The sequence below is a fragment of the Chrysochloris asiatica genome, unplaced genomic scaffold (assembly GCF_000296735.1).
Source record: "Chrysochloris asiatica unplaced genomic scaffold, ChrAsi1.0 scaffold00008, whole genome shotgun sequence".
NCBI classification, from domain to species: domain Eukaryota; kingdom Metazoa; phylum Chordata; class Mammalia; order Afrosoricida; family Chrysochloridae; genus Chrysochloris; species Chrysochloris asiatica.
Window position 1 is genome coordinate 31,862,030 of NW_006408526.1, and position 68,879 is coordinate 31,930,908.

Sequence of the window (68,879 nt, forward strand, 5' to 3'; positions counted from 1 at the left end):
TGAAGCAGCTCATGCCCTAGACCTGGTTATCTGCCCTCTTGGGAGGTGCAGCAGATGCCAATGCTCTGGGGAATCACCTGTTTTGTTCTCTGACCAGAGAGGAAAAGAGTCCATTTCACAAGAATAAGTTGTAGAACAGTGGGAACATTTTCACATAAAACACCTGACTTAAACTGACCTAGATACTAATCAATATCCAGAATAATTCATTAACAACATTAAGGACTATATCCCCTCCTCAAAGTGCAGAAACCCAAGAGAAGAAAGCTGCTGTTTTGTAGGACACTGTGCCAAACTGACAGAAGAGTAAAATGAACACATTAGCAAGGGCATGTATATACTTTACAAAACATGCAAAGTGTGGCATGGGCTGAGGGCAATGGTAATTAGGGAGAAAAACCTGATAAATTAAAAATTAATTTGTCACAGGTAATCCCATCGCTTCAGTTTATACCTAACAAATGCTTACATGTTTACCAAGAGACTATAACAGCTTTATATAATTGCCCCAAATTGAAACTACCCAAATGCCCAATGAAGTTCAGTGGACAAATAAATGGTGATAGACTGACACAATGGAATTCTACACTGCACTGAGAAGGAACTGTCTACTTTTACATGCAGCAATCTAAACCTGAATCCCACATATATTGCTGAGTGAAAGAAGCCAGAAGCCAAAGAGTATATACTGTATGATTTCACTTATATGTTTAAAAACAGGAAAAACTAAGCTGTAGTGATAGTGTGGTGCTGTAGAAAAGGCAGTTCAAACCCACCAGCCACTCCTCTAAACCCTGTACAGGGTTACTATGAGTCAGAACCAACTCAATGGCACTTATCAACAGTGATAGAAGTCAGATGTGCTTACCCTTGGGAGGGCATAATGTGTAGAAGGGGGCACCAGGCTGACCTCTGGGGTTCTAGCAGTGTTCTGTCTAAAACACTGTTACAGTGGCTGTGTCCAGTCAGTAAACATTCAATGAGCTGAATGATGTGCCCTTTTTTGCCTGGATGTTATACTTCAACAAAATATTTTAAATTATTGTGTCTTTATTGTTCATTATTATATGTCCCACACAAAAGACTTATGGGTTTTATTTTGTTGTATCCTTGTAGCTAAATGCCACAGAGTCAATTCTGACTCATAGTGACTTTAATGAAGATAATATTTTATCATTATTTTTCATTTAATTTGGAAACATTTTCCTATGTCATTTTTTTCCTTCTTCAGGATTTTCAACAGCTAGAGAATCAGAACATAGAAATATAATAAATTACTATTGCTTGAAATTAGTTTTTTTTTTCAGTTATTTTTACCTTTTGCTATTATAAAAGATGCAGTAGACACTTCCATTGATAAATCTTATGCAGATCTATAATCCATTTATAATAAATTGCTAAAAGTGGAAATGCTGGCTTAAAGTGTGTTGTTAGTTGCTGTGGAGTGGATTGTAACTCATTGCCACCCCATGCATACCTTCCTGTCTTTTAGGTTTTTGATAAAATTGTCAAATTGCCTTCTTGATCAAAGTACACTTCCCAACAGCAGTCTGACAGCCCCAGAATCCTGGAATAGTAGTGCATGTTCCATGTCTTGGTACTTGTGAATTTGAATAGAGTATGTGGAGATTAGGAGACAAACTCCTGCAGAAAGGATGGGGAGCATTTCCCAGCTTGCATTGTGAGGTAGAGATCATTAAGTGTCAAGAAGAAAAGCAAGATTTTTAGGGTTCTTGAATTCTACAACTTCATGATCACATATGGAACTTAGATTTATGAACAGGTTTATAGATTCAAGTGTCCTCCCTCACCCCCCAAAAAAACTGAGCATTTACAATACAGGGCTCAGGAGTTGACCTGAGGTAGGTTTGCCTGTGAATTCACCTTTCTCCCCGCGTTGACTCTAAGCAAATTGTTTAGCGTTCCTGATTCTGCTGCTTCCTCGTGATGTGAAAACAAATCCAAACCCACTGCCATCCAGTTGATTCCAACTTGTAGCAACCATATAGGGCAGAGTAGAACGACTCCTTAAGGTTTCTGAGACTGTAAATCTTAAAGGGAGCTGACCACCTCATCTTTCTCCCTTGGAGTGGCAGGTGGGTTTGAACTACAAACCCTATGATTTAGCAGCCCAATGCTTAACCCACATCACCACCAGAGTAGAGTTCCTTTCTTCATGAAATTGTTAAGTGCCGTCGAGCCGGTTGTGACTCACAATGACCCTGTATAGGGTTTCCAAGGAGCACCTGGTGAATTTGAACCATCGACCTTGCAGTTCAAACCCACCTCGCTGTCTGATGCTTATCCTATAGCGCCACACCAGAACTCTTTGGGTTAGTAGCTGAGCACTTAACCACAGCACCAGCAGGTGTCCTCATTTCTATTATCAACCTAGAGAAGTCACAAAAGCATGGGGGTTGTTGCCACGTGTGGCTCTGTGGGTTAATGCGTTGGACTGCAAAGTCCATTTGATCCACATGATGGGCAGTTCAAGCTTACCAGCTGCTCCTCAGAAACCTTATACAGTCTCTGTGGGTCAGAACTAACTTGGCGGCAATTAACAGCAACAGCGTTGCCGCGATAAAAACTTGGTTAAGTGCTCTGCCATGTTCATGAGGAATTTATTTTCCGTTTTGTAGGTCAGACTTTCATGTGTGACACCATAGGATAAGCTCTTCACCTCAAGGTCAGTTTGAACCACAAGATCGGCAGTTCAAATTCACAGTTGCTCCTTGGAAACCGTATACAGGCTCACAATGAGTTGGCACCGACTCCATGGCACTTAACAGCAACAACAATCAGTAAATGGAGCTCTGGTGTGGCTGCAGGATAATGCACTGGACTGCAAGGTGGGCACTTTAAACCCACCAGCCATTCCTCGGAAACCCTACACAGGCATTTAACAACAACAACAATCAGCAAATGGAGTCCTGCTGTGGCACTGTAGGAAAAGCACTGGACTGCTAACCACAAGGTTGGTAGTTCAAATCCACCAGCTGCTCCTCAAAAACCCTTGGAAAGCTTAAACAGGGTCTCTATGAGTTAGAACCAACTCAACAGCATGTAACAACAACAATACCAAGCAGCAAATTAGAAACATGGTGGCACTGTAGGATAAGCACTGGCCTGTAACTCACAAATCATTCTGGCTCACACTTTCACTGTAGCCGTGGAGTCCTGGATTCTCTGATAATAAAGCACTGAGTTTTTAGACTGACCTTGCTCATCAGGCAGAAGCTGCTGCTAGTGCTTTTGGGGGCTAAGAGAAGAAGCAAAAAAATACAGACTTTTCAATATCCTGGACAAGTATAGTTTCTACCCAGAGAACCAGATGAGAAAAGAAAAAATTGAAATCAAATGAACGTTTTCATGTGGAACAAGAAGTGTTTCTGCTCTACTCCAAAGGATATCATGGTTTTTCATCGTAAGTAGCAGTTTGCTGAAGGGGAACAGTGCATTCTGAGACCATTCTTGCGTTTAACCTGTGACGTCTTTAATTTCAAACAAAAGACTTGAACTGCTCGTTTTTCTTTAGCACTTTCAGAACTCACGTTCTCAATATGTAGACTTGCACCTAAATGTGTACATATTGTTTTCTGTGGAATATGCCTACATATCTTTCTCCCTACTCTGAAGTTCAGGATTTAGACAAGTCTAACCGACTCGACGGCACTTAACAACAACAACAACAACAACAACTAAAAGACAAATCTGGTATATGTTCTGACAAGTGTAGCTTAGCTTCACACTCCAGCAAACCACCTAATTAGAAGTTAGGAGGCTGAAGGACTCTTGTTTCATTTCCATAAAACTTTTATGTTTTTGCCCAGAGACAGTCACTTGAACCTTCTTGAGACTTCTGTTTTCTCATTAGAGATAATCATAGCTCTTCTGCAGATGGTTGCCATGAAAATTCCACGAAAAATGAAAGCACTTTGTTAGGAAGAATTCACCACATGAAATTAAGGGCTTGTCTGTTGTACATCTGTCCCTTATAGTTGCAGGTTTTGTTGTTAGTGCCGTTGAGTTGGCTCCAACTCAGAACGACCCTATATAGCAGGGGTGGGGGATGTCCTGCCTGTGTATAAGGTCCACAAAATCATTTGGTCTGACCTTGCCAGGGCAACTGCAGTTCCAGCCAGGGGTGAATTAAATGTTTGACCAAACATAGCAAGCTAATTTTTAAGTTGATAATTTTGTATGGACTGAGAATGATGTTAGAAATTTTGGCAGAAAAATGGTTCCCCACCCCTGCTGTACAGGTGGACAAGCTTGCTGAATGATAAGGACCATATCTTGTTCATGTTTTTACTCTGGGTATCTAGTATAATTCCAGACGTAGCCAGTGCTCAAGACATCTGTCATAAAGAGGAGTAGAATGAAGATAGTAAGTCCAATGAGGCACTGTGTGAATAGCATGACTTTGACACTCCAGTCATCAATGAGAAGACACAGTGGGCACAGGTTGACCCCATCGAGACATGAAAGGAAGAAAGACTCTAGGTTTCTGCCATTGGACAACAGGAAGAACATTGAGGTCAACAACCATGATGCCATGCTATCTGCTGGTCACACCTCTCTTTGCTTTCTCACAACTTCTCTTAACAGTTATTCTTCATACTTGTAACAACTGACATGCTACCATATTATCTAAAAATTCTGGTAAGAAAGTGGGTTCAATCTACTTCCCATACATGCTTCTGCCTATGCATGGGATCCTGAAATAGTTTCAACACTTGTATGACAAAGAGGAAAGAAAACTGAGCTGGAAGCCAGGAGATCTGTGTTTCTGGTGTGGCTAGGTGGTTTCTTCCCCACATTTACCTCATCAGACAAATGGACTCTACCTTCCTGTCAACCAGATGGAGGAGAGGACGGGAAGAGAAGCATTTTTGCAGTTATTTTTTCAACCAAATATGGAGCCGCTACCATGTTGTTGTAATCCTGGTGTGGCGCTGTGGGTTAATGCTCCAGACTGCAAAGCCATTTGAACTGCAAGGTCGGTGGTTCAAGCTCACCAGTCATGCCTCGGAAACCATATACAGGGTTGCTATGGGTCGGAACAGACTTGATGGCACTCAACAACAACAACAACCATGTTGTTAGGCGTTTGTCGTTGTTATGAGCCATCGAGTCAGTTTCAACTCATGGACTCACAGCGAACCAGTATAGGGTTTCCAAGGAGCAACTGGTGGGTTCGAACTGCCCATCTTGTGATTAGCACCACACGAGGAAGGCCTTGTTGTTAAGTGCTGTTGAGTCAGTTCCAACCTATAGCAACCCCATATAGGGTTTCCAAAAGGCCGAGTTCATGTTAAACAAGACAGTCTCTCGGTGCTAAAGATACTTAGCTGGGAATAAAGAATATAATATTCTGAATATAAAAGCTTTAGTGATGCTGGCAAATGTTTTAGTGTGTATATTTTCACCATAATCTAGAAAAATGTGGGGGGATGTGAAAAAATAAATTTCAGAAATACTTGTACTAACCACATGACCACTTTTTCATATGTCTGTCAATTCAGAATGACTCTCGTTCACTCCACATTATTCTTTGTGGCATGGAGACAGCAAATCTATAGTTGTCCAAGACACCAACTCTTGTTTGTACATAAAACTGGTTTAGCTAGAGTTAGGAGTGGAGGGTGGTCATGCAATACACTGGGCACTTGACACACATTATATAATTCAGTTCTCAGTTCTCAAAGCCGCCACTTCGAGGCTTCTTGCTCTGTTCTGCTTATGTCCCAGAAAGATCCATTGTGAAAAAAGGAGGGAAGGCCCAGAGTTTTGGGAGTCTGCATTTGATCAGTATCTTAGCTTCTTTAAGGAACATGCTTTGCCTGTTTATTACATGCTACATGCGCTGATAAAACAGCCTAATAAGAATACAGTAATTAAGACATTGCTTATATAGCAATCTAGTGTCCACACAAACTTTAATTGTAGTTTTTCTCGCCTACAACTGAAAACGAGGTTCTATATACATTGTTTTATTTATGCCTAAAAACAGACCTACGGCGTCAGAACACACTTAGGTCCAAAGAGTTCCAAGTGACCTAAGTGCATGACATTCTTAATCTTGATCCCTCATATCTAGTGTGTTTTATAAAGGAGGAAATGGATGTTCAAAATTTTAGCCAGTACAGTTAAACTAATTAAACAAAACTCATTGCTTTCCAGCCGGTGTCGACTTAATAATAGTACTCTTATAAGACTGAGTAGAACTGTCCCATAAGGTTTCCAGAGCTCTAATAGCGTAGTGGTTACAAATCGGACGGCTAACCACTAGGTCAGCAGTTCGAAACTACCAGCCGTTTTGCGGGAGAAAGATGAGACTTTCTGCTCCCGTAAGGAGCTCTGGTAGCGTAGTGGTTACGAATCGGGCTGCGAACCTTAAGGTCAGCGGTTCGAAACTACCAGCCGCTCCGCGGGAGAAAGATGAGGCTTTCTACTCCCGTAAAGATTTACACCCTCGGAAACCCTGTACAGGGTCGCTATGGGTCGGACCCGACTCGATGGCACTTAACAACAACAACAACAACAAAGATGTACAGCCTCAGAAAACCCTATGCAGGGTAGCTATGAGTCGGAAGTGACTCCACAGCACATAACCACCCAACCACCAAATTTTTACGGGAGCGGCTGGGTTTTAACTGCCGACATTTTGGTTAGCAGCCGAGCGCTTAACCAGTGTACCACTAGGACGCAGTCAATCCCCTAACGCAAACAACAAAGCTAGTGTTAAGACGCGAGGCGAACCGAACGCGTCTCCTCCCACTCTCCCAGCAGCAGCCGCTGTCGTCCCCGATTACTACCTCCACCCGTCGGCAGCGTCTGTGCGCCCAGGAGCTAGAAAGCGGCCTATGACATGAATCGTTTAGCGGGTCACGTGACCGACAGGCTCCTCTCACGTGATATCTTTACAGGAGGCGTGGCCCTCGACCAAGATGGCGGCCTACCTGCAGTGGCGGCGCTTCGTTTTCTTCGACAAGGAGCTGGTGAAGGAGCCGCTGGGTAATGATGGAGCCACTCCTGGGGCCGCTCCTGTCTCTGGACCCGCTGCTTCCAAGTTCCTTTGCCTCCCTCCCGGCATCACTGTCTGCGATTCAGGCCGAGGGAGCCTGGTCCTTGGAGATATCCTTCCTCTGGAGCCGTCTTCTCTCTCCCCCGATCCTTAAAGAGATCTACGAACTCAGAGGGGTTCGTACCTGTTTCCTTTAGCTGAGTGCCCAGTGCTTTTTCTTTAGTCTGAGGGGAGAAGGAAGTCCATTCTTGCTGCCAACTGAGCAATCCTGGGCAAGTCATTTATCCGCACTGTTCTTCAGTTACCTGTAAAAAGGGTAAAATGCTAATTTGGTAAGGTTATTTTAGGAATCCGTCAAAAAAAAAAAAAAAAAAAAAAGGATGCAAGTTCGTTTTAAAAGATTCATGTAAGGTGTCATTGTCTCCACTAACAATATTGTAAGTGAGATGAGACCAGAGTTTACTGCTTGGTTCTTCCAATTGCTATTAGAAGCTGGTCATCTTTCTCACTTTTTTTTAATGGGAGGCCCGCGTGATGATAATGTAGGAAAAAATCTTGGAAATTTAAAAGGGTGATATAAATATTAGTTGTTATTTGGGCTCTGGCTTAAATATATGTGTTTCTCCTTGGAAAGGAGGTTCCTTGACTATACTGCACATATGGAAGGCCAGATTTGGTTCTTGCCCCGCTCTCTACAGTTTACATGCTTCCAGGCCTACAAGTTAAGGGTGACACACCTTTACCAGCTGAAACAGCATAATATTCTAGCATCTGTTGGTGAGGATGAAGAGGGCATCAACCCCCTGGTGAGTCTCTTGAAAGGAAATAGGAAAGATCTGGTGATGATTTGGGAATGGTTGTTTGTTATAGGATGACTAGCATTTACACTCCTGAGATTGATCCACAGGTAAAGATATGGAACCTGGAGAAGAGAGATGGTGGCAATCCTCTCTGTACGCGGATCTTCCCGGCTATCCCAGGAACAGAGCCAACTGTTGTGTCTTGTCTGACTGTTCATGAAAATCTCAACTTTATGGCCATTGGTAAGCAGAAAGAAGGCAAAGCTAACACTCCTAAATATAGATTTTCCTCAGAGTTGCTTCTGCGGCTCATCTTCAGTGATTTCATGAGACCATTTAGTACTTTGAGGTTTTAAGGTTTGGAATGAGAAGGCACTTATTTTTGTTCTTTGAAGTTGTGTTAGTGAGTATCAATCTTCTTGTCATTCATTGGGATCTTCATTGGAGAAGTTTGCTATGAGAAAGCTTGTCATTTCTAATGAGTACCTCATATTATCTTTTTCCCTTTTGCTGTTCCTGATCTTTTCAGCCTCATTGAAGTGTTATTTCTTGCTCTCTTACAGGTTTCACAGATGGCAGTGTTACATTGAACAAAGGAGACATCACTCGGGACAGGCATAGCAAGACCCAGATTTTGCACAAGGGCAACTATCCTGTCACTGGACTGTCCTTTCGCCAAGCAGGAAAGACCACTCACTTGTTTGTTGTGACAACAGAGAATGTTCAGGTATAACCAAAGCCTCCATTCTCAGTAGCAGACAGGAAAAGTTTCGCCCATTGCTTAGGGTTTGACATAAGAAACTGACAGAAGAAGGATTCTTAGATGTTTAGCATATAATCTTGAATCATTTCTTTGCCTTGGAGATTCGAAAGAATTAGGAAAAGAACTCTGGAATTTTAGTAGAAAAAACTGCATTTTTTACCTCACTTGTTAAGTTATATTGAACAAGTTGTTTTATGCCTCTGGTTCTTGATGTTCCTAAACTATAATAGTGTATAGTATTGCTTTGGGCAGCTCTGCTGCAAAAGATCTCTTTAAAACTGTTAAAAAACAAAGGTGTCACTTTGAGGGATAAGGTGCACCTGACCCAAACCATGGTATTTTCAGTTGCCTAATAGTCATGGGAGGAGCTCTGGTAGCGTAGTGGTTACGAATCGGGCTCCGAACCTCAGGGTCAGCAGTTCAAAACTACCAGCTGTTCCATGGGAGAAAGATGAGGCTTTCTGCTCCTATAAAGATTTACAGCCTTGGAAACCCTGTACAGGGTCGCTATGGGTCGGAACTGACTCCACGGCACACAGCAACAACAACAACAAATATTCATGGGAGGAGTTCTGGTGTGGCGCTGTGGGTTAATGTGCCAGACCGCAAAGCCGTTTGAACTGCAAGGTCAGTGGTTCAAGCTTACCACGTGCTCCTCGGAAACTCTATACAGGGTTGCTATGGGTCGGAACTGACTCGATGGCATTTCACAACAACAACAATATTCATGGGAGGAGTCCTGGTGTGGTGCTGTGGGTTAATGCGCCAGACTGCAAAGCCTTTTGAACTGCAAGGTGGCGGTTCAAGCTTACCAGATCCTTGGAAACCCTATATAGGGTCACTATGGGTCAGAATCGACTCGACAGCACTTAACAACAACAACAATATTCATGGGAAAGCTGGAATTAATAGGAAGACCAAAGAAAAACTGATGCATTTAAATTATGGTGAAGAATATTGAATGTACCATGGACTACCAAAAGAACAAACAAATCTGTCTGGAAGAAGTACATCCAGATTGTTCATAGAAGCCAGGATGAGACTTCGTATAACGCACCTTGAACATGTTATCATGAGGGAGCAGCCCCTGAAGAAGGACATCATACTTGGTAAAGCAAAGGGTCAGTAAAAAAAGAGGAAGACCCTCAATGAGCTGGATTGATACAATGGCTACAGCAATGGACTCAAACATAGGAGTGATTGTGAGGATGGCACAGGACTGGGCAGTATTGTGTTCTGTTGTACATCAGGTTGCTGTGAGTCAAAACTGACTCGATGACACTTAATAGATGGCTTTGTGTTAAGAATATTCTTTGGATAAAACAGTAAAAGGTTATTTTATTTCTCTTCTGTGTAGAGTTCCTGTACTAGGTAGTGATAGGCTCTACGGAGGAAGAAAGTGTGGTCCCTGAGTGTATTTAATGGCTCTAAAACCAGTGCTGTTTTTAGTCAATTCTCATTCCCGGTGGTCTCATGTGTGTCCGAGTAAAAAAATTGGTCATAAGATATTTTGGAACTAGATCAGTAGGACTTCCAAGGTACCTTTGGATGGACTTGAACCTTTTGGTTAGCAGCCAAGTGAGTAACTGTGTACCACCCAGGGATTCCTGTATTTAAAGATTAAGTATAGGGAATGGAGAAGGTCCCCCTACCAGAGGAAGTCTTAGAGTGCTAAGAGAAAAAGAGAGCCAATATGAAGACAAGAATTCCCTTGTGAAGACTTAAGATGTTTCCTCCTCAGAGGAAGCCAGTTAATAACTCCTTTCTTATTTTTTGCAGTCCTATATAGTATCTGGGAAGGACTACCCTCGTATGGAGTTGGACACCCATGGTTGTGGCCTGCGCTGCTCAGCCCTAAGCGACCCCTCTCAGGACCTGCAGTTCATTGTGGCCGGGGATGAGTGTGTCTACTTATACCAGCCTGATGAGCGTGGGCCGTGCTTCGCCTTTGAAGGCCATAAGCTCATTGCTCACTGGTTTAGAGGCTACCTTGTCATTGTCTCTTGTGACCGGAAGGTTTCCCCCAAGTAAGGATGCCAGAGAAAAGGGGAAGGGATGGGACTGGACTTGTTCCCCAGAATTCACTGAATTTTAAAATCCTAATGCCTGTTTCCTGTCAATCTGCTACTTTGGTTTTATGTAGATTTCCCTACAGTTAGACTCAATTTTTACTGAAAAATGTGTGGTTTAGCAGCAGATGACTGCTGGGTATCTCTGGTGCACTAGGATATTCCAAGAAATTTGGACTTTGTTCTTTGTTTGTTTGGTTTTGAACTCTGTTGTTGTGTGCCATCAAATCGGTTCCGACTCATGGCAACCCTGTATAGGGTTTCTGAGGAGTGACTGGTAGGTTTGAATGCCACACCAGTCTAAATAAATTGGGCAGAGTTGAAGAAGGGATTGAGTAGTGGAGAAATCAAAAAGTGCTGGGAAATGTAGGTGAGAGTACTTTTTTCCCCAGTGCAACCTGGTAGGAAAAATGGGGCGAGTCTGCTGCACAATGGAAGTTCTCCCTGTCAGATACTGATTTGTCTCTTTCTGTATCAGGCACAGTATCTTATGCCTGCCAGGTGCTGAATGAATATCTGTTAAACAAATGGTTATCAAAATGTACTTAATGTTTTCATGTACTGCTTGTGCTAATTATAGGACCCTAAAGAGTAAGACTGGGTCTATGTGTTCTCTTCTTACCAGTGCTTCCAACCCAGGGTGAACTGTTGGGAGGGCTCATAGAGGTGATTTGTTCTAGGTAAAAAGGGCAGCATCCAAGTTGTCCTGGGGAAGGAATAAGAGGAGCGGAGACAGATGTGGTACACATATCTCATGCTTTTATCATTCCCACACAGGTCAGAATTTACCAGTAGGGACTCACAGAGCTCCGACAAGCAGATTCTCAACATCTATGACCTGTGCAACAAGTTCATAGCCTACAGTGCCGTCTTTGAAGATGTAGTGGATGTGCTTGCTGAGTGGGGCTCCCTGTATGTGCTGACGCGGGATGGACGGGTCCACGCACTGCAGGAGAAGGACACACAGACCAAACTGGAGGCAAGGCCACCAGGTTCCTAGTGCTGGCCACAGACACCCAGAGGAACAGGTTCCCCAAGTCACTTTGGTCAGGATTCCTTCTTCCTTTCAGGTCACAGTCTTACTGAACCTCGCAGGGTAGAATTACAAGGTACAGGACCTGGGATGAGGCCTGGAGGGAAGTAATGCCTGGCGTCAGGACCCACTGTTGGGGTCCTCTTTGTCTGCAGAGAACCTTTGTAAGATGAGATGATACTGGTCTTGGGGGAATCTTAGGAGGTTTTGAAGTGTCTGTGATCTTGCTAGATTAGAACTCCAGGGCAGTCTGGCTTGTGGGTTGTGGGCACATTCTGGAAGGTGTCTTTTCAGGACTGCATCTATCAATTTTCTAATTTCCTTTCTAGATGCTGTTTAAGAAGAACCTCTTTGAGATGGCAATTAACCTGGCCAAGAGCCAGCACCTGGACAGTGATGGGCTGGCCCAGATCTTCATGCAATATGGTGACCATCTCTACAGCAAGGGCAACCATGATGGGGCTGTCCAACAGTATATCCGGTCAGTCTGGAGGTGTATGGGGGTAGAGCTCTGAATACAGGGACAGGCAGACAGACAGGCTAAAACCTGTGCTTAGGGGAGGTGGTTGAATTCCACCAGGAATTACTCTTTTTATTCTGCAGATACTTTGATGCCTCAAAATGAGAGGATAAGATAGCTTACTGGAAAAGGAATGCTTACATGACTCATGCAAATGAGCTATGAGTACCTCTTACATTAATCTTTAGTCTGGCCTTTGTTGATATTGATGATAATACGATTCTTTAAAGAGAAATGGGTATGTTCATATCTTGATCTCACATTTTCTCCCTTTAGTACTATGTTTTTGAATTTTTGACCCTGGTAAGGCTTTTAGGAACCCATCTAATCTCTGTCCCAAGCAATCTAGAATTCCTATTTGCGGCCAAGTTTAAAAGCCAGCATTCTGGAACCTTGTTAATTGGTATGATCCAGAGTTTAGTATCATCAACATCACCTAGGAGTTTGTTGAAATGAAGAATCTAACAGGAATGGGATATGTATTTTTAAAAGATCTGCAACTGATTCCTGTGCCTGTTAAAGTTTGAGAAGCACAGTGATGTCAATGACGTTTGATGCACATGTCTCCCTAGAACCATTGGAAAGTTAGAGCCATCCTATGTGATCCGCAAGTTTCTGGATGCCCAGCGCATCCACAACCTGACTGCCTACCTGCAGACACTGCACCGGCAATCTCTGGCCAATGCTGACCACACCACCCTGCTGCTCAACTGCTATACCAAGCTCAAGGACAGTTCAAAGCTGGAGGAATTCATCAAGGTGCGGGGTGGGACCACAGGCTTCCTCAGGGGCCCACCGAGCATGAAGTAACTCCATCAGGCCTTGCCCTTCTTTCAGAAGGATAGAAGGATGCAGGGAGAGGAAAGAGACGACTTTGTTCAGGAGCCCTAAACACTGGGAGGAGCCTGGTATGGCACTGTAAGATAAACACTAGACCACAAGGATGGTTTGAACCACAAGTTTGGCAATTCAAACCCACCAGCCGCTCCTGAGAAACCTATACAGGGTTGCTATGAGTCGGAACCGATTCGATGGCACTTAACAGTATAAACTGGGAGGGGAGCGCAGTGACTCTGTAAGATAAGCACTAGACTGCAAACCACAAGGTTGGTGGTTCAAAACCACCAGCCTCTCTGTGGGAGAAAGATGAAGCTTTCTGTTCCCGTAAAGATTTACATCCTCAGACTTTCTGCACTGGGTCACTATGAGTCAGAACTGACTCAGTGGCACTTAACAACAATATATCTGGAAAGAGTTTATTTCTTGATTCCCCTCTTATACTATGGCACTAACTTTCCTGTGATATCTAATCCCAGGCTGATGGTGTGGTATTTTCAAGGTATTTAAAGGTAGGGGCAGAGGAAAATTTCTGACTTTTAATCAACTTTCTGAAAGACAAGATAACAGTGTTTTAAAAGTAGGGGCTCTGGAGCCAGACTTCCTTGGTTCGAATCTGGGTTCTGCCATTTTCTGTCTCTGTGCTCTTGGTCAAGTCACATCATGTTTTTGAGGTTCAGCTTCTTCATCTGTAAAATGAAGATAATAGTAGCCCCTAGTATTAGGTGGTGTGGCGCTATAAGGATGAGCACTGGACTGCTAATTGAAAGTTCAGCGGTTCAAACCCACTAGCCATTCCTTAGAAATCCTATGCAGGGCCGCTATGAGTCAGAACCAACTTGATGAATCTTAACCAACAACTAAAGTTGTTCAGAAGATTAAATGAATTCTGGCTATAAAGTACCAGGCCCATAGCAAGTGCTCTATGAAATGTTTGATGTTATTATTCTTATGAATTGAGTCCTGGTGTGACACGGTATAGGTTAAACGCTGGGCTGCAAAGTCGGTTTGAGTCACCAGCTGCTCCTCGCAAACCCTAAATAGGGTCACTATGAGTCGGCACCGACTCTACAGCACGTGACAACAACATTCTCATGAGTAGTCTTTATTATTTATGATCTGCTTGTAGGTTCAGATGCTTGTTCTTTTTCTGTTCCCTAATCACAGCTTCTATGCCAGTGACTTTATCACTTGTTTTTGGTTTTTTTCTCCCTTCTCCAGCCACAACCTCTCTGCAAATGACTATCTTATGTTTCCCTGGCAGACCAAAAGTGAGAGTGAAGTGCATTTTGATGTGGAGACAGCCATCAGGGTCCTCCGGCAGGCTGGCTACTACTCCCATGCCCTGTATTTGGCTGAGAACCATGCGCATCATGAGTGGTATCTGAAGATTCAGCTAGAAGACATTAAGGTAGATGGGACCCTTGCCTTGGGCAGAGCCTGGTTCTTATTCCTCATCTCCCTGGAATGAGGAAAGTCCTTCCTGGGTGATACTCTACCCTTTGCTTCTCCTCAGAATTACCAGGAAGCCCTTCAGTACATCGGCAAGCTGCCTTTTGAGCAGGCCGAGAGCAACATGAAGCGCTATGGCAAGATCCTCATGCACCATATACCGGAGCAGACGACCCAGCTGCTGAAGGGACTCTGTACTGACTATCGGCCCAGCCTTGAAGGGCGAGGCGAAAGGGAGGCTCTGGGCTGCAGGGTGAGGCCTGTGGGAGAATAGCTTCGGGACAGCAAGTATCACTTGGGGGCCCTGTGGGTACAGAGTCCACTCACTAACTCTATCTCCTCTCCTGCCTTGCCATCCTAGGCCAACTCAGAGGAGTTCATCCCCATTTTTGCCAACAACCCGCGCGAGCTGAAAGCCTTCCTGGAGCACATGAGTGAAGTACAGCCTGAGTCACCACAAGGCATCTATGACACCCTCCTTGAGCTACGGCTCCAGAACTGGGCCCATGAGAAGGAGCCACAGGTAGGGCCCGGCAGGAGCCACAGGAGGTGCTGGAGAGAAGTCGGTTCTTACTTGCAGTGGCCTTCTCCAGGTGCATTCCTTAGGGACCACAGTCACACTCACTCTCAGGGACTGAAGTGAAGAGAGAATTGACTTGTGATTTTTCTTTCTGTCCAGAAACTCATTCCTCCTTCCTTGTTCCCTAGGTCAAAGAGAAGCTTCACGCAGAGGCCATCACTCTGCTGAAGAGTGGACGCTTTGCCAATGTCTTCGACAAGGCCCTGGTCCTCTGCCAAATGCATGACTTCCAGGACGGGGTTCTTTACCTCTATGAGCAGGGGAAGCTGTAAGAGTCTGGGGGGTTTCAGGGCGAAGGGGAGGGACCCAAGGAACTTTCCAGGGACCGCCTGAGATGTGTGTTTACTCTGGCCCCAGGTTTCAGCAGATTATGCACTACCACATGCAGCATGAGCAGTACCGGCAGGTGATCACCGTGTGTGAGCGCCATGGGGACCAGGAGCCCTCCCTGTGGGAGCAGGCGCTCAGCTACTTTGCCCGCAAAGAGGAGGACTGCAAGGAGTACGTGGCAGCTGTGCTTAAGCATATTGAGACCAAGAACCTCATGCCGCCCCTCCTAGGTACTTGGGTGGATAGGCTGCTGACAGGGGCTCTGGAGCAAGGGCCCCTCAGCTCTGTCCCCAGGGTGGTGTTGGTTCATGGTCTGATTTCCTCTTGGCCCCCAATTTCAGTGGTGCAGACCCTGGCCCACAACTCCACAGCCACCCTGTCCATCATCAGGGACTACCTGGTTCAAAAACTGCAGAAGCAGAGCCAGCAGATAGCACAGGATGAGCTTCGGGTGCGGCGGTACCGAGAGGAGACCACCCGCATCCGCCAGGAGATCCAGGAGCTCAAGGCCAGGTACTTGGTGTCCAGATGTTTGGAGGGGCACCTGGGATAATCTCATTCTTCACAGGGTGTAATGGTGTACTTTTCCCAGACAGTACTATTATAAAGTGTGTGTGAGCGCTTGCATTCTTTTTCAAACTGCCTTCCTCAAGTTAACATGTCTACCCTCTAGTCATTGAATAACTCTCTTCCCTACCACCCCTGGTAACCAGTATGTAATGTTCCTTTTAGTATGAATACCTTTTCTTGACTTTTTACAATAGTGGGTTTATGTAATATTTATCCTTTTGTAATTGACTAATTTCACTCACCATGATGTCCTCTAATGTCATCCATGTTATGAGGTGCTTTGCCAATTGACGGTTATTCTTCAGTGTTGCATAGTATTCCCTTGTGTGTATGTACCAGTTTCTTTAATCATTCTTCTGTTGATGGGCATTATGTGTCTCCATCATTTGACTGTCAGAATAGTGCTGCAGTGAACGTGGGTGTGCCTATACCCCTGTCAAGACTGAGCATTTCCTTTCTTGAAGGTGTCTTTTAATGGGGGATTTCCAAATACTGGCTTATTATGTAAATAATTATTTATTTGGGTTGTGTCATGGAGCAGAGAGTTTTCTTTTTTTATTTGCCTTTACCTTTTCTAAGGCGCTGTAGGATAAAGTGTTGTTATGGGTAAGTGCCATCAAGTCGACTCTGACCCCTAGCGACCCTGTATAGGGTTTCTGAGGAGCAGCTGGTGAGCTTGAACTGCTGGCCTTGTAGTGCAAACGGCTTTGCAGTCTGGCGCATTAACCCACAGTGCCACACCAGGACTCTGTGGAGTAAAGTACTGGATTACAAAGTGGGTTGTTCAAACCCATCAGCTGTTCCTTAAAAACCCTATACAGGGTCGCTATGACTTGGAACCGACATGATGGCTTAATACAACAACAACAGGCACATAGTTAAGGAGCAGTTCAAATCCACCAACCACTCCACAGAAAGATGAGGCTGTCTGTTCCCATAAAGATTTATAGCCTCGAAAGCCCTATACAGGGTGACTATAAATCAAAACTGACTCGATGGCACGAAGTAGCAGCAAGCACACATCTAAGTTGTGTTTGGAAGCCATTTTGAAGTGAAAACTCCACTTTAGAAAAAGCAGAAAGTGGCTAATTTGGAAGTATTTATAGGTGATATTAAGTGTTCCTAAGTGGTGCAAAAGGAGCTCTTTTACCGTAGTGGTTTCAAAACGAGCTGTGAACCTGAAGGTCAGCAGTGTGAAACTACTAGCTGTTTTGTGGGAGAAAGATGAAGCTTTCTGCTCCCGTAAAAATTTACAGCCTTGGAAATCCTGTACAAGGTCGCTGTGGGTCGGAACCGACTCCAGGGTACATCACCACCACCATCAGGTGGTACAAGGGGCAAGTGTTTGACCACTGAGGGGTTGGCAGTTCAAACCCACCCAGAGGCGCTTTGAAAGACCGGCCTGGTGATCTGCTTCCAAAAGGCCACAGCCTTGGAAATCCCATGGAGGACATCTACCTAGTATATATGGGGTCACCACTGAGTCTGTGGCAACATGGACGATATTAATCCCTACTCTTAAGCCTTATCTGCCCTAACATCATTGTACAGTATTTATTAGAGAGGAGCAATTTCTTCATTCTTCAAATACTGACTGAGCTCTTCTTACACCTTAAGCATTTAACAACACAGATGAAAAGCCCTGCTGTCATGGAACTTACATTGTAGAGGGCGAGACAGACAGCAAACATAATAAATTAGTACAATACATAATATGTTCTATGGTAGTAAGTTCTAAGCAGAAAATTAATTGGAGAAGGCAAATGGGATGAGGATGTGTGTGTTAGAATTTACTAAAAAAACAAAAGCCCAGGAAAGGACGCTGGGAAAGGGTCACATCTGAGTAAAGACCTAAATATCAATTTAATGGCACCCTGAGCAAACTAAGAGAGAAACACATATCCCCCTGGCTTCCTTGGATTTGCTGTGAGCAGGCTGACCTCCAGGTCCGGGGTTATTGTCCTCATTTGACCCCTTTTGGTGGTAAGACAGGCAGGACCTGGGGTCTTAACAAGATGTCACCTCGGCAACTCTCTGCCTTTTCTCTCTGGTTAGCTCTTGGCCCTGCCCTCACTCTTGGCTACTCATTGCCTCTCTCCCTTGCCTGTAGTCCTAAGATTTTCCAGAAGACCAAGTGCAGCATCTGTAACAGTGCCTTGGAGTTGCCCTCGGTCCACTTCCTCTGTGGCCACTCCTTCCACCAACATTGCTTTGAGAGTTACTCGGAAAGTGATGCCGACTGCCCCACATGCCTCCCTGAAAACCGGAAGGTCATGGATATGATCCGGGCCCAGGAACAGAAACGGGATCTTCATGATCAGTTCCAGCACCAGGTGGGACTTCCCATAGTGTCACAGAAATCCCTTTGGGAGCACTCAAGGCTTCCTTTCCTTGTCTACTCCCAGGATGCTGGGATGGGGGCGTTTAGGAAAGAAGTACTTGAGCTCTTCGTGATTCTTACTCCTTCCTTCGTTTTCGTCTTCCCTTACAGCTCAAGTGCTCCAATGACAGTTTCTCTGTGATCGCTGACTACTTTGGTCGAGGCGTTTTCAACAAACTGACTTTGCTGACAGACCCTCCCACAACTAGGCTACCCCCAAGCCTGGAGGCTGGGCTGCAGCGGGACCTGCTCATGCACTCCAAGAGGGGCACTTAAGCAGCTTATGGGAGGGGATGTGATAGTGAGGGCACATCAGCGTGGACACAGGGACAGAGGCACAGCCATTGCACGGGAGGCAGGCTGATGGGTCTGATCTGATGCTATAGCCTCAATGCTAATAGAGATGTTTTCCTCTCCCCGTCCCTCCCGCCTCCCCATCCTTCCTCTGGCAGCCTGCTTTTGCTCCTGTTAACTCTTTTGAGCAGTGTAGATGATTCTAGACCAGCGGGGGAGGGCACCTCTGTAACCTCTGAGTATGGACAATAGCTGCTTTATTTTCCATCCTGAAGCACCAGGCTGTGCTTGGGTCCTTGCTCCCATAGTGCATAAATAAAAGAATATAACGATATGGGGGCAAAAGGATTTCATCCAGGGACTTCCTGTATTCTTACTGGGCATCATACAGTCTCTTTCCTCTGTCCTACTATTGTTGCATTTCCTTTACCCCAGAAGAAGTAGACAGAAGTGCCACTTCCTTTTCTTGAAAATAACATGGACTCAACCTCATTCTTGTGTGGACTGCAGCATTTGAAAACAACTCAGCTTACTGAAGAACCTTGCAGAAAATTTCATGATCAAGCTCCAAAAGGAGTCTGAAATGAAGCACCCCAAATAATTCTTGCCTTTTAGTTTTGTTGTATCAATGGCTCTTGCTTGGGCAAAGTATCCAAGCAAGAGGCAGATTCTGGTAGGTTTAAACTTGCCTTCATAAATTGGCTGCATAATGTCTTGCTGTATTCAGTACCAGATAAACACAGGATAAACCAAACTCACTGTCATTGAGTTGATGCCGACCCATAGCAGCCCTGTAGGACAGAGAACTGCCTCATCTTTTTCAGAGAGAAGCATGCTGTTAAGTGCTGTCGAATCTGTTCTTAGCTGTCAACCTTGTGCTCCGGACCTTGTGGCTCGCAGTCTAGTGTTGATCCTATAGTGTTGCACCAAGAGACCGATACAGAGCAGCTATAAAGTGCTGTCAAGTCGGTTCCTTGTGTAGGGTTTCAGAGGATTAGCTGGTCAGTCTGAATCACCGACCTTTTGGTTCAAACCAACCTTGCAGTCAAGTGCATCCTGCAGCGCCACACCAGGACTATGTAGAGCAGAAGGGGGATTGAATTGCTGACTTTTCGGTTAGCAGCTCAACACTTAACCTACTGCGCCACCAGGGCTCATTCTAAACAGTATAAAAAGGCCTTTATGAAAACACATTTGTTTTCACGAACTCTGACATTGTTCACGGAAGTTTGAGTTGCTAGGCTTCTCTATATAATTTTGGTTAAACTTGTTAAGTGCTGTCAAGTCGGTTCTGACTCAGTGACCCTGTATAGGGTTTCCAAAGAGTGGCTGGTGAGCTTGAACCACCAATCTTGCAGTTCTCACCGAATTTGCTATCCAGCACATTAACCCACAGCACCACACCAGGGCTCCTGGGTTAGACTAGCTGTTAGAAATTGCTCCTGTGGGCTTGATTTAATTGAAGGAAGTAACATGGGCTTTGTGGTTTCAGGCATATTTATGAACTTACGTGTTTGTCTTGCTTAGCTGTTTGACTTAGGCAAAACTTAGCTGTTCTGAACCTGTTTCTGCATCTGTACATTAGAGTTGTAACAACAATCTTGTAAAGCTGTGAGGACCAAAGTTACTGATGGGTATCTAGTTCTTTGTACAGTGGTTAGCATGTAAGAACTAATGTTAATGGAAAAAGCAACGTATTGTTGCTTGTTAACAGTCTTTGGCACTTAGCACTGCCACTTCATAACTATGTGTCTTTTGGCATGACAGTTTCTGAACTAGTTTCCTCATTTTAAAAATAGAAATGTTGCTCCTTCAGGGCTGTAGTAAAACAGTTTGAATAGAACAATGGAAGTGTCACAAAAGCAGCATTTACTACTTGTGCCCAGCTATAGAATGAGAAAGCTGTAGAATTTGATGATGAGCTTTCGGGAAGAGTCATGGGTGGTGCGAGTGGTTAATGTGCTTGCTGGCTAACCAAAATGGAGGCTTGAGTCCTCCCAGAGGTGCCTTGAAAGAAAGGCCTGGCAATCTACTATTGAAAAAAAAAAAAAAAGTCAGCCATTGAAACCCCTATGGAGACCATAGTTCTACTCTGTCACCCTCAATCAGAATCTACCCAACAGCAACTGGTAAGCTTTCTGAACCAGTTCTTTTCTTTGTAAATGATTAGGGGGCACATGACTTGTTAAAGGCCCTTTACTCACTTAAAAAAAATTGTATTGCAGTGAAAATAAACACAATAAAGCATGCACCATCTCAAATTCTGCATGTACAATCCTGTGGCTTCATTACCTTCTTCAATTTATGCTTCAATTCTCACTATCTCAACTTTTCCAACCAATTCACCAACATTAACATAAGCTCAGTGTACCCTAAATAAAGCCCTCCTCTCCCAGCATCTCGCATCCCTGATAACCACTGATAAAACTTTGGTTTCTGTAAGCGCATATTTGTAATGTTTAGTGGGGCCTGACTTAACCTTTTTTTTTTTTTTTTTTTTTTTACTTTTAAAACCAGAATTTCATGCCTCTTTTAAATGGCTAACTTTGGCTTAATTGGGTAAATTTTAGAGTCCTGGTGTGGCCGTTGTGGGTTAATGCGAAGGATTGCAAGGTCCCTTTGAACTTCAAGGTCGGTGGTTCAAGCTCACCAGATGCTCCTCGGAAACCCTATACAGGATCGAACCAATTCAACAGCACTTAACAATTTTTAGAAGGAACTGCAGACAGTTTGTGAATAAATCTGTGGAAAACATCTTAGCCATTGACCATCAGTGTTCCTGGCTCAGAAACAGGTGGCATACAAAAAAACGTGTGGTAAGTTTTGGTGTCAAAGCAAGATGACTGGGGCAAACGGGAACCAGCAATAACCTAGCGTAGTCGGGAGGTAAAGAAGCTGGTAAAGTTTGGGTCTGTTGCAATTATTTTATTACCGCCCAGTAGAAGGGACCTCCCCTAAAGGAGTGAGCCGGAAGTGACGCACACCCCTTGCCGCTTCGGGAGGCTAGGGCCGTAGGAAGAGCTCAGGCCCACGTGCTCCAAGTACTGGCCAGCTGGAGCCTCTGGCCTCTCTAGATCATAGGGCACCTCAATGACACCCCACAGGACAACTTATCGAGCACAGCCATGTCTGGTAACGGTGACACAACTACAACAACGGTGAGTCCTGAGCGGGTGACCCTTATAATTTCTGCCTTCCGGATCATGCGTGCAACAATTGGTCCCCTGATTGCCATCCTCCGTCGTTTATTGGCTGGAACGGCTGTCCGTCACTTTCTTTTTAAAGCTGAGTCCTTTTTAAAGGGCCAGTAGCTGAGTTTCCCTTAGGAAGGGGACGGGCTATTCAGGGAGTGGTGGGGGCGGGATAAAGAGCTGAAGGGATCCTCTCCAAAGGAGCGGAGGTCTGAGTGGGATTCTTGTTATGGTTAGGATCCTGGGCTCTGGATTTAGTGACCCAGCCTGCGGAAATTCGTCTGTACTATAGGATACTGTTCCCCATGATCCTTATATATCTTGTCAGGCCTAAAAGGATCACATACCCTGCAAGTCTCCTTATTGCACACAAACATTTTAGGAATGCGCCCTACCATTCACTCTTCAGTGTTTTTACTGATCACCTAGTAAGTTCTAGGCTACTAGGGTTGAGAAGTGCCTTGGAAGGAAGCCCTGGTGGTCTACATCCAAAAGGTCACAGTCACTGAAAACACCATGGAGCACAGTCCTCCTAACACCATGGGATTGTGTTGATGCCAACTGTGGCAAGTGGTTTTGTTTTGTTTTTAGCCCAAGATTACTCAGAGTTCCCTAGTTGTGATACACCATTGGGTTACTGATGTGAATGGGGAGACCACCCTTGGGACTTTGGCCTGTGTGCAGATCTAAGCTTCAGAGCCACTGAAGGTACTGCAAGCCTGAGATAAGAAAGAGGTGGGCAGCTGCTTATCTCTCTCCCTCCAGCATCCTAAGGAATGGGATTGTGGCTTTTGCTGACATTTCATAGCATTGAACTGGGAGTTGGAAGACTCTAGTTTCAGTTCTCTGAATGACCCTGGGCAAGTCACTTTACCCCTGAGGACCATCTTTGCTTCTGTAAAATGAATGGTCCCAGAGATGCCTTTCCTGAGGGTTAGGATTACTTTCAAGATAAATTGAAAACAGTACAAAAACCAAACCAAACTCAATGCACTGGAGTCATTCTGACTCATAACAACCCTAAAGGACAACACAGAACGGCCCCATAGGGTTTTTATGGATGCAGGCGGCCACTTCTTTCTCCTGCAGAGTTGGCTGTTGGGTTCAAAACTGTCCATCTTTTGGTTAGCCACCAAGCACTTTAACTGCAGTGCCACCAGGGCTCCTAAAAGACAATAGTGCTCTATAGACACTATTTCTTAGTGGAACAATTTGACTCAAATATGAGGTGCAGATTCAATGAGAGTAACAGTTCTAAGATTCCTTTCTGTGGGCTCCCTATTGCCTAGTCTGCAGACTCCCTGTAACCTAGATTTTAGTGGCTTTGTTTGACATTTTGAGCTTTACCTAACTTGCACAGGATCTCCCAGGGTGTATTTATTGGAGAAGTGATTATAATGGAGAACACTCAAGTCTGAGAGCAGATGCTTTGAGACCAGATGTTTGTCTGCAAAAGAACCCCATAGGCTGAAGATCCCAGAACTGGGAAAGTTGAAAGTATCGGCAGTGGCTACTGCAAACAGTAGATCCAGAAGGAAACAAGACCCTCTGCCTTGGACTGTAGAACCCAGTTCTACCTGCTTGACACTGAACACCTTTTTCCAAAGTGCCCTGGCAAGAGGAAGAGGCGTTTCCCTTTGAGTTCTTAACTTGAGCTCAGTATGTTTGTTGGTGAAATGTGATGTTTCAGTATTTCCTTGTTGGTGAAATCAAAGGCAGCACTCTAGAGGAATAGGCGACTCTGGAGGCAGCTTTGCACAAGAGCAGTCGGCTGTTCAAACTCAAAAGCCACTTCTCAGAAACCCTCAGAATTTCCCTGAGTTGGAATCCACTCAGTGGCACTTAACAACAGCAACACAGATCCAGATAGGATGGTGTGCCCAAGACCACCCAGCCAAGAGACTGAGTAGGATTGTACATCAGATCTGTTGGAAAACAAACAAACCGATTGCCATCATGTCAGTTCTGGCTCTTAACAACTCCTATGTACTGCATAGGAGTTTCAGTGGCTAATTTTTCGGAGGGCGATCTTAATTAAGGCCTTTCTTCTCAGATGCTTTTGGGTAGACTTGAACCACCAACTTTTGTGTTAGCAGCCGAGCACATTAACTGCATGTATCACCAGTTCTTTATGTGTGCCTTCTGGCTAGATTGAGGGACCCTTAGTGTAGCAGTTGTGGTCGCTCTTGGCATCTGGGTGTTTGTTGTACGGTGGATGTTTAGCTTGTCCTCCAGTGAGTCAGCGTAAGTTCCCCTGCGTAGCCCCAGCTGCGCTGCCTTGCAGGCTCCACCCTCCCTGTGGCCAGACTGATGGACTTTATCTGTATACCCAGCTGGCCTGTGCAGCACTCCCACCGAGAACTGCCTTGGCCGCGATGGGCTTCAGGGCTCAGTATCCTGCTTACTGCAGCAGCAGCAGCAGCGCAAGTCCTATTGTCACTTCCCTCTGGTCTCTGCATCTCTGGCTTCCTGAGGAGGGTAAAAGGTATGGAGGAAGGTGAAGGTACCAGTCTTGGAATATTTCTCCCCTCAGAGGCTTGCTTACCTGGCCACTAACCTGGGGCTGAGTTTCCTTTCTTCAAGCCAGTGATTCTGATTCCTGGACAAGGTATTTGAGGAATATGAGGACCAGAAGGAGCTATGATCTGGGGACATTTTTTTTTTTTGCAGGAAAAAAACAACCAAAAGATGAGAGTGATTCGTGTGGGTACCCGTAAGAGCCAGGTGAGTGCAGGTGCAGGGGAGGGAGGTTTGTCACAAGAATTCTGATACCTGGGGTATCACAGGTCGAGGGGCCTAGAGGGATAGTTGCCAGCAGCTCCAGATGAAGGAAATGGGCTGGCTAGGGAAGATAAATGGCATCAAATCCCATGTGGAGTGGTGGGCGTCCCTGAGTTGGGGAAGTGGTCAGCCTGAAGAGAGAGAACTCTCAGGTCAGACCTCCTCGCCTTCCCAAGTGGACATTTAGCGGCTGTCCGAAATCTGATTCCTTCAGAATCTCCCTAACCCTGTTAGAGCCTAAGCTCGCTCAGGGCAGGGGCCAGGGATGGACAAAACTAATCCAACTCTCTGCTCCTAGCTGGCACGCATACAGACAGACAGCGTGGTGACAATGCTGAAAACCCTATTCCCTGGCCTGCAGTTTGAAATCAGTGAGTTCTCTGGGAAGGAATGGAAGCTAATGGGAAGCCAACTATCTCTGGAGGGGACAACACAATATTTCTGGCTTTGCTTGTGACTAAAGCTTGGTCCTATTGCTGCTGAGAATCCTTCTTGGCTGCTGCCCTTACTTCGGAGGGCTCTTTCCTCTTCTGAATCTCTCCAGCTCTGACTACCTGGTCCAGCCTGGCAGTTAGCATTTTCTGCTTAGGGTCCTTTGATCAATACGCTAGACCACAATCCCTGAGGGCAGGACCTGGGGCTTTTGCAATTCTGTACCCAGCTCAAATCTAAACACCATGCTGGGCACAGAGGGGACTCCATAGCTGCTGATCAATGACTGGCTGATGACTGACTTTCTTCTCAGTTGCCATGTCTACCACTGGGGACAAGATTCTTGATACTGCTCTCTCCAAGGTAACGACAGCTTCCCCCCACCCAGTCTCCATCCTCCCCCTCATGCCTTTCCATTCACGCTGAGACTCATTCTCACATGGCAGATTGGTGAGAAGAGCCTGTTTACTAAGGAGCTGGAACACGCCCTGGAGAGGAACGAGTAAGTGAGAGACAGAGAGCCTGGCGTTCGCCCAGAGGCTTGCTGGGAACCCAGAGCTCTAAGGAGCCGGAGATCAACTAGGCTGCTGGGCTTGAGCCCTCAGATAGGCTAAAGGGGGCTTCTCACAGTGGTGTAGTGGGGGTGGGGGGCAGCATTTCACACTTCAGACAAGGAGCCATCTGCTGCCTGAAATGCCAGACTGATGTGGGGCTAGGAGGGTTGGAGGAAAGATCTCTGGGGCCTGATGTCTCTGGAAGGCCAGCTTCCTGAACTGTCCTCAACTCTGCCACAGCAATAGCGGCAGGGTAAGTAAAGAAGGGGTAAAAACCTGCTGCTCAGATGCCTTCTCATTGCCTCCCTCTCTACCTCTCTAGAGTGGACCTGGTCGTTCACTCCCTGAAGGACTTGCCCACCGTTCTTCCTCCTGGCTTCACTATTGGAGCCATCTGCAAGTAAGAGTCCTGCAAATAAGGGACCCTGGGCATAATGTTAACATTTTCTTTCCCTGTGGGACTTGGCCCTCTGCTTCTAGGGCTGTTCTTCCCTGCCTTGAGGGCTGCTGAACATGGCACAAAACTCAGAAAACAGTAGATAGTTGACTGCTGTTACCATCGAATGGATTCTAACACATGGCGACCCCGTGTATGTCAGAGTAGAACTGTGTTCCATAGGGTTTTCAAGGTTGTGACCTTACGGAAGCAGATAACTAGGCCTGTCTTCTGAGGTGCGCCTGTGGGTAATTTCAAACCATCACTATTTCAGCTAGTAATAGAACTCTTAAATAGTCGGGCAACTGAGGGATTCCAGTTGTTGGCTACTGAGAGAATTGAGGTCCTTCTTGAATTAAGATCTCTCCTTCATTCTATGACTTTTCTTCTACCCCCCAGGCGGGAAAGCCCCTATGATGCTGTTGTCTTTCACCCAAAATTTGTTGGGAAAACCTTAGAAACCTTGCCAGAGAGGAGGTGAGTGGGACCTGGAGAGGCACATTGCTGGGTTATGCACAGAAGATGGAGGGCTGGGAGGAAGAGGAAAGGAAGAGCATCGGCCTAGTGTTGACTCTCTTTTATAACCCTGTCTCTGAGCAGTGTGGTGGGAACCAGCTCCCTGCGAAGAGCAGCTCAGCTACAGCGAAAGTTCCCTCATCTGGAGTTCAGGAGTATTGTATCCTTTTAAGGATAGAGGGGCAGCAGCCCAGGAGTTAGACAAGGTCCAGCGGTCCTTAGATATCCTGAGAGTAGAAGGGGCTCCAGAGCAAGGGAACCATGGAGAAGTGGACTGTCTCCTACCACCAGTCCACACCTGCACAGCCCTTTAATGTTTTCTCAGCTTCAGGCAAGTGCTTGGCACTGGGAACTGTGGAGAGTAAGGTTACATTATTCCTGGTTACATAGAGTTTACATGATCAGATATGGAGATAGACCTACAGATATTGATAATACACGGTGATACTGAGCAGAGATTACTTCTAGGAGGAGATAGAGGGTGTTTCCAATTTTTATTTTATATGCTACTATTACATTGGAGTTCTGATGTGGTGCTATTGGATAAGCACTGGACTACTAACGTAAAGATCAGTGGTTTAAACCCACCAGCCTACACACACAAATCCTACACGGGGTTGCTATGAGGCAGAACCGACTCAATAGCACTTAACAACAACTAATATTGCTTTTATTTTTATAGTAAACACACAGTATGTTTTGCAAACACTTATTTAAAAAATACTGTGTACTTAAGTCTCAAACAGGCAGAATAGGAACTGCTTTGGATCCCTCAAATGGGGACATTAAAACACAGGCTTGCAGGTCAAGAAAGGTTACTCAGAGGTATTGGAACCTTGGGCAAGTTATTTAACCTTTATGTATCTCATTTTCATCATTTGTAAATTGGGAATAATATAATAATACCTCATAGGTTGTGAAAATTAGATGAGTTAATATACTACATTTTTACACAAGATAACGCATGTGTTATTTTTTTTTTCAAACTGCACGACACCCTTACACATTAGTTTCCTGTGTGCATTATATATGCACATTGTATGTGCAAGTGCGTTATTTATATGGGCACATTGTATGTGAAAATGTAATAATCAAGTGTTTGAGAACAGTGATGTGTATGGGTGTGATGTGCTGTTGTGAAATGCCATTGGGTTGATTCTAACTCCTATCAACCCTGTATAGGGTTTCTAAGGAGCAGCTGGTGGGCTTGAGCTGCCGACCCTGTGGTTCACAGTCAGTGCTGATCCTACAGGGCCACACCTGTTAGCTGTTATGATTAAGCTGAGAACCAGAAGTCAGCCTCCAAAGACTGTTGGAGGCATAGGGAACAGCATGAGATGCCAGACTGTCCTTAGCATCTCCTCCTCAGCGGGGAAACCTCAACACACGACTGCGGAAGCTGGATGAGCAGCAGGAGTTCAGCGCCATCATCCTGGCCCAAGCTGGTCTGCAGCGCATGGGCTGGCAAAACCGGGTGGGGCAGGTAGGCACTGCCTCCTCCCGTCCACAGTGTGTCTCCCTCTGTGGCGCTGCAGGATAATGCGCCAGACCACAAGATTGGTTTGAGCTGCACGGTCGGCAGTTCAAACTCACCAGCTGCTCCTCAGAAATCCTATACAGGGTCATTATGAGTTAGAACTGACTCAATGGCACTTAACAATTCTCTTCTTCAATACCCTATCTACCACTAATACAAGCTGGAAACCAAGTCCCAGGCTGACAGAGTTGGGAATTGAAGGCCAGACGCCTCCTTTTTCCTACCTTCTGTGATAGTGATAGGGCATCCCCATTCCACTGCCCTCCTTTCTCCCTCCTGACTGCCTTTTCTGCCCTCCCAGATCCTGTACCCTGAAGAATGCATGTATGCTGTGGGCCAGGTATGCTCGATCAGGGAAGCCAACATCTTGTACCCTTCCCTTTAGTCTCAGGCCAGAAATTGGTCTCACAACCTTGTGCATCTCCTTCCCCCAGAATAAGTTTTCAGGTAGGGGGAGGCCTGGGGAAGCCAATGGCCCCAAAGGCCTAAGGGAGCAGAGGAAAATGGGTAATTTCCATCCTTAGCACCACTGATTTGGGTATAGAGCCTGATGTCCGAGGCTGGTTTTTTTTCACCAGGGGGCCCTGGGGGTTGAAGTCCGATCCAACGACCAAGACATTCTGGACCTGGTGGGTGTGTTGCATGATCCTGAGACTCTGCTCCGCTGCATCGCTGAACGGGCCTTCCTAAGGCATCTGGTAGGGTTTGTACCCCACCTGTAGAGTGCTGGGCACTAAGGAACCTGGGAAAGTAGTGGGGAGAGATTGAAAATTAATGCTGTCTTTGTGTTGTGGTACAAGATCAGCACTGAACTAACCACAAGGTGTGCAATTCAAACCCATCAGCTGCAACTTGGAAACCCTCTACAGGGTCACTGAGTCAGAACCGACTTGACAGCACTTAATAGCAACAATATACAGTTGTTGGAATTGGCTTATGGAGATGACTAGGTCTGGGCCCCCTCAAGTGTACCTGAGGGCTGTGGTCACAGTGGAAAGGGCCCTTGGAGCTCACAGGGAGAACCTCTCGTTGCAGGAAGGAGGCTGCAGCGTGCCAGTGGCAGTACATACAGCTGTGAAGGATGGACAGGTAGGCAGGGGAAGCTGGGTGGGAGGGCAGGGATGGACTTGTACATCCTGAGCTGTCAGCCAAGAGCCCAGACTATGCTGAGGCAGACATTTTCTTTTCCAGCTGTACCTGACTGGAGGAGTCTGGAGTCTGGATGGCTCAGATAGCATGCAAGAGACCATGCAGGCCACAGTTGATCCCCCTGCCCAGGTAACAAGCCTGAAGGGTGGGGGAAGGAAGTAGTAAACAAGAGACTGACACAACCTCCTTTTCATTGTCATCACATCCCACTCTTCCTTTACCCAGTATGATGGCCCTGAGGATGATCCACAGCTGGTAGGCGTCACTGCCCAAAACATTCCACGAGGAGCCCAGCTGGCTGCTGAAACTCTGGGCATCAGCCTGGCCAACTTGTTGCTGAACAAAGGAGCCAAGAACATCCTCGACACTGCACGGCAGCTTAATGATGCCCGCTAACTAGCCTGTTGAGCAGTGCTTGTGTCCCAACCCAGTGCCCCATCCTCACTAACTGGGGGTGATTACTCAGAGTAAACTACAGCCTGAGACTTCCAGGGGCCTGCCTTGCCTAGGAACCTTTGGAGGCTTTGCTTCAGTAGGTGGAATCTTCATCTCTTGAAGGAAAAAGTTCAAGCCACTGCCTCCGAATGTAACCAATTCTAGAATAAACCAATTTCGAAGGTTTTCTGATTTTGGTGAGGTTGGGGAAAGAATATGCGCCATTACATAAATGAATAAATGAAACCCTTTCCTCCTTACTTCAAAGTTAGGACCTTTATCCACTTTTCCTAGAACAGCTTTTCTTTTGCATTAGTAGTTCTCATTTCAAATCTTAGGAGTCACCCAATTTCAACAAATCTTGTACTAGATGGTCTCACACTATGCCAATTACTAATTAATTATTAATCCTACAAGTCTTACAAAATTAGAACAAAGACACTTCATTTTTTTAAAAATAAAAACCAAAACTTTAATAAACAAAAGTAGTCCATCTGAAACTCCCCAAACTTAAGGTATTAGTTTTGGATGAGTTATATGCAAAACTCCAGTTCAGAAGCCAACAGAGGCTCAGTGAAGACAGCAGGGATGAGCTTGATTTGCTGGTATCCTCTAGGTGCTTGAGTAGTGCCGGGAGGGAAATCAGGGTGGAGTGAGCCAGCCTGGCTGCCAGTGTATTTCAGTCGCACACACTTGCCTTGCCACCAACTGTGAGCCCAAACTGGAGGCAGTCATTTCTGGAGAAAAGATGATCACAGTACAAAGGGGGTTTGCCTTGGCCAGCCAGCCAGTCCTATGAATAAGGATGGAGGGAGAGCTGGTGTTAAAGCCCCGTGACTTGGCAGCAAAGGGGGCACCCAAAGCAAATTTAGGATCGATTTCTCTTCCGTCAATGCTTGCAAACCAAAGTCACGACTCAATAGTTCTGGCAGAGCACCACGCTGGAAAAGCAAGAGGACGAGACTGCGGCTGATGCGAGACCAAGCAGGCGTCTCCGCATCGACTCACCTTCAGGCCGCCGGGCCCGCCTCTGACCACGCACGTCAGAGGCCCGGCGACATTGGGGCCGCGAATACCAAGCGCCCGGAGCAGGTGTTGCGCCCCCGGCCCTCTGCGCCACGGTAGCCGGGGCCAAAGAAGGGTCCCGGGCGTCTCCCAAGGGCAGCCTGGCTGTCCCCTCTCACCGTGGAAAAGACAGCAAGTGGGGCCCTGTATGCCCTGCGGCTCCGGGAGCGGGGAGAGGCTGGCGAGGCGGGAGGGCGAATGGGACCTGGGGGATAAGGAACACAGGAGGCGACGGGAGTGAAGGCGGAGGGCTGGGGGTCGCCCGTCTTGGGACCAAATGTGGCTCAGCTCTTTACATGAGGGCTGCGGTGGCCCTTAAAAGGGCCTTTGTAGTAGCATGGGAAGAGCCGGGACGTCCCGCTATAGCGCGGGCACCCCTCAGTACTCCTGAGAGGCCTGGGTGCTCTTCTTGCCGCTCGCGGGCGCCTTAGGCCCAACAGTAGCGCTCGTCTTCTTGGGCAGCAGCACGGCCTGGATGTTGGGCAGGACGCCTCCCTGGGCGATTGTCACGCCGCCCAGCAGTTTGTTCAGCTCCTCGTCGTTGCGGATGGCGAGCTGTAGGTGGCGGGGTATAATCCGCGTCTTCTTGTTGTCGCGGGCCGCGTTGCCCGCCAGCTCCAGAATCTCGGCAGTCAGGTACTCGAGCACCGCCGCCAGATACACCGGCGCGCCGGCTCCGACCCGCTCCGCGTAGTGGCCTTTCCGCAGTAGCCGATGCACTCGGCCCACTGGAAACTGCAGGCCGGCGCGCGAAGAGCGAGATTTGGCCTTGGCGCGGGCCTTGCCGCCGGTTTTGCCGCGCCCGGACATGCTGCGCGAGGTAGGAGACAGTTGAATACCTTAACGGACCAGCAAACAGCTTCTCGCCGCAGTCAACTGCTACCGCGCGCGCTAAGGGGCCGCCTTTATAACCCCTAGGGCACACACACCCCCCACGCACTTCTGATTGGTTCACTTCGGTAATACCCGCCTTCGATTGGCTGTTGTTAACCCTTCGGTGACGCACCTAGACAATGGAGGAGCGCCAGCTTATTGGTCGAATTTGAAAACCTTTTGCCCGGGTAAAAAGGCGAGGTGGAGCCTTGGCGGGCAGACGTCCGACAAATTCGCGAAGTAGCCAATGTATGAGAAGCGCGCGAGATTTAAACGCTTTAGTACAAACCAGAACCGGAAGACTTTGGGAGTGGAGTTGGAAGTAGTCAAAAGAGCTTCTGGGAAATCTGGGACGGCCAAGGATTTTTAAAGGAAAAGGGTCAACACTGGTATTAGTGCCGTGGAGTCGACTCCACTTTGTATAAGGTTTCTGAGGAGTGGCTGGTGGGTTTGAACCGCCGTGTGATTCCCAGTTCAGTGAGTAACTTACAGCGCCACACACACTACTGTTGAGTAGTTTTCCCATATGGTTTTGGAAGCTGTAAATCTTTACAGAAGCATTCTGCCTCCTTTCTCCTTCGGAGCAGCTGGCTGATGAAAAACTGAAATGAGGTCCCTGAAGTTATACCCCGTGCTCCAATCTTAGGGCCTAGTACCTTAAGTAGTGAATCGGTTTGGATTCATAGCGAATCAGCACAACAAAACAAATACTGCCCAGTCCTGCGCCATCCTCTCAATTGTTAAGCTTGCGTCAACTAATGCTGCCATTATGCCAATCCATCTTCCTTTTTCACTGACTCCGTAGTGTAGTGGTTACGTATCGGGCTGCGAACCGCAAGGTCAGCAGTTCGAAACTACCAGCTGCTCTGCGGGAGAAAGATGAGGCTTTCTGCTCCTGTAAAGATTTACAGCCTCGGAAACCCTGTTCAGGGTCGCTATGGGTCGGAACCGACTCGATGGCACTTAACAACAAATAACTCCATGTTACTAAGCATGATGTCTTTCTCCAGGAACTGGTCCCTTCCTTGTATGAGAGAATCTCGCCTTCCTTGCTTCTAAGGAGCAACACAGATCTGTTTGTCCTTTGGGCAGTCCATGGTACTTTTAATATTCTCCAACACCATAATTCAAATGCATTAATTCTTTTGCGGCCTTCCTTATTCATTGTCCAACTTTCACATGTATATGAGGTTTTCAATATTTATTCAACATGTTCTTTTTGGGGTCAGTTCTTTCTATTCATCTCTGATGGACTGAAGAAATAGGACAGGGCAGAGACGCTATTTTGTCTCCAGCAAACCGCCCATCCTACTCCAAAATTCCCATATAAGAAATATACCTATAGGAACAACAAAAAGATATAACTTTATTGTCACCATCAGGAGCACCTGGTCCCTCCAGTCTGCGCTTACTAATCAGAACACTTAATTTATAATCAAATGCCAAGTCACCTTCGGGGCTCTATCCCTATCCCCAGTTCAGGTTCTATGCCAAGGCCCAGCAAATTCCTTGGTTATCACGACCCTGAAAGTTGATTTGTAGATAATTGCTTAAAAGGTGCCATATCCTACCTATCCCAAGAGGCTGCAAAGATAGGATGAAGAGTGGCAAGTTGATGAAAGCCACAAGCAAACCTCAAAAAAATAGTCATTATGAGGGCAAGACTAGCCCAGCCTGTCAGTGGTCCAAGGGAAGAGAAATGCTAAGAACAAATATGTAGAATGAAGGGCAAGACAGAGCCTTGGTCCAGAAAGATCTCATCCTGAGTCAGGAACTCTGGAGACTGCAGATAGAGGGCAATAATCAGGGGACTCAGACATCATAGAAGAGTCGGACAAGCTGGTACCGAATGGAGAAGGTGACAGCACTGCCCAGGATCTGCAAGGAGAAATGGACTGGAGTGAGGAGCATGGAGAAAGTGAGACAAGATGTAGAACTCATCCCCAACCTCACCTGCAGCAACAGCAGGAGCAATGTGAGATTTCGTTCATGTGTGGGCCCAAAGACTTTGAGCAGCAAGTTGATGAGGGTCATGTTGTTACACTCAGTGAAGGTACCATCCTCACTCTCAGTCTGGTGCATCGTCACTAGCCGGAGACTCTCTGCTATCTGGAGGAGCCAGAGGTGGCGGGAAGCTCAGTTCATACCTATGCTTCAGGAATGAGAATGTGCCTAATGCTTCTGAATTCCCCTTGGATATGATGTAGGCTTAGGGTCCCCACTCCCCCATTTCAGGATGACTGCCTAAAGCCTTACCTCCTCATTACCCTATTACCTTTAGAATAAAGGTGCCCAAGAAAGAGAGGCTCTTGGTCTTGAACTTGAAGTAGCTCATCTCCAGTTTGCCTGTCTTGGTATTGAGTCTGCAGGAGGAAGAGAGTTTTGTGACTGGGCCGATATTTAAAAGAACTTGCCTCCCTCCCTGTGTGGTTAATTCATAGGAAGAGCCCTGAAAAAGGAATCAAAACTTTGGATCTATTTCTGGCTTTGTTGCTTACACTGTGTGATGAGAGTGACTGTGAGCATTAAATGAAATGACATAAGTAAATGTGCTTTGCACATTATTAAGTTTACTCACATGGAAAACTAGCCCTTCTTTGGGCCCATGCCTTACGAGTAGCATGTATATGAGGCTGGTTTTAGACATTCCAAAAGAAAAGGATATGGTGTCCCTTCCAAACTTCAATGACTACCCTCTCCAACCCTGGTACCCAAAGTGGATACCTGGGCATACGGTGGCGAGGACAGGGGATGATATGCAGGAGCTGAGGCAGTGAGTACAGGAAGTTGACCACCTGGGGCATGAAGAAGAGTAGCATGGTCTTGCTGAAGTGTCCCAAGATGCCCACCACGGCAAAGGTCATTCCAGCAAAGTAACAGAAGGTATCGCCTACGAACACCCGTGATGGGTACCTGTGTGGGGGAAAATATCTCAGCCAGTGGCCAGAGGCATTACAAACTCTTTTTCTCACACCTCACACCATGGGCACTTGGTTAACCCAGTTATAACACAGAGGAGATACCATGGGAAATTTCGGTTCTTCTCGCAACTCTGCAGGACCTGAGGCCCTGTGGTTACTACTCCTGGGGGCTCCACAGCATTGGTCCCTAACTACTGTTGGGTAGAGAGCAATACTACCAATTGACGACCCAGAAAATATTCAACAAAAGTATGCACAGGTATGAATAGGTCCATGTTTGTCACACATTCAGATAGTTATTCCCCTTAACTTCAGGCCCACTACTTACCAGTTATGGTACAGCAGTCCCAAAGTGGTGAAAAAAAAGGGTATCATGAAGTACAGGGAAAAGACATGGTCATCCCGATATTCACCTGTCAGAGTGGGGGAAAAGGGAAGAAAGGGAATGTTAAATCGCCATGTTTCCTGCATACTTTGGTCCTAGTTTTGCCTGCCTCTAAATTCAACAACTCACTACCCCTCTATCACTTAGGTAATTCTTTTTAAGTTAAACTAGTTAAAATGACCCTTGCATTTATTTTTTACAAAGCACAAATGCAGGTGACATAGTAAATCCGTAATTGCACAGAAACTTATAGATAACTAAGAATCTAAATTCTTATAATCTTCTGCCACATTCCTAATTATACACTCGATGGAATCCATTAGCAACAGAGGAAAACCTTAACTTAAAGCACCAAGTTTCCAGGAATTCCTTAAAATGTGTTTTTTTCATTCTCTAATACATGCAAGCCACCTATGAAGCAAATCCTAATTCACCCTAAGCTTCGATATACAGCAAAACAGTTGGGAGGGGGAAAAAACAAACAAACAGTTGGGAAATCAGCATTATTTTTAAGCCTAAAATAGTGATTCTACTCTTTATTGTAATTCCTTCCGTGAAATTTTAAACTTTTGATAATGTTATTTTTAATGTTAATATAAACTGAGTTTTGAACATGACTTCTTACAGATTCAACTAACAGCTTATTAGATACTTATTAGATACCGTCATATCGGCTCCGACTCATAGAAACCCTATGACCAACAGGACATTCATATTTGTTCCAGATGTCTTGAGATAAATACAAATATGATCAATAACCTAGAATTTTCTGGCAAGACTTATTAAAAGTTAAATTTATAATTTTATAGCAAAATAAAGAGTGGAGTGTTTGTTTAAACATTATGGATTAAAAAAACAAAACTCCTTTATTGTATGTGAATTAAGGCCCAAAACTTATTCTCAATATACATTTTATAGATGTGTGTTTTCATTTTTTGAAGAGGGGTTCTATGGGTATTTTTTAGAATCATGCTAACATCAACTCTATATATCCAAAGATGATTGGATCCACTTAACAGACAATGAAAAGGGACTGACGTGCTGACTAATGCTTCAACAGGAATCTGACACACAAATACAGGTTTCATTGCCATACTCCATGGAATTAAAATCTTTCTTAAAATTGTGTTCCTGAGGTTGATCAGTGGACCGTTAGTTCTTTAGGCCCAGAACATAAGAATCTTTTGTACAAAGGCTTCATTCTTCATTCTAGGCCTGTAGTAACTTGAGAGCCTTTTGTAGACTCTGTCTAGCAGTACTTACATCTTCTTAATGCATATAGCACTGTCAGCATATCTGCAGTATTTCTGAGCTCTAACAAAGTCCTCTGGTATTTGACAAATGCCCTCCTGGAAAACTGTAAAGATGCAGGAATCAATTACCATTAATAGTCTGTGGAGTATTACTATTCAGTATTACTTGTTATACCTGTGCTATGATGCACTTCTGTGGGTGTATTAGCTGGAGTGTGTACTGGGAGGAATCTGTATCTCTGTATACCTACTTGATGGCATGTTGCTTGGGCCATATGTTGAAGATGGCAGCTGTGGTGGCTGAGAAGGCAGAGAGGTTGTTCTACCATCATCATTAACATTATCTTAATTCCAACGGGTCCAGCTTGAGGAGTCTTGCCATTCTCTCAACAATCATGGATATATGTTGCCCTCCATTGTGTATCCTTTCTTTTTTTTAAACTTTATTGTGAATTGAGTGAAGTTTTTAGAGATCATTTTTATATTCAGCAATCATACACTTTGCTTCATCTCAACGATTGCAAACACTTCCATGTAATAAAAGTTATCCCACGTCTTCCCTGTGGTTCTTATTTCCCCTCTGCCCTCCTTCCCATTCTTCTAAACTTTGTCCTTAGGTAAAGTGTTGCCATTTTGTTCTTGAATGACTGACCGTTCAATGAGGAACATACCTTATTAATGTTGTTGTTCCACCTCTATACCTATATACTGGCTTGGCTGAAAATCGGGCCTGAACGATAGTCAAGGCCACAGTCTCAAGTTCCTCCAGTCTCTTTCTGACTAGTAAGCCTAGTCTTATTTTTATAATTTTGAGTCTTGTTCCACATATTCTTCCAATGTATCTTGGACCTTCTAATGTGATCCCTTTCAGAGCAGTTGGTAGTGGGAGCCAGACACCATCTAGTTCTTCTGGTCTCAATTGTGGTGACAGATTTTCACATGTTCCTTTGGTCCACTGGACTAGTTGATTCCAAGCATCTTCAAATTTTCATCATTCTTTCTTCCACACATGAAGAGACCAAGAGTTGTACCTTAGATGGCCACTCATGAGCTTTTAAGATTCCAGTTGATACTCACCAAAATAGGTTGTAGAACACTGTCTTTGTGGACTTTTATGCCAACTGACCATGGTGTCCTCTGACATTATGGTGCTGAGCCTCCAGGCCCAGCAACTCATTCATTGTGCATTCTTTCTGTTTCACACTTTCATCAGTGAGTTCTCCAAATACTATATGACTTGAAGTATAGGACTATAGTATAGGACTAGATCATATTTTTGTGAAATTGCCCAGCACAAACTTCATTATCTGCACTCAAAACATTTACAAAGAATAATTTTGCAAATGGGCAGAAACAACTATTTGAGTAATAGCTCATTATCACCCAACTGTTCCTTAAGAGCTTTTGATCCATTAGTTTTGATAAAAGATTTACAAGATTCAAGACTTTTCTTGAATTTCTTGAAGAGGCAATTCTTGATAGTCCATCTCTTTCATGAAACCTTCCTAGTCACTCTCTTATATTTGTTTAAGGCTATTCAAACCTCGGTTTCAATACCAACTTTTACTTCCTATTTGACCTTTAACTTCCCAAGCTTGTTTTTCTCACATGTAAAAGAGGGTTGATGAGAACACCTGTCACATAGAACTATTATGAGATTTAAATGAGATGTTTGAAAAGTGCTTAGCCTTAATAAGTACTTGCTGATGCCCACCAACAGAAACGCCTATAATCAATGTTGGATTTATTAACTTGTAATAAGAGGGACTGTGAAAACCATACCTCATGGAGAACCACGAGACACCTGAGTTAGGAGGGTGTTTGAAGGATTTGTTACAAGATTTTTGTTTTTGTAAAAAATTCTTTTTGGTAAAAGTTTACATGGCAAAGTAAGTTCCCATTTAACAATTACTACACAAATTAGTTAAATTTTTTACAATGTGTCACATTCTCATTAATTCTATTTGAGATGTTGTTTCCAGTAATCTGGTTTCCCTGCCCCCTTACCCCTTCACCTTTGCTTTACAGTAACTGTTGACCACTGGTCTCATATAGATGATTTTTTAAAGGTGTAAAGTACTCATTGGTAATATTTTTTTGTTATTTAGCTACAAGGTGACCTCAGTGGGGAGGTTCAGTTCAAGGTTCATGGAGAATCTCCGGGCGTACTCTTGGGGAATCTTGTCAACTGGTACAGTAAGTCTGGACTTTTTAAGAATTTGATTTCTATTCCACATTTTTCTTCTCTTCTATCAGTGTCCATCCACTGTGATCCTGATCAGAATGGTTGTTAGTGGTAACTGTTGTTGTGTTGTTAAGTGCCGTTGAGTCGATTCTGACCCATAGCGACCCTGTATAGGGTTTCCAAGGAGCAGCTGGTGAGCTTGAACCACCAACCTTGCAGTTCAAATGACTTTGCAGTCTGATGCATTAGCCAACAGCGCCACACCAGAACTCCTAGTGGTAACTAAGCACTATCTAATTCTTCTGGTCTGAAGGTAGACAAGGCAAATAGACTGCTACTCTGACAGACTAGTTTCTGCTCTGAATATAGTTTGTTTTGAGTAATTTTGAAGAAGATGTGATTAAGCAATTTTGCTCTGAACAGGATGCTGTCAGACAGCAGGAGTAATTCTATGATTGAACAACTTCATCATTTTTGTCTAAGAGGTAGAAGAGACTGAATCGTCACTAGAAACAAGCAACAGCTTCTTTTGTTAGTCAGGATGGGTCATCATTTTTGCAGTTTGCACAGTGTTTTTATGGGTTTGTTGGTGCTCAGATATGATTATGGTTTTTGTCTTGTTCCACTGTGGTCACAGGGTGACTTTGTGTGATGTTGTGGTGGTGGTGGTGGTGGTGGTGGTGGTGGTGGTGATGTGCTGTGGAGTTGGTTCCGACTAACAGCGACCCTGTACAGGGTTTCCAAGGCTGTAAATCTTTACAGGAGCAGAAAGCCTCATCTTTCTCCTGCAGAATAGCTGGTAGTTTCGAACTGTTGACCTTAAGATTTGCAGCCCGATTCGTAACCACTACACTACCAGAGCTCCCTTGTCTGATGTTGGGGTTCTGTAAAATTGTTTACGGAAAACAAGAAAACATTACAGCCTAGCTATTAGCACCAATTTAGCTACAGATGATAGGGCTGCTATTTTTCTCTCTCATATTTAATAAATACTGGTTATTCTTTTCAAAGTAAATAGCTTATCTGGTCTTCTATGATGGCTCCCCTATTGCTACTTTCTGAATCCCCCAAAGCCATATAACACTCAGACTTCTCTCTCCCTACCCACAAACCTACCTACCATCCAATTCCACCAGGTTGAAGACAACGATAGACGCAGAAATGACTAGTGACTGGCCAGCCTCTAGTCCATTAATTCCTGCTAGGATATTGATGGCATTGGTACAGAACACTGCCAGAAGCCCCATGTACACATAGTACAGGATCCCTGGGGGAGAAAAGACAACGTGGAAAGAGGACTCAGGGATATCTTCTGAGAGAAATAGTGAGAACAGAGGACAGGATGAAGGGTCACCAGAAAGGATCTGAGAAGACCCAGGAACACTTGTAGGAGAATACTGTAGGGACCATAGGGACAGTAGGGGCAGGGCTACTCACCCAAGTCCAGGTGCAGACCAAGAAGTGGGCGGAAGGGCTTAGGTACCACAATGGTCGTGTTGCCAAAGTTGGTGAAATAGACCATGAGGAGTGGTAGTGAGGCAGCTGTGGGCAGCAGCAGTTTATGGCGCCAGCGTAGATTCAGAACATCATCCGCAAAGCCCAGGAAGATCATGCAGCAGATAGCAAGGAGGGCACCTATCAGGGCCACAAACTGGGGGAGGCTCGGGCAGGTCCGGGACTCAAACACAACTCCCACTCTACTCCTTTCAAGAATTCCTGCCTTCTCAGTTCCTCTGTCCCTCCCGGAAAGCCCACATAATCCAGCTCCTTCAGGTACCTCCCAGCCCCCAATAGGCAACCGCCCCCACTAACCCACTTACTTCATGGTGGGGGAAGGTCTTACATCGCTCCTCCACAAAGCAATTCAGAAAAGGGAAAGGGATGAAGCAGAAGAGGATGATAAGGAAAACAGCACCGCTGATCACTCCCTGAGATTCTGGGCTGTGGCCCAGCAGCAAAGAGAGTTTCAAGGGGAGAAAAAGGGGCTTGGTCACTCACTAGCGCCGGGGTTACAGTGACCCAAATTGTCTTCTTCCCGCTTTTCTTTTGGGGTGGACAGCACCACTGCTGAAGTACCTGTTACAACCGAGGGCCCCCCACCCCCACCCACTTCTTCCCCATTGCTTATCAGTTCTGTCCTTCACCTCCCAGAATCCCGGGTTGTCTGGGTCAACGCTCGGTCACCTCCCGTGCCCTGCCCGCCCCTTCCCCAGCCCAGGTTCCGTGTGCCTCCCCTCACATCTGCGGCCGGCTGGGTTTGTTGACGTCCAGGCCACAGAGGCGTGCGGCGATGAAGTGGCTACGGAAGGCAGGAATGAGGGTGAGCGTGGCCAGGAATCCTAGCAGCGAACCAATTAAGTTCACCAGCAGCGGCAACTCCGGGAAGGCCCACATGGTGATCCGCCAGGATCTGAGCCGCTGCCTCTTCAGCTAACAGGCAAGCGGGATAGAAGCCCTGGGGCCTCAGCAGAAAGGAGAGGCCGTTTTCCCAGCACGTGTCTTTCCACACCAGCTGGAGCAAAACCCTACAACCCTTGCCCTCGGGACTCCCGCTAGCCACTATAAAGTAACCTTGCCTCTTCCTTGCCGCACCTGACTTACCCACTGTTTCCGCCCGGACCGTCTCTACAGAGCAACTATCGCTTGGGAAGGCGGTAGGCAGCCATTTTTAATGTGGGCATAAAAGTGGAGAGTTATTTTTGAACTATGTCTTTCGTTTGAGAGTTGAGTCATCACGAAAGTATTGAGACAACAATTTTCCAAAGACAAAGGCAAGGGGATACTCTGCTGACATCAAATTAAAAGTATGCAGCCTAGAGCGGAAAAACTTCCTGCCCGGTTCCAAGATGAACGCCTCCTTGTACCACGTGTTCGACACTGCTCTCAAGACCGGTCCACGTCAGTTTCCGTTCCGTCAGTCTTCGCTGCTCTAGTTTAAAGAGCCAGTACCCTTAGGCTAATATGGGCTGCCTCTGGATCTGGGAAGACAGCTAGTGGAACTCCGATGGGTAGGATGAGGAAGTGGAGTAGCTCCTGCTTCTTGTAGAAAACCTGTTGCCTATGTCGACAGAAGCAAATGGAAACGCAACAGACTTCCTGGAAACTCAGCGACGCCTTGGAAGGAGGACGTACAAGCAAATTCTAAAGCCTCTTGAAAAGCCCCTCCCACCCCATGGAAGGAGCTCTGGTAGCGTAATGGTTATGAATCGGGCTGCGAACCTTAAGGTCAGCAGTTCGAAACTGCCAGCTGTTCCGTGTGCGCAAGATGAGGCTTTCTGCTCCTGTAAAGATTTATAGCCCTGGAAACTCTATACAGGAGTCACTATGAGTCGGAACCGACTCCACGGCACATAACCAACCACCACCCCATGTAGTTCTTGTCCTTGATCCAGTACTTTTTCCTCACCTTCCCACCCTCTTCTGCCCCCGCCCTGGCTGTTAGTTGCCAGGCAACCCAGCGGGAGTTGCCTTCAGGTGTTGGTTTTAACTCAGTATTTGGGTGCTTGATATTCAGTGGTCTTGGTTCACTGCTTTTGCCAAGCTCCCACACAGAGGAGGAGGTGTAGGCTGAGACTGAGCGAAAGAGTCAAGAGAGCCAGACCCACACGTGGTTTCTTGTGAGCTTGAGAAACTCCCAAACAGGTTTCATCCAAATGGTTATTAAACCATTTGCTTGGCACCTGTTCCCTACAAATAACAGTTCACCAGCATCTTCATTCCCTTTCATTCTGCCACAAGTTCTTACGTGGCAAATGATTTCTGTTCTTCAACAAATTGCAACCAGAGATTTAGGGAGAGGACTCAAATAGCCTGACATCTTGTCCATTCTTCCAAATATGGAGTGCTCCCGGAGTCAGGGTTGGGTTAACTTTCTTTAGGCCAAAAATAATTCCTCCTTTCCCTCAAAACCAAGTGTGAAATGTCCATTCTATTTGAAGGCCACTCTAATTTAATACATACATATGATGTAATAATACAATAATGTTTGTTGTTGTTAAGTACCGTGGAGTCGGTCTCGGCTCACAGTGACCCTGCACAGGGTTTCCAATAACTTATTTATCATCAGCATTTTATTTTTTTATAAATAATTTTATTTCTTTTATAATAAAATTATATACTCGGATAAGTAAAAAAAAAAGGATTGCTACTAGCATTCCAGCTCATACATGCATGACTTTATTCAAAATAAAACATTTAAGCATATCTCTAATCAGTGGAGACAAGTTCTCTGAGTTGTTTTAGTGTTGTGAGAATGCCTTTGAAAAAAAGAGTTCAGCCAAAACAGTGGCTTCCTATGGGATCTGCTGGGCCAGTTAAATTTGAGGCAGAGAGATTAACTCAGAAGGTTATGGGATTCCATAAGGGTAAATCTTTATAGGTTTTCTCAAAGGAAGGACACAGTATGATCACAGGGGCTTATTATGAAGAAGTGTTTATAAAATGAAAACTGTTCTGGTGAGAGAAAACAGGAAAATTGTGCCAAGGAACTTTTTTCCATCACAATGTGTCTGCACCTTTTTCGAAGGTAGCCAGGGCTGTCCTAGGAGAATTTTGTTGGGAAACCTTACCCCATTTACCCTATAGCCCTGATTTTGCTTCTTCAGACTTCTTATTGTTCCTTAAAGTGAAAGAACATTTAAAAGGAACACAATTTGAGTTCCTTAAGGATGCCAAGAACTGTATGGTATAAACTGAAGAACACAGAATTTTTCAGGGAAGGGTTGTTGTTGTTAAGTATCGTTGAGTCGATTCCGACCCATAGTGACCCTGTATAGGGTTTCCAAGGAGAAGCTGGTGAGATTGAACCACTAACCTTGCAGTTCAAACGACTTTGCAGTCTGACACATTAGCCCACAGTGCCACACCACGCCTCCAGGGAAGGGTTAGAAAGATGAAAATACCACTTTCAGAAGTGAATGGACCTGGAGAGAGAATCAGCTGAGAAGCTTCATGTTTTGATACTTTTGTTTAATGAAGGTTTTTGTGATTTTGCAATAACACTTTTTGACTTACCCTCATATATTATAAGGAGCCATGGTGGTCCCACAATTAAAAGCTCAATTTCTTTTTTTTTTTCTTAAATGTTTTATTGTGAATTATGTGATAGTTTACATGGGAGAACATTAGTTTTACATTCATTCTATTGTATATCATCTCATTGCCATGGTTACAATCCCCTCCATGCAATCCTTCCCCCGTACCCCCCAGGTCTTCAGCACACAGTTGCTCTCCATCTCTGGATCTAAAGTCTCCAGCTGCTCCATTGCTTCACGTCATCATCTCTGCCTCCATTTCAGGCATCACTGCTTCTCTGGGTAGGGTCCCACTCTCTGCTCTTCTTCCTTGATGGTCCTAGGGACCTCCGCTCCTAGACTGAAAAGTTAATTACTCCCCTCCTTACTATAAAACGTCTACCTTTACATTTCCAACCCTCACAATCAGTCCTGATAACAATTATTCACTATTGTATCACAAGAGACCCGTCTGCATTTCATTGCATCAGCCCCGCCTAGACAGATTGAATACTACTCACTGGAGATTCTACCTTCCTCCAGGCCCTCTGGATCTAGGTTCCCACTTGAAAGCTTGTAAGCCAGTCACTTCTTGCCTTTGTAGTCCCCCGCCAATGTCCAAGTTGCCCATCCCTGTCTACTCTGTGTGGAGGGAGTGGGAATGATTCTGGCTGTAAGGACTTGTTCCCTTAAAAGCTCAATTTCTAATCCAACAGTTAGCTGGGTCCACTGGTGGAAGATCTGCTTTTGTAACAATTACAGCCAAGAAAACCATATAAAGCAGTTCTACTCTGTCAGATGCATAATCTGACTAGACAACAATAACCTTGATGTCTAGTACATGGAGTCCTTGATGGTGTACACAGGTAAAGTGCTTGGATATTAACCAAAAGGCTAGTAATTTGAGTCTATCCAAAGATGCCTCAAAAGAAACGCATGGTAATCTACTTCCCCAAAATCAACTACTGAAAACTCTGTGGAGCACAGTTCTCTGACACACATGAAATTGCCACAAATCAGAACCCACTCAATGGCAACTGGCCAGTTTCCTTAATAATATTCCACACAATTTTCAGTAATAATTATCCTGCTGATAATATTTTTCTGTGAGTGTGTGTGTCTGTGCCTCTTAGACTGGAAACTCCCTGGAGGCAAGTGTTTTCTGCTCTACCAGCTGTCCCCAAAGGGTTCTCAGGACAGGCATCTATCTGTATACAGACATCGTCACTCACAGTGACTCTCAATCTCTGAAACAGGGACAGAGGACATTCAGTGCTCATGGAGGTAGTGATTAACTGTGATCAGAGGCAATGATATGAGAAAATCTGAGAGAGTTCAGCAGGTGGAAGAGTGGCAGAGCCTTCCAAACATGGAATAGGGAGAAAGACTCCAGGAGCAGGTGGGAAGGAGGAGCTTACAGGATCCCCAGAGGAGGCAGAAGCTTTTGCCTCTCTTGAGATGACCTGTACATTGTTATCTTGTTGATCAGTAGCAGGTTGAGACTCCCTGGAGGTCTCAGGGACAGTCTGTACCTATTTCCATTTTTATTCGGAGGCCAGTTCTAATAAATCTTCCTTCTCAATCAGCATTGAGAAGCTTTGTCTCTTTTCTGTAGATCATTAGCTAACCCCCACCCCCACTGGAAGAGGGTGGGAGGCTTTATTTATTCAAAGGCAAGCCACTAAGACTTCAGCATCCACATACTACCATCAGAATATGGTTACTTGGATATAGTCTGGATCTTTTTGTTCCCGTGATGGTAAATGAACAATTGATTATCAGACTAATCAGAATAGGAAAAAACAAGCACATGCCTATTAATTTCACCTGAATTTTTTAGACTTTTCTGGTAAAATTCAAAGTCTGGCTGCTGAAGCTGGCCCTAGGATTCATATCATTGATAAGCTGAGTTGTCAGTAGCCCTAGCTGGTCACCTGAATGGAAAAGACAGTGTTTTAAGCACACATTTTTCCTTAAGCCCAAAGTGCCTCCCAATAAGGAAGATCAATCCACTTTCAAGTCTGATTGCCAGACAATGTCTGTGCCTAAAAAGTCAATGAGATGGCTCAGTGTAGTCTGGGAGTGAGATACTAGCAGGACCACATCTGCAGGCCTGTCCATGTAGCTAAGTAACATCTTTTCTTCCCATCCCTCAACCCCAATCAGTTTATCAAAAGTTCTTAGCTGAAAGCCCGCCCTTGTTGTTAAGTACTGTGGAGTCTGTTCTGACTCATAGTGACCCTACACAGGGCCTCCAAGGCTGTAAATCTTTACGGGAGCAGACTGCCTCATCTTTCTCTCGCGGAACCGCTGGTAGTTTCGAACTGCTAACCTTGAGGTTAGCAGCCCGATTTGTAACTATGCTGTCAGAGCTCCTTAAGATCTCCTATTCCAGTGGGTGGCATGAATGAGTTTTCAAAAGATGGATACAATATAGAAATTCTTAGCATTTACAAATATGTTGAATTATTTTGTTAGGCGATATAAAATTACAAAGAATTTGCTAATGCCTACTGTGTGTAGCTTAGTGGTTATGAATTGGGCTGCAGTTCGAAACTACCAGCTGTTCCATGGGAGAAAGATGAGGCTTTCTGTTCCCATAAAGATTTACAGCCTCGGAAACCCTGTACAGGGTTGTTATGAGTCAGAACCGACTCCACAGCACATAACCACCACCACCACTACTATGTGGTGGTAGAGTCCTGGTGTGGTGCTGTGGGTTAATGCACTGGACTGCAAAGCTGTTTGAACTGCAAAGTCGGTGGTTCAAGCTCACTAGCTGCTCCTCGGAAACCCTATACAGGGTCGCTATGGGTTGGAATCAACTCGATGGCACTTCACAACACAACAACAACTGTGTGGTGGTAGTGGTGCTTGTGTGCTGTGGAGTTGGTTCTGACTTATAATGATCTTGTACATGGTTTCCAAGACTGTAAATCTTTATGGGAGCAGAAAGCCCCATCTTTCTCCTGCGGAACAGCTGGTAGTTTCAAACTGCCTGCTGTGTGCATCCCCCAAAACCAAACCAGTTGCCTTTGAGTCAATTCCTACTCATGGTAACCCCATGTATATGAAGTAGAACTGCACTCCATAGAGTTTTTAAGGCTGTGACCTTTTGAAATCAGACCTCCAGAGCTTTCTTCCAAGGTGGGTTTGAACTGCCAACCTTTGAGTTTGTTTGTACTACCCAGGTACTCCACTGTGTGCACAGGGAACTCTTGGCTGAATACAAGGAAGAGAGATATGAGTAAAATAGGGGCCTGCTCTTAGGCAATTTACTGATGAGTGGAAAAATCAGCTATATGGAAAAACAGCTAGACTATGAGGTACAAGGGTAAGTAAAGTGTTGCTACTAGGGTTCCAGTTGATACATGCATGGGTTTATTCCAAACAAAATGTGTTTAAGCATGTCTCTGTGATCAATGGATGGCTGCAGACAAGTTCTCTCAGTAATACACTTGTCTTAGTCTTGTTAGGGTGCCAGCCATCAAAAAGCAGGTCCACTTGGCAACAGTGTCGTCGGAAGGGATTTGCTGGACCAATTAAATTCAAGGCATAGAGGCCAGCTGAGAAGGTTATGGCAACTGTTTTTTTAGGATTCCAAAAGCATAAATCTTGATTTGTTGTTGTTGTTATGTGCCATGGAGTCGGTTCTGACTCATAGTGACCCTGTACAGTGTCTCCAAGACTGTAAATCTTATGGGAGCAGAAAGCCTCATCTTTCTCCCATGGAGCAGCTGGTAGTTCCAAACTGCTGAGCTTGTGGATCGCAGCCCGATTTGTAACCACTACACTACCAGAGCTCCTTAGATAGATAGATTTTTCTCAAAAGACACAGGGCAATCACAGGAGCTTATTGTGAAGATGGTCAAAGAAAATTAGAAACTGCAGTAGTGAAAAAAACGCCAAGAAAGATGCTCTGAGGAATTTTTCTCCCACACCCACGGTAACACACCTGCACATTCTTCGAAGGTAGCAAGGTCAGTCCTATGACAATTTCTTTGGCAAACCTTACCTCATCTACCTTACAACCCTGATTTTGCCCCTTCAGACTTTTTTTTTGTTCTGAAGACTCAAAGACCATTGAGTCCCTTGAGGATGCCAAAACTACCATTTTTAATGTGATGTAAATCAAAGAGTACAGAATTCCTTGAGGAAGGTTATGGTTGTTGTTAAGTGCCTGCCTCATAGCATGTTGCCTCAAGTTGGTTCTGACTCATAACAACCTTCTATAGGGTTTCCAGGGAGCGACTGGTGAGTTTGAACCACCAACCTTGTGACTCAAACCGACCTTGCAGTCCAGTGCTTTCTCTCACAGTGCCACACCAGGACTCCTGAGGAAGGGTTAGAGGGATGGAAACACCACCTTTAGAAGTGTATGGCCCTAGGTGAAAGATAATGTTGAGAAAGAATAGCTTCACATTTGGATATTTTTTGTTTAATGAAGGGTTCTATGATTCTGTAGCAATACTTTTGGCCGTAACCTCTTATAAAGCAGAGTGACATAAACACTAGAGATCTAATGAACTTGTGGAAGGAAGATTGGGAGGATTGTTGAGGGAGACTCATGCAAGACTGAATTGTGAAGCTGTACCTGGCAACATGGGAGCACTTTGGCTCTATAGGATAAGCACTGGACTGTTAACCACCAGGTCAGCAGTTTGAGCCCTCCAGCTGCTCTGTGGGAGAAAGATGAAGCTTTCTGCTCCCACAAAGATTTACAGCCTTGGAAACCATATACAGGGTCACTTTGAGTTGGCACTGACTCAACAGCACTGAACAACAACATCTAGCAACATAGGACAGATATATAAGTGCTCAGTGGAAGTGTTGAGGGAGTGAATCTAAGCATTCAGAGAATTTAGATCTCTGAGAGATTATAAAGAATGGTCCTTGGAGAAAGAGGGTCTTCACAGTAAAATCTTTCACCTGCAAAATTTCCTGTAGAACTTGCTAACCCAGCCCCAGCTACCCATTTCTCTCTAAGCCCTGAGTTCTGGCCCCTGGTTTTCTCCTCTCTTGATTTCCTGTTCCCTTTCCCTTGAAATTACAAACCTAGACTCTAAGAATCTCTATGGTTTCTGAGTTCAGTTATGATATGTAGGTATGACTATAGAAGGGTTACCAACCCACCCCTTCATCCTTCTTTACAGAGAAACCCCGCGGCACACCAGGATACCCTCCCCACTTTGGCTCAGGCACCCTATTGCTGATCTGACAGGTTTTGCTTAGTCCTGCAAACCCACACTTTGGAAGGCTTTGTTTGTTCCCATGTAGTCATTCCTCAGATTACTAAGTGGATTTGGGGGAGAGGGATTTAATACCTTCCTTGCCCACTTCTTGAAGAAAAGGCCTGTGAACCCAAGATTTTCCCATGAATATGTGGAAAGGAGGCTCTTGGGGAATGGGGATTCCTTTGCACCCTTTTTCCTTCCTTTGCTTTCAGAAAGCAATGACTAATCCCAGTCCTATAAGAATTAAATTCATTTTCTGAATTCTAGAAAAGAAAAAAAAAAAAAAGATGGGGCCAGGAGGTTGGGCAGGTGTATCCACACCATTTCTTGGGTACTTGTTGGGATTTCTCATAATCTGGTGGCAGGGACTTGTAGCCGAATCTATTGATAGTCCTGTGCTACATTGCCAGCTCCCCCATCATTACCACCCCCTCTACACGTGTTCCATAGGCAGGAGCTGTTACTATGGAAATACATTATTTTTAAAAACAAAAGCAGCCCTGGGCTTGGGAACTAGCTCCAGAAGAAACCCACACCAGCAGGAAGATTAATAGGGGGTGTTCCTGGGTCCTAGCTCCAAGATGGGGGTATAGTGGTGGAGGGAGTTCAATATATTGTGTTCTATACTCAACCTCTATGACTCAGGTTCCGCCTCCTCTCTGGCATCTACTGGACCACTGCCAGGCTCTTCTATCTGGGAGGGATGCTCTAGCTTCAACAGGAAATGGGCACCAAGAGGCTGCTAAGCTTGGGGGAGTTGGGGGAAGGGGGCGGTGCCTTTCACAGGAGTCACCTCCCCCTTAACCTATAGAAACGATAAGGAGCGCGGGGAAAGGAGAGGCGGTATTTCAGGTTAAGTGAAGCTATGCTTGCCTATGCTGTAGGATCGGGTGAGCTGGAGCACCCGAACCACCAATTTTCCATTTCGGAACCTCCTCCCTCCCGCCTCCTCTCTCAATCCTTCCCTAATAGGTGAACGGCGGGCTCACCAAGCCCCGCCCCGCACGGGTGCGGTTCCTTTAAGTCTGTGTGGGGGCGGGGCAACCGGCGGTGTTGTCAGTGTCAACTCTGCGCACGCAGCCTTCGCTGAGCCGGTGTCGGTCCGCGAGCCCCCGCATCTCTGCAGACTAGAGTCCCCGCCCGGGTTCAACGGGACCCGCGCAGTGGGAGGAGTCGGACGCTAGCCAGAGACTAACCCGGCTTGGACTGCTGAACAGACCGAGAAGGGACTCCGGCTGTGGAGAGAGAGACCTCGGCCTCACAACACTCTTGCATCTCTTTCCCTCGATCCGTGGCACCCACCAGTTCCCGGCATTTAGCCCCGGAGAGCCCGGGAGTCCGCGCGCCCAGCCCCGGGGGAGCCCACCCCCGCCCCGCGGCCCTCCTGGGCCATGCTCCCCCGGGGCAGCGGCTGAGCACGAACCGGGAGCGGGACTGGGATCATAGCCCGCGCGGAGCATGGATCTGGGCTGGGGACAGCGGGACGTGGGCTGGGCGGCCCTGCTGATCCTTTTCGCCGCCTCGTTGATCACGGTAGCTGGCTGGCTGCTGCAGTACGCCCGGGGCTTGTGGCGGACGCGGGCTGGCCGGGGCCAGGGCCCGGAGCTCGCCTTAGTAGCCGAACCCACAGGCTCCCTGCGGGAGCTGGGCATATGGCGTTCGCTGCTGAAGCTGCGGGTGACTAGAGCTGGCGTCCCTGAGGAGCCAGGCGTCCGGGGCCTCCTGGCGTCGCTCTTCGCCTTCAAGTCTTTCCGGGAGAATTGGCAGCGGGCTTGGGTGCGAGCGCTAAACGAGCAGGCCTGCAGAGATGGGGTGAGTTGGAGAGGAGTACCAAAGTGGTCCCTTCTGCCATTCCTTCCAGACTGGGGACTAAGGGTGCTAAAAGGGCATTATGGGAGCTGGGATCAACCTATGAACCAGATGACCCCCTTTCCCCTCTGAGATCAGTGGGTGTATCTGGGGGGGTGGTGGTGGTGGTGGTCAATGTTCCAGATCTATTCCCGTGGGCAAGGTACTCTCTGGGCTCCAAACCTTTTCACAAAGTGTTCTCATAGCAACGCTAATCCTTATGCCTGGTGGCTCTTCCACCGAGCCAGGGTGCTGGTTGGGAGCAGGTGCACCTGCAGAAGGAATTTGCCTGGTCCTCATGCCACCACTCCCAGTTAACAGTTCATGTCCCAAATCCCTGCTTTGACCAGGCAGAGATCCCTAAGGAAACCTGTATTAACCCTCTACCCCTTTCTAATTTTACTGCTTCTGTCAAACACATCCTCCTCCCTGATTGGCCTGCAGTGTTATTTGTTGGGGTTGAAAAGTAGTTCAGGTGAAGACCAGAGTGATAATCTATGTGCCTTTCAGTAGTAGATGGGCCTGGAGCTGCCCCTTGAGGGTCAGTCACAAACCAGCACAGCCTACTTCCTCTCATTGCACCATGGGCATCTATCTAGCCTCCCAGGAAGTGGAGCAGGAAGCCTGGTTGTGGTCATGAGACTAAGGTGGGGTGGGAGCCTCCCTTTTCTGGGCCCCCACTCCCATCCTGGCTCAGCAATCTCTTAATTGCCATTATAGTCCATCAACCCCTTGCTCAGAGAGTTCTGTTTCCAGTCCCCACTGGTTTCGAGGCTACATGCTCTTCTAGTTCCCCAGAGCCCTGGAAGCAGAAGTGGCCACATGAAATTGCTTTGTCTCCTCTGGCCAGCTGGTCAGTTAAAGGTCAGATGGCATATAGCAGTCCACACCTTGAATGAATCTACCCCTCCACCCAGCTCTGCCTGCACCTTGTCCCTAGGTCAGAAGCAACTCCCAGGACAGCTGACTCAGCTGGACATTGGCCTCTTCTGTAGGGTATGGAAAGATTAAGATTCCATGTATCCATCTCACCATTTCCCTGGGCCTGGCCATTGAACAGACAGCTACAGGAGCTGCTCGTACTTTGCCACACAAATGAGCCCTGTTTCCTTCCCTCACAAGATTTAGGAAAAACCTGTTAGCCTAGTCTGGGCCCCCTCCTCAATTCTTTCTATTCTCATCTAGACAGGGTAGGTTGTCCTACCTCTGCTGGGAAAGAATTCGGAAGGAGCTCTTTTAATGCCTGAGCTAAGCAGCTTCTGCTCCCTAATATTACCCTGCTGTCTGCCTTGAGGAATTAACTAGGCCCCTCTGCCCCTGAACCCTCTGAGTTGGCTTTTCTTCCCAAGCCCTCTGGTTAAGTTCCTCAAGGTTGTGCTGAGCTAGTCTTGAAGATTCAAAAATGTGGATAGGTCACACACTTGAGTTTCCAGATACTCATCTCCAGTGTCCTGTATCTCATTTATTTGGAAGCAGGCTTAGCCTCATTTCTTTAGCTTTTACTCTATAATAATTGGCCCTACTTCCTTCATCCTTAACTCTGTCTCTCTTCTCAGCTATTACATGAAGGGGCTCCCACAAATTCATAGACAAATGGAATGAAGTTTATCTTATGTGTGCAACTTCCTTTAGTAGTAGGGTGGAAGGAATAATGAGGAAACAGGAGGGAGGATCCTGAAATTCTAAGAGGAATCCAGGATCTTCTGTTCAAGGTGACCTGGTCTCTGAGGTGGTCTAGCTCCATAGTCCTCAGTGGTTCCTTGGGAGGCAGAGTCTAAGGGGAGCCCTTCATGTCCTAAAGGCCTGAGCCAAGGAGGGGCCAGAAGCCAACCTGCAGCTTAGGCCCTTGCAGTGCCAGAACCCAGCCAGCAACTGAGCAGGCCAGCCCAGTGAGGGAGGAGAAGCAGGGGAGTTCCAGAGACCTGATCCGTGTGGCATTACTCCCTCAGAGCTCCATCCAAATCGCCTTTGAGGAAGTACCCCAACTCCTACCCAGAGCCAGCATTAGCCATGTGACCTGTGTAGACCAATCAGAGCATACCATGGTAAGGGTCTGATGACCACTGCTCTCTTTGGGGCCCAAGAGGAGCTGACCTGGAGGGTTTCCTTGAATCTGGGGGTTCTTAACCTGGAGTTTCTGAATGACTTGGGGATCTAATGATTGGCTTCAGGAGGTCTGGATGTGCCCTGAAATGATTTGCAGAATGTTATACTAGTGTGCAGGTCTATAGTTTTCTGGGATGAGGAGTCTTTGGCTTTTTTACCTGGTTCTTGTAGGGGTATGCAACCTCAAAGAGGCACAGATCCAAGGAAAACTAGTGGGGAAGGGTCTGCTGGACCATTGGCAGGACAGGGCAGGGCAGGACTGAGGATCATTCCACCAGATCTGACCGTGCCTTGCCTGTCTCAGGTGCTGCATTGCCAGCTCTCTGCTGAGGAGGTGTGGTTCCCAGTCTCTGTGACCCAGCAGTCCCCCGCTGCCGTCTCCATGGAGACCTACCACGTCACTCTGACACTGCCACCAACACAGGTGGAGGGGGATGTGGGAACAGAGTTGGGTGTGGGTGGGGGATCGGTTGTGTCATCTTTTGCAATGTGCTTCCTCTCAGGGATGGAATATGGGAAGGGGAGTTGGGATTAGTTGGAGGGATGGAACAAGCATACCAATCCCTTTGCTCCTTGTCTGCAGTTGCAAGTCAACCTGGAAGAAATCCCTGATGAGGGGTTGCTAATATCCTGGGCTTTCACAGATCGCCCAGCTCTCAGCCTGACGGTGCGCCCCAAGCTACAGGCCAGGGAGGTAAGGGGCCAGGACTGGGAGAGAAAAGGCTGAGCAGGGAGGGTGAGGCTGAGCTACAGGTGCCACCTCTGGTTCTCCTCTTCTCTATAGAGAGGCGAGGAGCAAGGAGAGCTCGCCACTATTCAGGAATTGATTGAGGATGCCATAGTCAGCACCCAGCCGGCCATGATGGTCAATCTCCGGGCCTGCTCTATCCCTGGAGGCCCGGTGAGTAGGCACCCAAAGCAGATAGCTTTCATCCTGTTGCCAGGTTACTTTGTCAAAATTCTTGCTCTTTTGACCTCCTTCTGCTCTTAGACACCCAGTGAGAAGTCACCCATAGTGCCCCAGACCCAGCCATCCATCCCCAGACCTACTCGTTTATTCCTGCGGCAGCTTCGAGCATCTCACTTGGGAAATGAGTTGGGAGGTGAGAGCTCTCGAAGTGGCTGGGAACTACCACAGTGGGAGCTCCTTGTTCCCCTGTCAAGGGGACACTCTCTCTGTTCCTCAGTAACTTCCTACCTTTAATCTGGCATCTTCTAATTTCTGGTTCCTCACAGGCACTGGGGAATTGTGCTGTGTAGCTGAGCTTGACAACCCCATGCAACAGAAGTGGACCAAGCCTGCTAGGGCTGGCCCTGAGGTGGAGTGGACAGAGGACCTGGCACTGTAAGGAATGACCCAAGCCCTGGGCTGGGTCCTAGGGACATAGACATAACTAAGATATGACCCTCCTGTTGGGATGACCACAGACTAGAGACAAAGACGGATACATATGAATAACATGGTATAAAAGTTCCAGTCAATGTTGATACAATGTGCTGTGGAGCACTTAGTGGGGGAGATTCATTGCCATAGGAGAATAAAAATCAGAGTGGGCTTCATGGAGGGAGTGGCATTTACTTCACACCGTAGAGCAAGAGTAAGAGAAAAGTATTTTTGGCAGAACAGCTTGAACAAAAGAAAGAGGGTGGTTTGAGATTAGAAGAGAGACTAGAAAGGCAGGGAAGATTTGAATGAGGAGAGGGGTTCTGGTCTCGGGAAGTGAGAATACCAGGAAGGCAAGAATTTATCTGATGGAACATTTGTATCATCTTATTTACATATATATATATATCCGTGTCTTCCTCTAGGAGCCCTGGTGGCATAGTTGGATATGTGTTGGGCTGCTAACTTTCAGTTAGCATTCAAACCCATCACACACTGCACAGAAGGAAGATGAATCTGTCTGCTTCTGTAAAGATTTAGAGCTTCGGAAACCCTAGGGAGCAGTTCTCTGCTGTCCTGTAGGGTCACTATGAGTCAGAATTGACTCTCTGCCTGTAGCCTCAACTCAAGGGTGGGTTTACTCTGCTGATGTTTCTTCTCCCCCTACATCTTGGTCCACAGGGATCTGGCCCCCCATAGCCGAGAGCTGACCCTCAAAGTATTGAGGAGCAGCAGCTGTGGAGACAGTGAGTATGGGGTAGGAGGGAGCACCTTTGGGTGGGTGCTGAGTGGGACTCAGCCATGGGTCCAGCTCACAGTGCTACCCCTTCCCCCAGGTGAACTCCTGGGCCAGGCCACACTACCTGTGGGCTCTCCCTCCAGACCACTATCCCGAAGACAGGTGTGTCCACTCACCCCAGGGCCAGGGAAAGTCCTGGGACCAGCAGCCACCATAGCAGCAGAGGTGAGTAGATAATCCATGGGAGATGGTGGAGGACACAGGAGAAGAGCCGTCTCTGAGGAATGGCCTCTTTGCTCTTCTACCCTCGCCCTCGGCAGCTTCAGTATGAGGAAGGCTCCCCCCGGAACCTGGGCACTCCCACTCCTTCTACTCCACGCCCTAGCATCACACCTACCAAGAAGATTGAGCTCGACCGGACCATCATGCCTGATGGCACCATCGTCACCACAGTCACCACTGTCCAGTCCAGGCCCCGAGGAGATGGCAAATTAGGTAAAGAGGAGGCTCCTGGAGCCCAGCTATTGCCTGAGGTCTTGGACTACAGACCCATAGCAGGGAGAGGGAAAGGGAAGGAAAACTCATTCCAGCCCACCCAGTTTTCTGACACTCTGTTCATCTCTTACCACATGTAGCTCACTACCTCTGTCTCTCCTAGACTTGCCTTTACCCCCTCCATTTCCTCAACTATTTCTCTCACCCTTCAATCCTCTGACTACTAGTTCCACATATGAACTCTTGCACTTTCATAGTCCCACGTCCCCTTCTGTCTTTTCCCATGGCTTTTCCTTTCCCCAGTCCAGCTGGCTCTACCCTCACCCCTCCAGCACTCATTGGGATTCTCCAACAAACCCAGTGGCCCCTGTGCCATCTCTCCCACCTCAGAGTCCCTCCATTACATCTTACCCATCTCCAGGGGCTCTAGGGAATTTTTCCTACATCCTATGGTTCCCTGTACACTTCATGCACACTTAGCACCTCACACCCTCAAGTGTACCCAACGGCATTTTCCCACATTTCCACTGTCTCCTGTGGTACCTTTTTGTCCCCACTGTCTCCTGTGATCTATTCTCACACTTTTAGTGACTCTTATGGCATCATCTTAGTCACCTGTCTCCTGGCCTGTGAGTCAGCCAAAGTCTGTGTCTCAACAAAGACGATATGGGGTGGGGGCCACTCTAAAGCCCCTCCCAGCTCACTGACCCTCCCCCACCCACCAGACTCCCCCTCCCGCTCCCCGTCCAAGGTGGAGGTAACTGAGAAGACGACAACTGTGCTGAGTGAGAGCAGCGGCCCCAGCAGTACCTCCCACAGCAGCAGCCGTGAGTGGGGACTACGGATCGATGAGGGTTGGTTGGTACTGGGAACCCCAGAGTCAAAGAAGACTTTGAGTGGGGTACGAGTTCAAGTCCCAGAAAGAACTGGTAATAGAAGTCAGACTATCTATCTTATGAATCCCCAGCAGGGGAGAGCCACCTTTCCAATGGTTTGGATCCTGTAGCAGAGACAGCAATTCGCCAGCTGACTGAGCCGAGCGGGCGGGCGGCCAAGAAGACACCCACCAAGCGTAGCACTCTGATCATCTCTGGTGTTTCCAAGGTAATGGGGCTCTGGAAAGAGAGAGCTGGAGTCGGGAGAAAGCCCTAATGGGTCACTCAGTTTAAATTTGTCACTCCTGCCAGGTGCCCATTGCACAGGACGAGTTGGCACTATCTCTGGGCTATGCGGCATCCTTGGAAGCCTCCATGCAGGATGATGCAGGGAGCAGCGGAGGTCCTTCTTCACCTCCTTCAGACCCACCAGCCATATCCCCTGGACCCCTAGATGGCCTGTCCAGCCCCACAAGTGTTCAGGAAACAGATGAGACAACACGTTCAGACATTTCTGAGAGGCCGTCCGTGGATGATGTTGAGTCAGAAACGGGGTCTACTGGTGCCTTGGAGACCCGCAGCCTCAAGGACCACAAAGGTGGGTAGATATTGGCAGGACCCTCCCCTCCTCCCCTACCCTTTTGCCTCTTTTTTTATACTCCTTTTTATACCCTGCATCATGACCTGGAGTCCTGGTGTAGCGCTGTGGGTTAATGCCCTGGACTGTAAAGTTGGTTTGAATCGCAAAGTTCAAGCTCACCAGTTGCTTTGTGGAAACCATATACAGGGTCGCTATGGGTTAGAACCAACTTGACGACACTTAACCACAACAACAATCATGACTAGGAGTGCCTGTTGTTGTTAAGTGCTGTTGAGTCAGTTCTGACCCATAGCGACCCTGTACAGGGTTTCCGAGGGTGTAAATCTTTACGGGAGTAGAAAGCCTCATCTTTCTCCCGCGGAGCGGCTGGTAGTTTCGAACCACTGACCTTAAGGTTCACAGCCCGATTCGTAACCACTACGCTACCAGAGCTCCTTAACTACTTACCAAAAGATTGGCGATTTGAATCTATCCAGAGACATTTTGGAAGAAAGGTCTGGCAATCTACTTCAAAGAGGTCACAGCCTTGAAAACCCTTTGGATTGTAGTTCTGCTCTGACAGGGGCTTTAAAAAGTTCATGAAAAAATGGAATTGAAAGATAATGGAATTTTTCCAGGATCTTTTGAAAGTCCCCTTGTACATGGGGTCACCATAAATTGGAATGTACTTATCAGAAACTGGTTTAGTTTTTTGGTTATTATGACCTAGGCCCCACACTAGGAGCCACAAGCCAACATGCCTTCTCCTTCGTCCCCTAAGGGATTATCTCAGAGTTCCCAACCTGGAACTGGAGTCCACACCCCCAAACCCACTGCCATCAAATCATAGCCATCTAGCTCATAGCTACCATGTAGGACATACTGCCTCAGAGGCTTCCAAGGCTGTTAATATTACAGAAGCAGACTGATGCAGCTTTCTCCCATGGAGGGACCGGTGGCTCCAAACCATTGACCTTTTGGTTAGCAGTTGAGTGCTTTTACCACTGTGCCACCAGGGCTCCTAAGCTAGAGTTGTTAAGTGCCATTGAGTCAGTTCTGACTCACAGCAACCCTGTATCTAGAGTTTCCGAGGAGTGGCTGGTGGGTTTGAACTGCCAACCTTGCGGTTAGTAGTTGGTGGGTTTGGACCACCAACCTTGAAGTTAGAAGTCCAGTGCTTATTCTACAGCATCATACCAGGACTCCATAGGACGTGCAATTGGATGCCTTCATTCTATGGGTATGCCAAATGATTCCTCTTTGCCTGGGTTTCTTTTTTCCTAGTTCTAGGCACCTGTCTTCCGTTTCCTTCATTCTTTTTTCTCCATTTCACTCTGCACCCTCTCTAGTATGTGCTTGAAAAAAAAAATCGTATCCCAAGTCAATTCAAGGATTGCCCCTCTGGTAGTACAGTCTGTGGACACCTGTGGTACTTCTAACTTGCTTGCTCCAAGACACCTTCATCCCTCTGACACTGAGTCTTTCAACCACAAATCTAACTACTCACTGCTTGGGATAATGAGATTTCTAAATCCAAAGTCTGCTGTGTAAGCACCTTCCTCATTGTTAGTCCTGAATTTACCTCTTTGAAGCTCCCAGAGTTTTGCCTTCTACTCACATCCTGGAATTCAGTAAACAATCAGTATAGACTCACCTGTTCCCTTCATGGTTTTATAGGCTTAGGAACACCCATAGCTCAGCCTTTGTCTTTCCACACTACAAAGGCACAATCCTCTCAGCCTGTTCTCAACGCGCCTCCTTAGGGACAGGACTCATACAGATAGATTCCCCAGAGCACCACCATTTTTATCTTAGGAAGGATAAAGAGCATGTTTTGTTTCTACTTTCTTTCCTGAGGAAGGCTGACTTCTAGGACAAGAGAATGGTTTTGTTTCACATTTTCTATCCCTCTACCCACTGCCCTTTCTCTGCTCCCCACCTCACCCTACCCCAGCCATGCTCCTCTAGCTGCCGCCTCAACTTCCCCTCTTGCCCACAGTGAGTTTCCTGCGCAGTGGCACTAAGCTCATCTTCCGCCGGAGGCCCCGACAGAAAGAAGCTGGTCTGAGCCAATCACATGATGATCTGTCCAACACAACAGCCACGCCCAGTGTCCGAAAGAAGGCTGGAAGCTTTTCCCGCCGCCTAATTAAGCGCTTTTCCTTCAAATCCAAACCCAAGGCCAATGGCAACCCCAGCCCTCAGCTCTGAGGGCCCTCCTCACCTCCTGAGCCAGGAGAGTACAGGAATTTTCTCAGCCCATCCTCAAATCCTCTTCCAAACCGCTCCCTGGATTTCTAGGCCAGGAAAGCCCTCTGGGTTCCAGGAAGCCTGGTCCACCTGGGCCATGGGGCCAGTTGGAAGGGTGCTTGCAATGGGAAGTGTGTGAGAGGTAGCACCCGTTGCAGAGAACATAGGAGAGGCAGTTAGGAGTAAGAAGGGCTCTGTTCTGGCACATGTGGGTCTTCCTCAGAGCCTTTTGCTTCCTGTTGTTGACACTGGACCCTCAGAGAAGTCCCAGGGTGCTCAGCTCCTCAGCTGATCCTTCCTCCCTTATTTATTCTCTTTTCTATTTATATGTGTGGTCCGGGACCTTCAATGAACAGATAACAGAGAGCATCTTTCCCAGGTGACTGTCTTTTCTGTCCCAGCAGGGTAGGCAACTCCCTTTGGGATGGAACCCCCATGCCTCCCTGAGGTCCCCACTTAGACCAGCACCAGTGTCTGCCTCAAAGGACACTGGCAGCTCCTAGAAAGCTGGGCCGGTGCCCAAGATGGGGGGCAGGTACTCCCCGCCTCCCTGCTGCCTCTTCTGCTCCACATTCCTCTCTCCCCTTTATTACTGTTTTTGTACTCGATGCCTTCTCTGTAAGCAGTGGCTCTGTTGGCAGGAGAGAGCCAGGAGCCTGGTGGGAAGCCTTCCTAGAGAGATGATTGAGGGGCTTTATTTAAAGACTGTGATAATGGAGCAGGAGCAAGTCTGCACCACTGAACATGGGAGATGATGACTTCCATTGCTGCGTGATGATTTGGGATTTAATTTATTAAATAAAAGTCAAATTGGAGTTTATCCACTGGATAACTGGTTATTTTTTGAAAGGGGAGTAGGTAGTCAGCCAGGCCTTAGTGGTGATGGAGGGGAAACATTGGAGGGAAAAGCTGAGACATTGAGGTGGGGTAGATGACATGTTTAATGCGTGAGTTAAGAAGTTCTTACAGGCAAGATGGGGCAGAGAGAGAGAGGCTAAGAGAAACAAGAGTCTTTGAAAGATGAACTTGCCAGAGAAAGAAGTCAGTTGGCTGGTGCAGATCTTCACTCCCCTTTCTTGAACAGGCTGTTCCTTCCAGGATGTAATACCACAGTCCAGAGCATGGACTATGGAATTAGACTTCCTAGGTTTAAGACTCAGCACGTCTAATTAATTACCTGTGTAATCTTAGGCAGGTTATATAACATGAGTGATTCAGTTTGCTTATCTGTAAAATGGACACTATGATAATAGTACTATCTCATTCAGTTATGGGAAAGAAGTACATATAAAGTACTTAGGACTCTGCCTACACAGAGTCAGAGATGAATCAAGTGTTGGCTATTGCCTCAGAAGAGACAGATTAGGAGGGGGAAGTCTTACAAGTATTTCATCATCATAAAAAGTCTTTTATTTTGCAAATGGGAACAAGTTGCAAAGAGTTATAGATAAGTATACTTAGCAAACTCTTATCAGGAGGCTTCAGAAAGTTCATGGAAAAATTCCATTATCTTTCAGTTACATTTTTCATGAGCTTTTTGAAGCCCCTCACACATTCCTAAGGAACTCTGGTAGCGTAATGGTTACAAATCGGGCTGCTAATCTGACGGTCAGCAGTTCGAAACTACCAGCTGTTCTGCGGGAGAAAGATGAGGCTTTCTGCTCCCGTAAAGATTTACAGACTCAGAAACCCTATGCAGGGTCACTATGAGTCAGAACTGACTCCATGGCACATCACCACCACCACCATCATATATTCCTTATTCCAGTTTCCCGGGATCTTACACAGAACATGGCCCAGGTGATAAACTACTGCAGGATGTCAGGGACAACATAGGACCCGATAGGAAACTTGTCTGCTGCAAACACACTAAGTGACCTTGAGTAGAGCACTTTCCTTTCCTGGACCTCAGCTTCCTCATCTGTAAAATGAAGGGGGGTCTAGGTAATCACTCAGGTCACCTCCAGCCCTGACAGTCTATGATTTACCTATATCATAGAGAGCTCAGGGCACATGACTTAGAGTAGGCAGGATGGAATTTCTAATATCCTCATGCTAGTGTTCAGGAGTCCTGGTGTGGTGCTGTGGGTTAATGCGCCAGACAGCAAAGTTGTTTGAACTGCAAGGTCGGTGGTTCAAGCTCACCAGCTGCTCCTCGGAAACCCTATACAGGGTCACTGTGGGTCAGAACTGACTCGATGGCACTTCACAACAACAACAAGAGTTCACACCAGTCAACAGGCTTTGGGATTTCTGGAAGACACTGTTGTTGCTAAGTGCCATTAAGCCAGTTCTGATCATAGCAACCCTGTATAGAGTATAGGGTTTCCAAGGAGAGGCTGGTGAGTTTGAACTGCTGACCTTGTGGTTCAAACCGGCCTTGAGGTCCAGTGCTTATCCTACCGTGCCACACCAGGGCTCCGGAAGCTGTTGAATAAAGCTTTCGTTTTTATATAGTGAAATGCTTGACTCTAGGTTGTGAAAACACAGTTGAGATTTAGCAAGCTATTTTCTCCAATCTAAGAAATGCAACTCTTAGAGGTCGACAGAGGAGCAGTTTGTTTACTTATTGACCAATATGACAAGATAACAAAAACACACTGACCTTGAAATTGCACAAGAAACTTCTATTAAAGGCAGAGCAGGTATTCAAACCTATGGATTGAGTAGAATTGGAAACTACTCAGCTTCCAGCACTAAGCTCCCCAGAGCTCAATGGGATCACATATTTTATAGCATCTGATGGCATTTCAAAATAGGCATGGAAAAACGAGATCCAAAAGAAATATAAAATACAGTTTAATCAACTTTACTCATTTCACACTTTTAGAAGAGCTGTTCTTTCTGTGACTATAAATTATGCTTCCCATTTTTGTGGCAACTTTTTTTTCTTTTTATTGTGTGAAGGTTTATAAAGCAGATCATCAGTTTTACATTCAGCAAATCATATACTTTGCTTCATTCAAATGATTGCAATCCCCTCTATGTATCAATAGTTAACAGTATTAACTTCTCTTTCTTTGACTCTTGCATTCCTCCCTGAGTCTCTTATTTTCTTCATTGTTTCTCTGCTAACCTCCTTATTGTTGTATACTGCCTGTCCTGTCACCCATGTTAACATGCGTCTACTCTCTAGCACATGAATAATGTGCCCTCCCCTCTCCCTCCTTAACCATCATTGATTGTGTCTTTTATTAAGAAAATATTTTCTTAACTTTTTTACAATGTTGGTATCATGCAATATTTGCCCTTTTGTGACTAATTTCACTCAGCATAATACCTCCATGTTGTGAGGTGTTTCTGCAGATCCATTGTTACTCTTCAATGTTGTGTATTATTCCACTGAGTGTATGTACTAAAATTTGTTAACCATTCTTCTGTTAATGGGCAGTCAGGTTATCTTTTTTTTTTTTTAATGTTTTATTGTGAATTATGTGATAGTTTACATGGGAGAACATTAGTTTTACATCCATCCTATCTTATATCGTTTCATTGCCATGGTTACAATCCCCTCCATGCATCATCAACCAACCAAAGGGTATACACTATAAGCCTGCAGCCCGGTCGTCAGCACACAGCCCCTCTCCCTCCCTGTGTCTAATGTCCCCAGCTGCTTCATCTCTTCACTTTAAAAATTTTTTTTTACTGTGAATTGATAGTTTACATGGGAGAACATCGGTTTTACACTCATCCTATTGTATTTCATTTCATTGCAATGATTACAATCCCCTCTGTGCATCAGCATTCAACCGTATTTGCTTCTATTCCTCTGTTTTGCTTTTTTTTTTTTTAATGTACACAAAACCACTCAGGAATATATAATCATTTAAACAACAAAGGGCACATTCTGCAAGCCTGCCTCCTGGCTGCCAGCAGACAGCCTTTCTCTTTCCATAAGTCTTCAGTCCTCAGCTGCTCTATCTCTTTATGTCCTCATTTCTGTTGTGGCAACTTTTGAAAACAAATGAATTATCAAGGCAAAATTGTGGCATGTTTTCAAGAGAGGAAAAATTGAGGTGGAAATATACTATGTGAGACAGCAGCAAGGCATTGCCTCAAATTTTGGAAACACAAATTTCAGAACTTTTGCTCTGTAATCTCTCTTTGAATCTACACAGCTGTGAATGAAGTCATTTTTTTTCATGGAATGTCTAAAGGAACATTGAGAGTCATCAGAGGTAGAAATCTGGAACAAGATAAACTTAATTAAATATGGAAGACTGAAGAATTGATGCATTTGAATTCTAACGTTTGTGAAGGCTACTGAATACACCATAGAGTGCTAGAAGAACAAAGAAATCTATTGGAAGGATAAACAGAATGTTCCTTAGAAGCAAGGATGGCAAGATTTTGTCATGTTTTGTCATGTTCTTTGGACAAGTAATTTCCGGAGAAGGACATTATGCTTGGTAAAGTATATAATCAGCCAAAAAAAAAGGAAGCCCCTTAACAAGATGAATTGATATAGTGTGTATAACAATGGGTTAAACATAGCAATGAATGTGAAGGTGGCACAGGACTGGACTCTGTTCTTGTTCTGCCCAGTCCCGCCCATAGGGATACTGTGAGTCAGAACCAACTTGACAACACCTAACAAGATGAGCCTGGCATTTTATGAAGTTCTGCTGTAACTATACTTTGAATGACAAAGTTGACAAAATATATTTTATGTTATTTTTTAATTATATAAAAAATGCCTGTTTTTTTAATAGAGACCAGTTACTAATAGCAGAACTCATGCATAAATTTCTGCTTGCATGGTCTTTTATTATTAGTTTAGCTTTTTATTGTAAATTGAGTGAAGGTTTATAGACAAGATCATAAGTTTTACATTCAACAAATCATATACTTTGTTTCATCTCAATGATTGCAATCCCCTCCATTTAAAAAGAGTTATCCCACTTCCTCCCTGTGCTTCCTATTTGCATTCCACCCACCTTCCTATCCCCTCTCAATTTTGTCCTTAGGGAAATGTTGCCCTTTTGATTATGAATTATTGACTATTCCATGATGGGCATACCTTACTAGGGTTGTTGTCCCTCCCTATATATGTACCTGAGGTGTACTGGTGAAACAATGACTTACAAGCTGGGCTGCATAATAACTGATCAGCAGTTCAAGTCTATTAGTCGCTCCTGGGTAGAAAGATAAGGCTTTCTGCTCTTGTAAAGATTTGCTGTTGTTAAGTGCTGGAGAGTCGGTTTCAACTTTTAGTGACCATGTATAGGGTTTCCGAAGACTGGGTGGTGAGTTTGAGCCACCAACCTTGTGGTTTGGAACCCTATACAGGGTCGCTAAGACTCGGAAATGACTCAGTGGCACAAAACCACCAACCACCATGTACAACCTACTGTTTGGCTGAAAATAGGGCCATGAATGTGAGTTCCTTTCTAGACCTGAAAGGTAATTAAGGACCATAGTCTCAGGTTCTTCTAGTCTCTTTCTAACCAGTAAACCCAGCCTTTTTTTTTTCCTTTTAATTAATTTTGAGTCTTGCTCCATATTTTCTCCTACTCTATCTGGGAGATCCTGTTATTTTTAATGGTACCTTTGAATACATTTCATTTATATTGAATATTTAAGGTATATTCTGATTACATAAATTATACAGGCAAGTTAGAAATGACAGAAACATGTAAAGAAATCAAATACCAATCCTAATGATCAACCATCAACACTCATGGAAGCAGCAGTCAAGAAATAAACAACATATTACATTGGGCAAATCTGCTGCACAAGACCTCTTTAAAGTGTTGAAGAGCAAAGATGTCTGGTAGTTTCAATAACCTCATATGCATGAGAAAGTTGTACAGTGAATAAGGAAGACCGTAGAAGAATTGATGCATCTGAGTTATAGTGTTGGAGGAGAATATTGAAAGTACCATGGATTGACAAAAGAACAAAGAGATCTGTGTTGGAAGAAGTGCAGCCAGAGTTCACCTCGAAGGCCAGGATAGCAAGACATGAAATTTCATCTCTCATAATTTGTACATGTTGTCAGGAGGCATCAGTCCCTGGAGAAGGATATCATGTTTGGTAAAGGGGAGGGTCAGAAAAAAAGAGGAAGACCCATACCCAAATGAATTGTCTAGCAATGACTTTGAAGTTTATGAGAAACGTCTATACTGACAAACGTTCAAGTAATCCAATCTGTACTCATTTTAGTAAGAGTGAGGTTTTCTTTATTCGATTTTTCAAAATCAGGCGCCCAGTAGAATGGACAGACGCAGACGAGCTGCATGACCATTTGACAAAGAGTTTTATTAACCTAACTCAGAAAAAGCCCCTCCTCTATTTTCCCTTTATTGGGTTCTCCTCAGAATTCCATTTTGTCATGCCAACCTGATACCCCCAAGATTTCCTTAATTCTGAAGATGGAGCACCCCAACAGTTATTTCTCACAGGTTGGCCCAGCAGGTAATGTTTCGTTCTCTTGTACATAGGGCCACTATGAGTCAGAACCAACTTGATGGCACCTAACAACAAGAACAATGATCTTTACTAGGGAACATAATTCATTTAACCATTAAGTCTCAAATCCTTAACTGAGTTTCAGCCACTGGGTTAAGCCAGAGGCTATAAAGGGGAAAAACAGATAAAATCCCTGCCCTATCTCACTGAACAGAGTTTAGTGAAGGATGTGTTCTAGTAAACAGCAAATACTACGTGATGAAGCATAATGGCAGAAACACAGGAAAAGAATGTCAAAGAAGTCTTCACTGTTGGATAACCACTGGACTGCTAACAGCAAGGTCAGCGTTTCAAACCCACCAGCAGTTCTTTGGAAACCCTCTGCAGGGTGATTGAGTTGAACCCACTCCACAGCACTTAACAACACTGAGTCCAGAAGAGTAAGTAGGAATAGCCTGGCAAATAAATGTTGGAAGGGGAAGGTTAGTTATTTCAGGTAGAGGATATGAAACTGCAGCTGGCTAAAGCAATTGCAATTTTGCAAGAGATCATTAGCGCTAATGAAGGACCTCAGGGTCAGCAGTTCGAAATTACCAGCTGTTCCGCGAGAGAAAGATGAGGCTTTCCGCTCCCGTAAAGATTTACAGCCTTGGAAACCCTGTACAGGGTCGCTATGAGTCGGAACCGACTCCACGGCACATAACAACAACAACAACAATTAGTGTTAATGACTCTTCTCTATAGTTTCTTGTAGATAAATCAGTAGTAACCCCTACTGGGGAGTCCTGGTGTGGCGCTGTGGGCTAATGTGTCAGACTGCAGTCGTTTGAACTGCAAGGTAGGTGGTTCAAGCTCACCAGCTGCTCCCTTGAAACCCTATACAGGGTCGCTATGGGTCGGAATCGACTCGACGGCACTTAACAACAACAACCCCCTAATCGGAGGGCTATCACAGGAGTGAAGTTTCTAAAATTCCTGGAACCCTTTACTTGCCCCAAATCCCTATAAATCCTTCTTTATCCTCAGGGAGGCAGTGTTTGGAAGACATGTGGTCCCTCGGTCTCCCAGACCTATAACCTTGCTAGCTTGACCACGAGGTAGCCCGGACTCACCTTTTTGCGGTAACAGAAACAGCAAAAACGCGACAAAAGAACCAGGTGTGTTAGAGAAACTGGGAGAACCATGGGGCTGGCGTGCAGGAAGTGAGGGGAGAAAGGATTTTAGGTAAATTGGAGAAGTAGGCGAGGCCCAAGTACAAATGGCCTTGAAAGTCTCAGGACTGTTTAGAGGATTTGTCCCAAGGGCAACAGAATGAATACCTTTGAGCTGTTTAAAGCACAGGGGGTGACACGATAGGATCTGCATATTGTAAAGATCACAAGGAGTGCTCTGTGGAGAACGGTTTGTTTTGAAGCTATAGTGCTTGCAGTCGGACCAGTGCACAGAGATCCGGATGCTCTACAATAGAGATGGTGAGGATAAGGGGCGGAATGGATGAATCTGAGATACCTCGTGTTTAAGGAGTTACAATCCACAGAATTTGGCAGTAGATCGAATGTGACAGATGAGGGAAAAATCAGGCTTGACTCTCAGGTTTCTAACTTGAACGGATGACAGGGTCGTTCACTGAGGCTGCGAAACACTCGAGGTAGAGGTTTTGGGAGAAGAGATGACTGCACAGGAAAACCAATATTTAACAGATTAAGGGGATGAAGAATAGAGAAGTATGAACCCATGTTGGGACCCGGTAGGGCTAACCTTTCTCCCCGCCTATTAAGCGGCCAGCTAATTAACTAGGAAGCAACTGGAGTAAGGAGATCTCACTCGTAGCTCATAGCTCAGGCTGAGCTCTGCATATGCCTATTAGGTCCTGTGCACCGCGTCTGCGTAGTTGGGGAGCTCAGACCCATGGGATTCCTATCGCTGCACCTTTTGAAACACCGCCCCGCCGGCAAGCGTTACCTCTTTTTCGTTGTATCCCGCGTCTCTGCACAACCGCCCCTGACGCCCAGTCCAACTCATAATACCCGCCTCTTCCGTGTTTTGGTCGTGCACGGGTTCCGTCAGACGCAATGGCGATTGGCTGTTTGTCAACTTGGGGAGCGGCGATTGGCTTTCGCCGGCCGTCGCTCAAGCTCCCGGAGATGGTCCGAGGTGGAAGGAGCGAGGTGGAGATAGCTATCCTCGAGTCGTGGGACGGTGAGCTGGACCTCCGGGATTGTTTTGGGGTGCGCTCTATGGCTCCTCAGAAGGCCAGTTTCTTCCGAAGTCGCTAAGGCGAGGCTTCTTCTTACAGCACAGCCACGCTGTTCTGCCCCGGCTCCCGCGGTGTCCCCAGTTCCCTAACCCAGACTCGAACGTCTGTGCTTTATAGGTTGGGGGCTTCGCTAACGTGGAGACAAGGGCACCTCCTTAGGGGGAAGGATTTCGGAAGTCTGTGAAGCAGCAAGTGAGTTTTTACCCGCCCGGAAGGTCCCCTTCCTTCTCTTAGAATTCTACCTGCCTCTCAAGGCTTGTGGGCCCCGATATTTGGGGAAACCTTCTTTGGTCTGACCTCAGGGATTTCTCTTTTCTAATCTCTCTCCTCGGGCGCTTTGTTTTGGTGCTTTTCTTCATTTTAAGAGCCTTCTCTTAGGCCAAATTGTGAGTGTTTAGAAGGTCCAGTACCTGTTGTTGTAAAGTGTCGCGGAATCGTTCTGACTCATAGCGACCCTGCCTAGGGTTTCCGAGGCTGTACATCTTTGTGGGAGCAGAAAAGCCTCATCTTTTTCCCGAGGAACGGATGTTGGTCTCGAACCTCCCACCTTGTTTTCGCAATCCAGTGCTTGTATTTTACAGAATCACTGCACTCACGGGACCCTTTTTTTTCTCCAGTATCATTCAAGGTCCCCTTAGGTGTCTCATGTTACAATATATATTTTGTTTTAGGTATTTGTTGATTGTTACTATGATTCCTAATGAAAATAAGTATTAGAAATCCCTTAGACTCCCCGTTTACTGACTTTTTTACCCTCCCAGAGTTAGTACTTAGATCATCTAACACTTAGAAACAAAGTTACTAATTTCTTACATTTTTTTAGTTTTACCAAGGTGTTTTAATATCTATTATCTATTTTAATCTTTAAGTCAATGAGATAGGTATAATTTTTCCTATGTCATGTGGGGAAACTGAGGCTTAAGTAACTTGCCCAGTGTCAGGTAGTTAGTAAATGTTGGAGCTTCCTAAGCAGGTCTGCTGAATCTAACACCTGTGGCTGTGATATTGGTCTCCTCTGGGAGTGTAGTGGTTACAAGTTGGGCTGCTAACCTCAAGGGCAGCAGTTCGAAACTACCAGCTGTTCCGCGGGAGTAAGATGAGGCTTTCTGCTCCTGTAACGATTTATAGCCTCGGAAACCCTATGCAGGGTCACTATGAGTCTGAACCAACGCCACGGCACACAGCCACCGCCACCATTTTATAGTTCATGAAATAGATTCAGAGAAGTTTAGTAATTTCTAAAAAATAAAAGTAAGTTACAGATTTATTTAAACATTTAAAGAGCTCCTATTAGATGTATGCTGGTCCTGTGGTAGACAC

At 45.9% G+C, this 68,879-nt stretch overlaps 5 protein-coding genes and 1 pseudogene across 7 annotated transcripts; 3 read left to right on the forward strand and 3 right to left on the reverse strand.

The window, feature by feature from the left end:
• The first annotated feature begins 6,915 nt into the window (after positions 1–6,915).
• On the forward strand, positions 6,916–18,637 carry VPS11 (vacuolar protein sorting 11 homolog (S. cerevisiae)). Its single transcript, XM_006833902.1, has 16 exons — positions 6,916–7,137; positions 7,685–7,833; positions 7,935–8,070; positions 8,391–8,554; positions 10,370–10,617; positions 11,437–11,638; positions 12,022–12,173; positions 12,785–12,971; positions 14,314–14,460; positions 14,566–14,754; positions 14,863–15,024; positions 15,210–15,349; positions 15,439–15,641; positions 15,753–15,924; positions 18,092–18,314; positions 18,473–18,637. Exons 1-16 carry the CDS (start codon positions 6,951–6,953, stop codon positions 18,635–18,637), a joined length of 2,826 nt encoding a protein of 941 aa, XP_006833965.1. The 5' UTR covers positions 6,916–6,950.
• A 5,600-nt stretch (positions 18,638–24,237) lies between these two features.
• On the forward strand, positions 24,238–29,647 carry HMBS (hydroxymethylbilane synthase). The gene is made up of 14 exons (XM_006833990.1): positions 24,238–24,331; positions 24,517–24,570; positions 24,926–24,998; positions 25,373–25,422; positions 25,506–25,561; positions 25,936–26,013; positions 26,449–26,526; positions 26,650–26,725; positions 27,935–28,048; positions 28,404–28,442; positions 28,681–28,800; positions 29,138–29,191; positions 29,294–29,380; positions 29,477–29,647. The coding sequence occupies exons 2-14, from the start codon at positions 24,535–24,537 to the stop codon at positions 29,645–29,647; spliced, it is 1,032 nt and encodes a 343-aa protein (XP_006834053.1). The 5' UTR covers positions 24,238–24,331; positions 24,517–24,534.
• Positions 29,648–31,129: 1,482 nt separating this feature from the next.
• LOC102840370 (histone H2AX-like) lies at positions 31,130–31,561 on the reverse strand. Its single transcript, XM_006833903.1, has one exon. The coding sequence runs from the start codon at positions 31,559–31,561 to the stop codon at positions 31,130–31,132; it is 432 nt and encodes a 143-aa protein (XP_006833966.1).
• Positions 31,562–33,103: 1,542 nt separating this feature from the next.
• Positions 33,104–40,903, reverse strand: DPAGT1 (dolichyl-phosphate (UDP-N-acetylglucosamine) N-acetylglucosaminephosphotransferase 1 (GlcNAc-1-P transferase)). Of its 3 annotated transcripts, none has more exons than XR_438673.1 (9): positions 40,608–40,903; positions 40,189–40,309; positions 39,806–40,019; positions 39,489–39,635; positions 34,874–34,958; positions 34,349–34,537; positions 33,892–33,987; positions 33,578–33,729; positions 33,437–33,502 (listed from the first exon to the last, which is right to left on the reverse strand). XR_438673.1 is itself a non-coding variant. In XM_006833904.1 (9 exons), exons 1-9 carry the CDS (start codon positions 40,760–40,762, stop codon positions 33,437–33,439), a joined length of 1,221 nt encoding a protein of 406 aa, XP_006833967.1. The 3 variants fall into 3 exon arrangements, 2 of the variants coding, with proteins under 2 accessions (XP_006833968.1, XP_006833967.1); XM_006833904.1 differs by having other exon boundaries at positions 33,578–33,733; positions 33,900–33,987; positions 40,608–40,762; XM_006833905.1 differs by having other exon boundaries at positions 33,104–33,729; positions 40,608–40,879.
• Positions 36,140–38,234, reverse strand: LOC102825670 (annotated as a pseudogene).
• Positions 40,904–50,072: 9,169 nt separating the features above from the next.
• C2CD2L (C2CD2-like) lies at positions 50,073–58,852 on the forward strand. Its single transcript, XM_006833906.1, has 14 exons — positions 50,073–50,426; positions 52,412–52,507; positions 52,873–52,992; positions 53,152–53,262; positions 53,353–53,469; positions 53,560–53,671; positions 53,805–53,913; positions 54,634–54,698; positions 54,789–54,916; positions 55,012–55,186; positions 55,912–56,013; positions 56,154–56,290; positions 56,374–56,659; positions 58,641–58,852. The coding sequence occupies exons 1-14, from the start codon at positions 50,073–50,075 to the stop codon at positions 58,850–58,852; spliced, it is 2,124 nt and encodes a 707-aa protein (XP_006833969.1).
• Positions 58,853–68,879: the final 10,027 nt, after the last annotated feature.

What these genes read in the sequence shown, in the direction of transcription:
- VPS11 (XM_006833902.1), top strand. Translation starts at nt 6,951, where the DNA reads ATGGCGGCCTACCTGCAGTGGCGGCGCTTCGTTTTCTTCGACAAGGAG. An exon ending in CCCATGAGAAGGAGCCACAG is followed by an intron (nt 15,025 to 15,209) that starts GTAGGGCCCGGC and finishes CTTGTTCCCTAG; the next exon opens with GTCAAAGAGAAGCTTCACGC. An exon ending in ATCCAGGAGCTCAAGGCCAG is followed by an intron (nt 15,925 to 18,091) that starts GTACTTGGTGTC and finishes CCTTGCCTGTAG; the next exon opens with TCCTAAGATTTTCCAGAAGA.
- HMBS (XM_006833990.1), top strand. Translation starts at nt 24,535, where the DNA reads ATGAGAGTGATTCGTGTGGGTACCCGTAAGAGCCAG. An exon ending in TTGATACTGCTCTCTCCAAG is followed by an intron (nt 25,423 to 25,505) that starts GTAACGACAGCT and finishes CTCACATGGCAG; the next exon opens with ATTGGTGAGAAGAGCCTGTT. An exon ending in CAGCTGTGAAGGATGGACAG is followed by an intron (nt 29,192 to 29,293) that starts GTAGGCAGGGGA and finishes TTTCTTTTCCAG; the next exon opens with CTGTACCTGACTGGAGGAGT.
- LOC102840370 (XM_006833903.1), bottom strand. Translation starts at nt 31,561, where the DNA reads ATGTCCGGGCGCGGCAAAACCGGCGGCAAGGCCCGCGCCAAGGCCAAA.
- DPAGT1 (XM_006833904.1), bottom strand. Translation starts at nt 40,762, where the DNA reads ATGTGGGCCTTCCCGGAGTTGCCGCTGCTGGTGAACTTAATTGGTTCG. An exon ending in AAACCCAGCCGGCCGCAGAT is followed by an intron (nt 40,310 to 40,607) that starts GTGAGGGGAGGC and finishes GCTGGGCCACAG; the next exon opens with CCCAGAATCTCAGGGAGTGA. An exon ending in CAACCTGGTGGAATTGGATG is followed by an intron (nt 34,959 to 39,488) that starts GTAGGTAGGTTT and finishes CCACTCTGACAG; the next exon opens with GTGAATATCGGGATGACCAT.
- C2CD2L (XM_006833906.1), top strand. Translation starts at nt 50,073, where the DNA reads ATGGATCTGGGCTGGGGACAGCGGGACGTGGGCTGGGCGGCCCTGCTG. An exon ending in TGGACAGAGGACCTGGCACT is followed by an intron (nt 53,914 to 54,633) that starts GTAAGGAATGAC and finishes CTTGGTCCACAG; the next exon opens with GGATCTGGCCCCCCATAGCC. An exon ending in CAGCCACCATAGCAGCAGAG is followed by an intron (nt 54,917 to 55,011) that starts GTGAGTAGATAA and finishes CGCCCTCGGCAG; the next exon opens with CTTCAGTATGAGGAAGGCTC.